The 72,089-nt window shown below is 44.8% G+C and overlaps 1 protein-coding gene across 1 annotated transcript; it reads left to right on the top strand.

The window, feature by feature from the left end:
* The first annotated feature begins 44,822 nt into the window (after nucleotides 1–44,822).
* Nucleotides 44,823–70,488, top strand: OCIAD2 (OCIA domain containing 2). The gene is made up of 7 exons (XM_088475254.1): nucleotides 44,823–45,012; nucleotides 54,196–54,280; nucleotides 59,833–59,886; nucleotides 63,476–63,523; nucleotides 63,662–63,818; nucleotides 64,515–64,602; nucleotides 70,394–70,488. Exons 1-6 carry the CDS (start codon nucleotides 44,947–44,949, stop codon nucleotides 64,594–64,596), a joined length of 492 nt encoding a protein of 163 aa, XP_088331380.1. The 5' UTR covers nucleotides 44,823–44,946; the 3' UTR covers nucleotides 64,597–64,602; nucleotides 70,394–70,488.
* The last annotated feature ends 1,601 nt before the right edge of the window (nucleotides 70,489–72,089 follow it).

The raw sequence follows: 72,089 nt of genomic DNA, 5'->3' as shown, positions 1-72,089 counted from the left end.
TATAATATATATATATATATATATATATATATTAGGGTGGTCCCGCAAATAATACATTAACATTTTCTTTCTCCACAAGGTTATTTTTATTCCTTAGTACATCAATGGGTAGTCACCCTATATTGAACTGTTCTAGACTTAAATCTGCGTCCTCAGATAGTTGAATATATCGCGGAAAATCAGGTAGCTGTTAGCTGTGGACGTTTCAGATATTTTACCATTTTTTCTTTGGTTATAGACACTCGACTGTCAAAAAATGCTAAAGCTACCAAGTGTTCAGAAAGAAACCAGAGGTGTCTGGTAAAAGCAATGTAAGCTTTCTTACCAATTGTTACATCAGGGTAGAGTTTTAGGAGACTTAAGAGATCGATGTCATTATACGGTGCTCTAATTCCCAATGGAGCTTCATCCCAATACTTTACTTAAACCAGACTTACAAGCAAAGCCAAATTCACCATGTTGTTTGCCTCTCTAGGGGGTAAATTTACTAAGAATCGAGTTTGGGCGAGTTTGGAAACTTAAGCGAGTTTAGTCTGTTTTTCAAACTCACAAATTTACTAAGACCAAACAGGTGTGAGTTTGGAAGTGAGTTTTCTCTTCTCACTGTTAAAACTGATGTGAGTTTGCAAACTCGACCAAACTCACCATCTGCTAAACTAGGAAGTACTTTACATGAAAAAGTTGCAACTCGCAAATTTACTAAGAATCGAGTTTACAATCTGGGGTGAGTTTGCAGCAAACTCACTGATAAATTGATGTTTCAAATAGACCACCTCCTGAGCAATTTGGTGGAATAAATGGTTCTGCTTCACCATCAGAAAACTCACTTTCAGCTAAGCTCACTTCTTAGTAAATTTGCGAGTTGTTAAAGGGTAAACTCACCCAAGTTTTGGTGAAGCAAAGTGAGTTTAAAAAAAAACAAAACTCGACCAAACTCGATTCTTATTAAATTTATCCCTAGGTGTTAACTGGAACAGGTTTAGAAAGAGACATACTTTCAGAGCGTAAATACCTTTACCCATCCATCGAGCGTGGTGAGTAGGACCAGGAGCTCAAAATGTTTCCCTGCTATTTCCACCACCAAGCAACAAAAGAGATAAATGCAAAAGCTCTCAATAATCATCTCTTGGTTGCTGTATTTCCAGTGCATTTGGTAAATATTCTAACATTTCCTGTCGTAATCTGTTTAATACAGGATCTTGGAAGATGGCAATATCCACTGCACTATAAGCATTTTCATCAATACTTCCTGAGAGCGGTTGAAAATTCCATCTTCTGGTCCTCCAGTAAAGCCGAATATACATGAGATGACATTTGAAAGCCTAATCTCCATTTGTGTCAGCTTCCAGAAAGTAAACTTATGAGCGACCACTAAACTACAACATACAAAGCTAAAATTTGGTACACAAGTTACTACATTATAATGGACAAAAATAGGCTATATGTTTCTTCTTCAGGGTCCATAGGTCTCCACAATGGGTTGTAGGTGGGACTTTTAAGGACCGGACACCAACAGCAAAGCTTTTGAATCCCAGGATGCTTTGGTCCTTCCCCCTATACCCCGCCCACAGTCTGTGGGCAACATAGTTTCGTTGGTGTCCGGCAGGAGCTGGGTCACCATTTTTAACAGTGGGGCTGCTTCAGCATGGCTCTGAGGAGGACTAGCTATCAAAGCTCCCCCGGACCCCAGACAGTAGCTTGGAATCCAGGGGACAGGTAAGGACGACCCCCGCTTGCGGGGGCTCGCGTCTTTATGCAGTCTAGCCTCCGGTCTCAGAAGATGGAACGGAGGCGCTGATGTGGACACTGGTGCACCCACGACTCAAATAGACAACCAGGGCATTATTATACTGGCACAGAGGCATATTTACAGGCCAGGGGACCCAGTGGTTAACGTGAGCATGGGGAGCAGGCGCTCTCTGTGCAGCCCCTCCCCCAGCTCAGGATGCCATTCCAATGCAGTCTAGCCGTTCCCTGAGCTGCTCCTCCCTCTGCCCTCTCAGAGACATGCGGCAGCCATTTTCTGCTTCACAGGTCTCCGGGAATGCTGGGTCCAGTCTCCCTGTATACCTCTCCCACGGACCAGGTTATACAGCGTGGTATTCTACCAGCCACTGCGGTCTGTGTAGTGTCAATTGCAGATATATAACGTTTTTCTCTGTGTTTGTATGTGACTTGTGCTAGCTCTGATCTCTACTTTCTATACTGTCTGCTTATATCTTTCCCTTTATTCTAATTTACCCTGACATACTAAGGTATAGGGGGTTCATTGTACCTTACATCTCCTATATATTTGTGAGGGCTGTCATATACTATATAGCGCGGTTGCACACTACACTGTGCCATATTACACATACTGCAGGGTGTTCACTGCACTGTATGTATCATACTTTGTATTTTATTATTCTTGTGGCTATGTCTGGCAGAGGAAAGTATAACAAGTAGGCTGATGCTGCTGCTCCTACTTTGGTGTCTTGTAAGCGGGCAGCCTCAGAGGATCTCATTCAGGATGGTCTCCCCCTCAGGACCCACCCTGGGCTGCCTTTTCCCAGGTGCTGACAAAGTATGCGGACCTCTTAGCAGTCCCCGTGGTCAGGCCCAGCGACAGGGGCGTACTAAGGGGACACATACCAGGCCCCTTTTTCCCCATGTGCATGTATTTTGATGGCACAATGTGAAAGCAGCAGCAGTCTGGCTCCTGCATGCATTGAAAATGTCAGCCTTCAGTCATCAACCATTGAAGTCCTTGCACTGCCAGTATAGGAGAGGGAAGCCAAGACGCGCCTGCCCAGTGCAGTGGTGTGTGAAGGAGCCAAGAGGATAAGCCTGTGGTAGCGGCTATAAGCCTGCCCTGTGCGCAATGCTGTTGGGGAAGAGTTCAAGATGGGACATCAAGGAGGAGCTTGTCCAGTGTACGATATACTGAAGCAAAATATATATAAAAAAACTGAAGAAGATAGCGCTTCCTAGATGATCTGCTATGTGAGAAGAGACTGCTGCCAAAAAGAAGAATTTGTGTGATTACTTCAGATGCTTAATTGAAAAAATTGGCTGCGCTCAATTCTGCACACTAAGTATATATATTATAAATCACACTATAGTGAAGAATACATAAAAAGATATTTAATATGGCAATATTGTACACAGATGAAAAGTATTCAAAAATGTGTGGAACATGTATATGTTCCTAATAGAAATACATACATACATACATACATACAAACAACATATATTACTATCAATATGATATAAAACAGATTGAATAGATGTAGTCAGTGTTCCTGGTCATATGAGACACACATTTTTGAATACTTTTCATCTGTGTACAATATTGCCATATTAAATATCTTTTTATGTATTCTTCACTATAGTGTCATTTATAATATATATACTTAGTGTGCAGAATTGAGCGCAGCCAATTTTATCAATTAAGATATACTGAAGCAGCCTGCAGACCACGCACATGAAGGGAAGCTGCAGCATCACACGTGCCTTAAGGTTAGCTACAGCCTTGCAAGGGGAAAGCAGTTTGGTCATAGTGAAAACTGTTTTCTTGCTCTAATAGAATTGGGGGTGGGGGAGGGTGGGAGCAGGCTTCCATGGGAGAACTGGGGGGTAGTCAAATTTCCATGAGAGAATTATGCTGGGTACACACTGACAGATACATTGGCTGATCAATTGATCGGCCTATATATCTGCTGCACGTCGGCCAGTGTGTACCCGCGATATGTCGGTGAATGTCGTTCACCGACATATCGCATTGGCTGTGCTGCACAGCAGATGGACAGATAAGTCTGCAGACCGCCCATACACACACAGCGGCAGCAGCGAGGAGGCGGGCGGGACATGCCCCCGACCCGCCCACCCCCTGGCTGTCGGGACCTGAGGGCACAAAAGCAGATGATGGCCGTTCAGTGTGTATGAACGATCATCATCTGCACATATATCTGTCTAGTGTGTACCCACCTTTAGAGTGGGTAGGGTCTGTGATGGAGAGTGTTTGGGGGGAGGGGGAGACATGACATCCATGTGAGAATTGAGGTGGGGAACTGATTTACAATAAAAAATAATGTGAATAAAAAGTGTTGAGTTAGATTTTTAATCATTATAAAATTACATAAATAGGATATTTTTCATATACTAAGAAGGGTTCTAAACAAAATTTTTTTTAGTAAAATATCCAACTATATTTAATAGTAGAATAGCCTAACAGAGACACAATCACAGTCATATTCACGAAAAGCCTAATATAAGCAAGTTGCCATATATTGGAGAGGACCATAGGGGGTGTTGCAGAGCAATTTTCGTTGGAGAGGACTCTGGTGCTGTAGGATTATTATTATTATTATTATTATTATTATTATTATTATTATTATTATTATTATTATAATTGTTATAATTACACATCACTGTACATAGACAACTTCAAGCCCTGCTTATTTCAACTTTATATTTACAGACAGTGATGGGGGCCCCAAAAAATATGTGCACCGCACCCCAAGATTTCTGTCGCCAGTCCTGCCCGTAGTAGCCCCCCCCCTGTGAGATGGCCACAGCAGGTACTCCCTAAAAACCCTTGACCTCCCCCATGGCTAATACCTCTACAGTTTTTCAGCAAATGCTGCAAAAGGAAAAGCCTTTACCTACTAATCCTACTAAACGTGCTGTGTTATCTTCCCAGTCCACCCAGTTATCTGGTTCTGATATATCATCTGGGGAGGCAGAAGATGCAGACCCTCTAAATTAAATTTACCTGCTCTTGTGAGAGCTGTAAAATATATTTTACTAATAGAAGACGAAGAACCTGCTCCTAAGAAAAAACAACCACTTTTTAAACGATAAAAGGTAGTTTTACCAGAGTTTCCTCACTCTGACCAGCTATCTGATCACATGTTTGAAGCATGGAATATGCCTGGTAAAAGGTTTCAAATTCCAAAACGTTTTTAAGTTCCTTTTACCCTCTTCCGGCTACAGATTGCACTAAATGGGAAGTTCCCCCAGCAGTGGATTCTCATGTAACACGTCTGGTTAAGAATGCCACCTTACCCATACATACTGCCACCTCCTTCATGGAGACTACAGATAGGCGTATAGAAGCTTGCCACAAATCCATATACTCTCTTATAGGAGCTATTACTTGTCCTGCTAGGGCTACGGCCTGGGTGGCAAAAGTCATTGAGAGTTGGGCTGAGGCCCTAGAAGAGATATTTCCCCCTGATGCTTCAAGGGAACAACTATCCTACATATCTCACATTAGAGATGCAGCCTCCTACTTGGGAGAAGCAGCTATGGATACGGCTCTCCTGGCCTCCAGGATATCTGCCACTTTGGTAGTGGTCCGCCGTATTGTTTGGCTTCGTTCCAGGAAAGCAGGATCAAAAAGGGCTCTGGAGATATCCTATTTGGTCCAGAATTATATAAAATTGTGACTACATTGGCAGCTTCCAAGACGGCGTTCCTGCCCTCTACAAATAATACAAAACCTCGGACGTCATCCTTTTGGTCCTTTTGCCCTCAAGGAAAAGCTATGGGTCGGTGCTTTTCACGGCAGCAGGCATCATCCAAGGCCTCCAAGCCTAGGGCCAAACAAGCCTGGGCTACTAGACATCCACCTGCCAAGTCTGAAGACAAGCCTACAGCCAGGGTGGGAGGCCATCTTCTTCAATTCACCCAGGTTTGGCGTCAGTTCACATCAGACGCCTGGGTAAGAGAAGTGGTCTCCCAGGTATATGCTCTATCCTTCCTAAGGCAACCTCCCCAGCAGTTTTTTTTGGCACAGGGCCTCCATCGGACCCAAGCAAGGCTCTGCTGCTCCAAAAAGCTATTCAGTCCTTACTGGATTCAGCAGTAATAATTCTGGTCCACTCTTCACAATGAGGCAAGGGCTATTATTCCACCCTTTTCCTGGTTCAGAAGCCCAACGGGTCTCATCGGCCAATCCTCAACCTCAAATCTCTGACCAAGTTTATCAGGGTGCCCAGGTTTCGTTTGGGGATTTTATGGTGTCTCTGGACATTCAGGAAGCTTACCTATATCTACCTATAGTGCCTTCTCATTAACAATATCTCCGGTTTGCTATCCTACAGCAGTATTACCAATTTCAGGCCTACCGTTTGGCCTCTCAATGGCCCCCTTGGGTCTTTACCAAAATAATGGCAGTTATGGCAGCCTCCCTTCATCATCAAGGGATCAGACTACTCCCATAGTTAGATGACCTCTTGCTGTTAGCCAGCTCCCCAGAGATTCTTCACTGCCATCTGCAGGTTGTCACGACTCTAGAGAAATTGGCCTCCTGTGATAGAACAGGCTTTGCTGACTGAGATTCTGGCAGCACAAACTGAGGAGGTCTGAGATATGTTTTCCTCATATGACGGCACGAGACTGGGAGAACAGTTTAAAGGAACGATAGATGAATACAGACTGCATAGAAGCTGGAACTGGACACGAGTTAATCTGAAGAGTAGAACTTTAATGATAAGAAGAATGGTTGGAGGAAATAGTGGTATAGGCACAGAACCAGTCCCGGTAATACGTAGTAGCAATACTGAGTAATATTCCACTAGATAGATGCTTAAAACGGTCCGTGAGTGATTCTTTGAGACTGAATACTGTATGCAGAAGCACTGGGTTGGGCCCAGGAAAAAGACAGAGGGCCTGATTCAGACCTACTTGCTAAGCTGCGTACGCTCGCACTGACCGATAGTCGCCTGTCTGCGCATGCGTATAATTTGCAGTGCACGTGAACCAGCCAGTCTCTGCAATGGGGAATCGTGCGCTCGTAGCACATAATTAGCAAAGATGCATCACAGTACACATCACTTGGTTATATGCTACACTTAAGTCCTCGCAGTGCTTGCGGGAGGGTAGAGTCTACCACAAGCGCTGTGATTGCTTCCGATGATCTTCGATGTACCAATGTTAACAGACACTTCCTGGAGATGACGTGCGCTAGTGGGCGTCTCAAGACATGCTAATGGGATTCTACATACACAAAGTGATCGCTCGCCAAGACATAGTGGGCGTGCTTATGCCTTGCTGTGCGATCGCCTGCCATGTCGTCACTTAGCCGAATTTGCATACGCTGGGAGCGAGCGTCCGCATCTTGCGAGAGGGTCTGAATCAGGCCCAGAGTTCTATGAGCAAGGTGCTGAACTATGCTCAGTAAATAACAAAAGTACTTGGAGCCAGGTGCTGAACTATGCTCAGTAATTAGCAAAAGTTCTTGGAGCAAGGTGCTGAGCAATGTTCAGTAAATAGGAAAAGTTCTTGGAAGCTGGTTTGAGTATACTGAGGGCCTGATTCAGAGCCGGACGCTCTGACAGAGCGCTCGCTCTGAATCAGGGCCGGCCTTCTGTTTTTTTAGAGCGGCCTCCTGGCCGCTCGCATAGCTGTGGGTGACCGGCCCCAGACGGTAGGCGTTCCCATGGGGTTCTCTGCTTTGTCCATCTGGTTCCAGTGCAGAATTGCTCCTCTACTGGTTGTTCACACCTTCCTGCAAGGTGTTCTACGTATACAACCTCCCTTTGTCCCTCCTGTGGCTTCATGGGATTTGTCAGTGGTGTTTCACGCACTTCAGCAACCTCCATTCGATCCCCTGGAATCAGCAGATGTCAAGTTGCTCACTGTGAAAACTCTATTCTGGCTATCGCATCTGGCCATCGGATTTAGGGACGCTTTCATGGTGATCCCCCTTTCTAATCTATAATCGGGACAAGGCAGTTCTTAGAACACACCCGGGCTTCCTTCCCAAGGTGGTCTCTCATTTCCACATAAATGAGGAAATTGTGGTTCTGGCCCTTCAATCACCAGTCCTCTCGGCAGGTGTGGCCTCTTTGGATGTGGCCTGTGCTCTAAAGATCTACGTGGACCGTACTACTTCCATCAGGAAACCGGACCTTCTCTTCATCCTATATGGATTCCACAAGAAGGGATGGCCAGTTAACAAACAGATTCTGGCCAAATGGATTTACATGACTATGTCACAGACTTACATGCAGTCTGACCTTCCTATGCCAGCAACAGTATCTGCTCATTCTACTCGATCTGTAGGTCCCTCGTGGGCAGCCTGCCATGCTTCAGCTGAACAGCTATGCAGGGCGGCCACCTGGTCATCTGTCCACACCTTTCTTAGGTTTTATGCCTTTGATACATTTGCCTCACAGGATGCTTCCTTCAGGCGTAGGGTTCTCTTATCAGCTCAGGAGCGATCCCGCCCTTGATCAACTGCTTCAGGACATCCCCATTGTCTCCCTGTGGAGTCCTATGGACCATGAAGAAGAAATGGAGAGTTATGGTAAAACTTACCTTTGTTAACTCTCTTTCTTCGAAGTCCATGTGAATGGGGTACAGGGGGAAGGACCGGAGCATCCTGGGATTGAAAAGGTAAGTTTTGACATAACTCTCTTTTTTTTGACAATGTTAAAGTGGACCACCCTAACAGTTGTGCCCTTAAGGCTGAATCTAAAAAAATGGAATTCTCCCATAGAGAACCTCCGAGGGGGGGGGGGGGGCATGGTGTTTAAGGTGCTACACCTCAAAAGCTATTGGAGGTACCGAGCTGAAATTTGGCACAGGTGGATAGAACTGCCGCTTGGTGCCAAATTTCAGGGCAAAACATAAAAAATGAAGATTTTGGAGTAATCTAAAGTTCCAACTGTCTTTCTGACACTTTCAGTTAGGACCACTTCTGCTGTATTTTTGGGAAGGCATAACTCTGGGTAAGGGATGAATTTAGACTTGAGGTTTGTTTTATTAGGTAGCTATTTTTCCAGGGTAGGTGCTTTTGGGGTTTAGGTAATTGAGAAAGTTACAGTTAAACTATTACCTCACGAATCCGCAATTATAGAGATAGGAAGTTTCAGTAGGAGCCTCCAGCAGGTGTACTCACTGTGGCTTCACTTGGGTGCACCAAGATGGCTGGCCAGTGTGGGTGGTAGCAGCAGTGTGCTCGGGGGAAGAAAGCGGCCATTAGCTGCAGCCGGGACCCGGGGGAGGAGGGGGCTGTAGCAGGTGTTAGCTGCGGCAGGGACCTGGGGATGGTTGTGAGCATTAGCGGTGGCGATGTGGCAGCAGGACCCGGGGGAGTTAGCAGCAGACAGATGTAGGCTGAAAGATCCATGATACCTGCATCTGTGTATAAATAAATAAACATAGAAGCACGGACAGGATCAGTGAAACCCATCTGTGCTTCTGTTTAAAATAAAAAAGAAATTCTATGTAGTAAAAAAAAATTGCATGCACCCAGTACTGATTGTGCAAAATACAGGAGACAAGCGACGTAGGGGTCCCCAGTATTAAGCACAACCTGCAACTGGCTTTTCAGAACCAGTCCTGGTTGCCAAAATATGGGGGACAAATGACGTGGGGGTCCCCCGTATACTGTGCAACCAGCACTGGGCTCTTAGCCGGTCCTGGTTCTAGAAATACAGGGGGGAAAATGTGTAGGGTCCCCCTGTATTTACCAGAACCAGCACTGGACACTTTATAGCGTGGGGGAGGGGGAGTAATACCACAGCCAGGGGAGCCCTTTCACCAGGTCCCCCAGCTGAAGCATCACCCCTGACCGCTAGTCAGCCCAGGCCGAGGACACCTGGCCGGTGAGTGCCGGGTTGAGTAAAGAGAGCTAAAATATTGTCTTTTGCTGTGGAACTACAGTTCTCAGCAAGCCTCCCCCCGCATGCTGGTACTTGGAGAACCACAAGTACCAGCATGCGGGGCATTATGCGCCCGCTGGTATCTGTAGTTCCACAGCAAAAGCAATATTAAAAAACCACAGAACACACACACCGTAGAAAGTAACATTTTATTAAAACATACATGCACACTTACAGGTACACACACTATCTCACATACTCACCTATGTATTCCTGTAGCCCATTGGTCCTCTTCTCCATGAAGATAATCCACTAGTGTACCTGTAATAAAAAATCCATACTCATCTCCTCCTATGTGTGGATTGTTCCAAAGTAGGCATCCAGGGTATTGGCAAAAAAGAAAACAACCCGAAATACGTGGACCAGCAAACTTTAGTACTGTCCTCTAAGGACAGTACTACCTGAATGATAACTCTGCTACGGGATTTCAGTACAGAGAGAGGCCTCTCAAACAATAAGCAGTTTTCACCATTGACTTCAATGATGAGAACCATGCGCGCCCATTTAAAAAATGGCACCTCAGCGCCATTTTTGAAATTCAAAGATGGCCGCCATGAGCCATTCACGGCTCGCGATGTCATCACTACACCCCCTCGGCTGGCTTATATAAACCAGTGCCGAGGACATGGGTTATGACCGGCCGGGTGGCAGGAGAGAAGACCTGTCGAAGGAAGAAGACGCCAGGGAAATCCTGGATGGGCGGCTGCCATGAAAAAGAGCTTAAAGGATGCCGTCCTGCAGGTGAAGATGCCTTGGAAGTCCTGGGGGAAGTGGCAGCCATGAAAAAGAGCTGCCACCCCCCAGGTGAAGGTGCAGTGAAATAAAATGTTAAAACAATCAGTGTCCTTGTTTTATTTAATATTTCTTTTACAGGGGTACTATAGGTACCAGCGGGCCCTTAATCACCTGTTGCTGGTACTTGTGGTTCTCCAAGTACCAGCATGCGGGGGAGGCCTGCTGCAACCTGTAGTCCTACTGCAAAAGACAATATTTATACTTATGCACTACACTACACTATCAACCCAGCACCCACCGGCCAGGTATGTTTTAATAAAATGTTACTTTCTACGGTGTGTGTTCTGTGGTTTTTTAATTTTGCTTTTGCTGTGGAACTACAGATGCCAGTGGGCCCGTAATGCCCCACATGCTGGTACTTGTGGTTCTCCAAGTACTAGCATGCGGGGAGGCTTGCTGGGAACTGTAGTTCCACAGCAAAGGACAATATTTTAACTCTCTTTACTCAACCCGGCACCCACCAGCCTGGGGTGCCGGGATAGCCTCGGGCTTTAAGCCTAGGCCTGGGGTGCTCTGGAGAGGGGGACTCCTTTATTGGGGGGTCTCAGGGATCTCTGGCCTGGGATGACTAGTGGTCAGGGGTGATGCTTCGGCTGGGGGACCCAGTGAAAGGGCTTCCCGGGCTGTGGCATTACCCATCTCTAGAAAGGGTCCGTTGCTGGTTCTGGTAAATAAAGGGGGATACTATGCATTTTTCCCCCCTGTATTTCCAGAGGCAGGACCATCTCAGAGCCCAGTGCTGGTTGCGCTGAATACGGGGGGCCCCTACGTCGTTTGTCCCCCCATATTTTGGCAACCAGGACTAGTTCTGAAAAGCCTGGTGCTGGTCGTGCCTCATATGGGGGACCCCTACATCTTATTGTCCCCTGTATATAGCACAACCAGTACTGGGTCTCCAGAGCCCAGGGCTAGTTGTTCCTGGGGTGGGGGGGCACACAGTTTTTTTTAATATATATACTCTTATTAATTTTTTTAACGCAGATGCATGGACGGATCTCACTGATCCGTCCATGCATCTGTGTCTTATTGATTTTTTTTCAAATGCAAGCCACATGGATCTCACTGATCTGTTCGTGCATATCTGAATCATTTATTTTACACAGATGTCTGCATCACGGATCTCACTGATCCGTGTATGCAGTCAGCTATCTTTATATCTTGCACGATAGTTCCCAAGTCAAAATGTGCACTTCTGGAGTGCCGGGGAGTGTTCAAGAGAAATCGTTCACGGTATCACATCGTGAGCACATCGTTCTGTGTTTAGGGGTCTTAAGAAGCAGTTTAGGGCTGGGACTATCAGCACCAGAGAGCCTTTCTGTCCCCCTCTGCTGCCCCTGTGCACTGCCCCATTGCTGCCACTGCCCTGCACGCCTGCAGCCTGCCCCCTCAGCTGTCTCTCCCTCTGCACCCCCAAAACACCTCCTGTGTGCTGTCCCCTCCACCACCAGTGCTAGTGTACCATTTTGTTGCCCTTCTCCTCTGCAGATGGCCTGGTATGCTGTTCCCATCCCTGATGGTTAATAAATTATAAAAAAGCAATGAAATTCCATAGACAAAAAAAATACGGTTTCACATGTCCCATTAAGGCTTCTTAGACATGATCTGAAATTTCATAAAACCTATAGAATTTCTGCCAATCAAACTTAAAAAAGCAATGAAATTCCGATCATTAAGACTGAAGCCTTAATGGACGTGTTCCTTGCGCAATATAGATATGGTATGCCATCACACCGTATGGTAAACTGCAGATTCACTACTCTCACAGAGTGAGATTGCAGTCACTCACAAAATGGTGGAGCTTCTAATTCACAGAATTGTGTGCTCATTGGAATGCACACATGCAGTCTATGCAACTGAGGTCTGAGTAGTTATGTGGCTGCCACATCCCACTCAGTGCCCACAATCTTCCCATTGGATCATCACAACAATTCTCACTGGGTTTATTTATTTATTTATTACCAGTTATTTATATAGCGCACACATATTCCGCAGCGCTTTACAGAGAATATTTGGCCATTCACATCAGTCCCTGCCCCTGTGGAGCTTACAATCTATGTTCCCTATCACATGTACACACACACACACACACTGGGGTTAATTTGTGTTGGGAGCCAATTAACCTACCAGTATATTTTTGGAGTGTGGGAGGAAACCGGAGCACCCGGAGGAAACCCACGCAAGCACAGGGAGAATATACAAACTCCACACAGGTAGGGCCGTGTTGGGAATTGAACCCATGACCTCAGTGCTGTGAGGCAGTAACGCTAACCATTACACCGTCTGTGCTGTCCGAGGTTCCAACATCCTTCTCGCTTCATACATCCATCTTATTCAAAATACACATTCCGCTCCTTAATTGCTAAAACTATCATACTCTGTCTATGCATGTAGACTTTCTTCCCCTATACGCCTCAATGCTACTATATCTTCCCCAATCCCTACTGCTGTGTGGTCTCCCAACTGTTCTAGTCAGTGTTCCCTCATCTGCACCAATCTGTCTTTCCCCATCTGCACCACCCTGCATCTATGCCACTCTATTTCCTTCTGCACCACTGCCTTCCCCATGCTGCTCTGTCTTCCTCTCATCTGTGGCACTCTTTCTTCCTCCATCTGCACCACTCTGTCCCCCCCAACCATGCAACTGTCTCTCCCCCCACCCGCACCACTCTATCTTCCTCCCCTTCCACACCAATCTGTCTTCCCCAATCCCTACTGTTGTGTTTTCTCCCATTTGTGCTAGTCTGTATTCCCTCATCTGCACCAATCTGTCTTTACCCATCTGCACTGCTCTGTCTTCCCATGTTCATGCCACTCTCTACCCTCCATCCACGTCGCTCTGTCCCCCCCATACCGTGCCACTCTGTTTCCACCCATCCACACCACTGTTTTCCACCCATCTACATCACTTTGCTCCTCCCCCTATTCACATCACTGTTCTCCACCCATCTTCATCACTTTGGCGCCCCCCTTCTCTACTACTTAATCTATCCCCCTCTACATGCCTTTCTATCTTACCCATCCACGCCGCTCTGTCTCCTCCCCCCATCCACACCACTCTTATCTCATTTGTGCAGCTCTATCTTTTGCTCAGATCTCAGTTGCATAGACTGCATGTGTGTATTCCAATGAGCACACAATTTTGTGAATTAGCTGCGCCACCATTTTGTGAGTGACAGCAATCTCACTCTGTGAGAGTGCTGAATATGCAGTTAACCACAGGGTGTGATGGCATACCATATCTGTGTTGCACTAGGAACACATCCATTTTATGTCTATGGAATTATATATATATGTATATATCAAAACAAATGGTACTAATAACGGCACTACTCCAAATGTCAATACTGAATGTCCAAAGAATTAACCCTTATAGGTTTTCTTCCCTCTATACATTCCTGTGTTCACGGTGTCAGCTTTCCTTTTCTCCAATGGGACCGTTGTTCAAAGTCCCAAAAAGATTTATGTAAGACAAAAGGTGAGAAAAAAGCGCCTCATAGTGTATTATTTAGAATAACTCAGATATATCATAGACAGGGTAATAAATATGTGTACCATATATGATATCATATCATGCACATAATGGTATTGCTTTATCAGGAGGTTCTTGAAGAATGGTCTATCCCTTGTCTCCACTTCCCTCTGGATATGTGGTGGTATATTTCAGAAAGTGCTTATCTGCAATCGGCCAAGGTGTCCATGCCCTCAAATAAGTAGTACTGTGGCAGAAGTGAAAAGTTAGGTGCTGAAAGTATATATATATATTGTGATAGAAGCACTGGAAAAGTTGTGGATGGTATATATGTGTGTCCCAGATTTCTCACATATGTCTTTTAAACCACCATGAAAAGTCTGTTCTGCTGAACAGATTGGAATGTCGGCTTTGGTGAAAAGCCGGAATGGGTCCTGGGGGTGAGGATGTGAGGAGAGGGAGGGCTCCATCCACAGCCCACTCCGGGTGTTAGGCCTTTCAACCTGGTAGCAGGGTCATTAGGGCTTGCACCTGGAAATGGCTGTTATAAGCTGGATTTAGTTCTGACTGAGTGTCTCACACCTGGGAGAGCAGGCCAGGAGGCTAGCTTGCTCTGAGACACTGTTTTGATGCAAACCAGTAAGTACTGTGGACGTGAACTTATTTATGGTTCTGATAGTGAGGGAACCTACTGTCTAGTTAGAGCCCAGAGGGGCTAGGATTTTGTTTATGTTTTATTTTATTTATGTGTCCTGTACAATAAAGACTGGCTCTGACCAGCTTGAACAAGAACCCCAGAATTGTGTCCTGTTTCTCCGGTTGCTGTGTGTGTAAAGAGGGAGTCCATCTACCCAGGAGAGGGACCCCTATCCCGACTGTGTCACAATATATAATCAAATGTCCTTACTCACTGACTCATCAATGCCCAAACTCCTGGACCTAGAAACATGGAAATCAGGGACAATGGGCCTGATTCAGACCCGTTTGCTATCTGCGTACGCTCGCTGAATGCGTATGCAAATTTGTGAAAGTGACGCAATGGGAAGTGATCGCTCGCCAAGGCATAAGCACGCCCACCATGTCTTAGCGAGCGGCCACTTTGTGTATGCGTACGCCCAATCACACAGGCAGTGCAGCCCACCAGCACCACGTCATCTCCAGGAAGTGTATTAAAACATTTGTACATTGAGCACCACCAGATGTGAATGCAGTTCTTGAGGTAACTTTACCCTACCGCAAGCATTGCGAGAAAATCAGTGTAAAAAAAAGGCAAGTGACGTGTACTATGACACAGCCTGTTAATTATGCACGCCTCTAAAATGGCGTTGAAACACTAGGGCACGCCTGCGTACGCATCTCCAACCCCCCCGTTATTAGTGTCCTACACCTGTTACCACCCACAAACGGCCTCTCCTGTCACTCATTCTACTGGGCTGTTTTTGCAGGGCGAGCGAGCGGTATGCGATCGCAGTGAGTAGTTCGCACACGTGCAGAACGAAGCGTGCGCATGCGCGTACGCAGAACATCGGGCCGCTTGCGAGCGCACTCATATAGCGAACGGGTCTGAATCAGGCCCTATATTCCTTTCATGACGTAGGAGCTCACTAAGATGGACATTTTCAAAATTCGACTCCTAAAAGGGTGAAAGGGGCTATAAAATGTTTCCTTCTCCTGTGCAATGTCCTGACTGACTGGCTCAACATGGCTGCAGCAGAGGTTAATATTCAAACACCAACTGTCATCCCAAGTGCTGCCAAACATCACTGGCAGTTGGTGTGACTGCCCTATTTGAATAATGAGGGAGAGGATACATTAATATATTGGTGAAGGACTAATGTGTTACTGAAGTGGTGAGATGGAAATGGAAACAGTAAATATCTAAGGTCTACACAGCAGATGATACACCTCCTGACAGGCTTATATATGTCTTTGTTGTGGTGTGTATAAAACACATTTGCATGAACATAACCTTACTGCACTTGGCCAATGCTTGCACCATTTCTCCATCATAAGTGTATTGAGGTGTAAGCACAAAATAGTACTGAATCTACATAGGCATAGATGTTAGGGCCGTAACAAGGGGTGTGCGAGAGGTGTAACCCCACAGAGCGCAGTGCTCTGAGGGCAGCACCGCTGCTCACCCATGGTCCCTGCATCTGGCTAGCAGGGTGCCACCCTGCTGCCAAAATCTGTGCAGCAGTGCCACCTGGAGTGTCCTTAGGATGCTTCAGGCGTGCCCACCACTGCCCTTACAGCACCCCGGAGCATCCTGAGGAAGCATTGGTGTGATTACCGGTGGTCGTGGCCACGAACCCTCCGCGTGACATCATGGCCTGCACCGGGCGCTAGTAAATGTAGTTACAGTGCTGATGTGTAACAATTTTTGTGTGAGTCTATATCAAGCCTAAATGCAGGGGCGAATTGGGCCACCTGGAACATGGGACAGTTCCTGCTGCGCCGGCTAGTGGTGCCCTGGGCACCTCTCTCCCACAGAGTAGAGTACTCACTCCACTGATCACCAAAGTGTGCCAGGTGTCGGGATCCATGAAATCCTCCGCAGGCTCAGTGTCTAATACTGTAGACTAGAGAAGGAGCTGCCAATAAGGTTGTATAGTTGTTTGCATCACACCCCCGAGCTGTGGTGACGTTTGGGGATAGAGCTGGGAAAGGAAAGTGAGAGGGGTGGCGGTGGCGGCAGGAAAGTGGCACGATTCCCCACGGGCAAAGGGGGAGAAATGTGCACACTATTGCAGCCGTAACTGCATCTGTATACTAATGCCGCAGCCAATGAACTTCATAAAGAGATGCGCACCTCCTGCGGCCCTAATCCGCCACTGTGTATAAAGACAAACCATCAGAGACTGCATTAGCCCTATGGCGGCACAGAATCTCCGTCTGAACATCATGGCCACCAATAGTGCAACAGAGGCAGACGCTGACCGCAACACGCCCGCATATGGCTAGCGCACGATCCCCCCGACCCACACACACCGAAATTGTCTTGCACTGTGTCCAAATTTGTTCTGCATTTTTCATCTCTAACCATCAGAGTATGACTCAGGTGCATGTGCTGACTGAATACATCACCAGCGTGCAGCCCTGAATCAGACCCACTGACCAGTACAACGATTCAGGACATCATTTACTGACCCGTCCAAAAACTCAGGATGTCACACACTTAGCAGTCTATAGGCACCAATATTTCATATATTGTCCATTGGTAAAAAGGCCCCATTAGGTCACATCATACACAATTTCACACTTATGGGCCTGATTCAGCGGTGTACGCTAATGCCGCCATTGCTGCCTCTGTGTATGCAGCTGGTTTGCAAAAGTATGCCAGTGTCCCAGACGCCGAGGAATGTTTTGCAACGCCCATCTGTGGCTTTGCAAATCCAAGCATCTGCATACATGGCATCAGTTACAGATCCGTCTATTATAGGTCTTCTTAGTAACCCTTTGGTGGTGCAGAATGGCCGCGTGTACTGAGATGTCATGTTAAATGCATATGGGATCGCAGATGCAGGATGTGACACCCAACCAAAACGGTTGGGTTCTTTGCTGCCACTCCCCGTTACCTCCCTAAACGCTCCCTGACTGTCAATCACACTGCGAGTAAATAGTTGCAGCGAGGGACTTTGGTAAATGCACTATGGCGCACTGTTCACCGATAATCACTCAACTCCATAAATATTGGCATAGCGTACAACTCTGAATTAGTTTTACAAACTTGTCATGTCCAATTTACAAGTAACAGACCAAATCTCCTGGTTATAGTTCTCCCCCGGTAGTGTGCGAAGTCCCCTGAGATGGCATACAGGCCCCCAAAAGTTTTCACAAGCTGCCGTTTACATGGTAGCTTGTGCAGGAGAGGGGTCTTTTCAGATCAAGCTGATGAGGTACATCTGGTAGGGTTGAAGGGGGCTGGTGAGGAGGTTGACAGAGCCACTGGCTAGGTTCTTGTGTGCCGGGAATTGGGTTAGAACCGGAATCAAAGATCAAGTTCCCCCCTGTGAGCGTTGGTATAGTTCAGGGTTGAGCAGCTGTAGCACCTCCTGAAAGCAGTGGGTTGGCTCATTGGATAGGGGACAGCGGACAGTACTATGGGCTAGGTTCTGGGTTGCAAGGAACCAGGGCTGGGCTGGTTCAAAGTCCGGGGACCCTTTCTTCCTATGGCCGCTAATAGCCGGTAATACTTAGTGAATTGTCGGGTCCATCTGGTAGGTTAGAGTTGAATGAGGCCTGAGGGGACCTATCTCAGGTCGTGGGGGGTGTAGGCAGACTTGGGTGGCTCATTGAAAAACTTGAGCATACGGTGCCACTGGCTAGAAACTGGGTCAATACTAGGGTCAATGGTCAAGCAGCCCACTCATGCTGTGGTTGAGCATCTGTAGCGCCCCCTGGTGGCAGTGTTGTTGGACATGTGTGTGTTCATTGGAACTTCCAGCTTTCATAGGTTACTTCAGGCATGTTGCTGGGGTACAGGGAACCAGAAATACAGGTACAGGGGCTCAAGGTTTCCAAACTTGGGGTACAGATGTCTTTGGACCCCGGGGTTCTATCATAAAAAGGTATCCATAGAAATGTGGCCTTTAAGCCCCTACAATTTGGTAGGTGTAGGAGTTCACCCCGCTGAACTGATACCTAAAAACTACAGAATCCAGTTTAGTAATGAAACATCGTAGCCACAGCGAGCGATCATATGCAAAACCAGCGATCGCTCGCAAAGACATCGCAAAGAGGTTTACGCCCAGCCAGAATAAAAAAACACCCACCATAAGCTGCGAGCGACCATGAATTTATCTGCTTGCGATGCCTTCACTGCTGAAGTCTGCTGACTCGTCCTCCCACATCCAATATATTGAAAAGCAAACGCAGGACATTTGCTACCAAACGATGTACTTGCCTGAGCAAACAACGTGCGTCTGCTAAGAGCTTGTTATGCGTATGTAATTATAGTTTGATTGCAACTTTGATCTCTTTAATTTTTTTTTTGAATCTTAAACTTGCTTTGACTATTTTGTTTTGTTTTTTTGTTCTTAAAGAAACACACGTCTATATTTATTTTTAATTTATTTTAGTTTATTATTACTATGCAATATGTATATCTTTTACATATATACACAGAAATATATAATAATCTCTCTGTCTGTATATATATATATATATATATATATATATATATACATACACACACACACAATAATGAAGAACTGCAGGAACTCAATACTTAGACATGTCCATCCCACCTGGGTGCCTCCAATGTATGTGATACAACCAATCCAAAATAGTGGCACTCACAGGACTTGATACAGCAAATAAAGATGTGGTGTAAAAACACCTGGCTCACAGCAAATACCTCCGAGCGGGCAACATTTAATTTAATCAAATTATTAAATTTTTGATTAAATGAAACGTTGACCGCATGTAGGTATTTGCTGTGAGCCAGGTGTTTTTACACCACAACTTTATTTGCTGTATCAAGTCCTGTGTGTGCCACTATTTTGGATTGGTTATACATATAACCAATACATATACATGTATGATATATATATATATATATCATACATGCCAACTATCTGGCTGCCCCTTCTGGGAGGGAGCAGCCAGATCGGCATTACCGGGGGGCGTGGCCAGCAGACGGGGCGGGGCCGGCAAGATGAGAAATTTTTGCGGGCGGGGCCACGCGAGCGCGTCATTTTGGCCCCGCCCCCGCTACACACTGCTGATATTACAGGCAGTGTGACGCGGGGGCGGTGCCAAAATGACGCGAATCACATCACCGCCCCCCTTCGCTGCCGGGAGACTTGCGGTGGGACAGGAGGGGTCGGCGGCAGCCGGGAGACTTGCCTGCCATCCCGGGAGGTCGGGAGCGGCACGCGATTTTCGGGAGGCTCCCGACCAAATCAGGAGGGTAGGTATGTATATATATATATAGTAATAGAAGCACTGGAGAAGTGTGGAATGGCTTCTATGTGTGTCCCAGGTTCCTATCCTATGCGTTTTAGCCCCTAGGAGAAGTCTGTTTTATAAACAGGTTTGAGTGTCGGCTTTTGGTAAAAGCCGGAGAATGGGTCATGGGGGTGTGGATGTGATAGAGAAGGGAGGGCGCCATCCACGGGGCCGTTTCAGGTGTTAGGCCTTGCAGCCTGAGAACAGGCTAATGAGTGATTACACCTGGAAGTGGCTTATAAGAGCTGTGTAGTGTCTTGGTGCAGTGTCTCACACCTGGGAGAGCAGGCCCGCAGGTTAGCTTGTGCTGAGACACTGTTTGCTACAAACCTGAAGGTACTGTGGACGTGAACTTATGTTAGTGTACTGTTAGTGAGGGAACCTACTGTTTAGTTAGAGCCCAGACAAGCTAGGATTTATTTTATGTTTTGTTTATTTGATTGTTGGTGTTGCACAATAAAAACTGGTGCCAAAAAGCTTGCACGAAAACCCACAACTGGAGTGTTGTTTCCTGGCTGCTGTGTGTAAGGAGGTGTCCATCTACCCCAGAGGGACACCTTACCCTGATCATATCACTATGTATGTATGTATGTATATGTCCTAAATCAGCTCTTGTCACTATATAGGCTTGTTTTTATAATGACATTTGTTATTTCTATGTTTGTAAGTTTTCTTCTCCCACCCCATTTTTTTTTTTTTTTTTTTTTATTAATTTGATTTTAATAAACCAGTGTAGTAGCAATGTGTATATATGTAGGGGCACATTTAGCAATGTTTGGTTTGTCTATGCATTGCCTGCCTGCCAGTAATGTCCCAAGTATGTGAATTATCTGCTGCGTTCCCTATGTAAATAATATTTTTTGTTTATTTTAATATTACAGACATACATCCATACATACATTGTTTTGGTTAATTATTAATTGATAAATGTGCAGCTTAATCAGTACCAATAGCTATTATGGTATAATAAAGGTAAGATTTTTGAACAAAACTATTTTATTTATTTTTTTAACAAAAGGAAAAAAAATTAACATTTAAAACAAATTATAAAGCCCTCCTCATGCGGACTATAGAGTCCCCCCCAAGGTAGCCAAACACTGGCCCATGACGTCCAGCTCCCTCCGGAATATATCGGCCAAGGATTCCTGTGGCACATCTGAAAAAAAAATTTAAATTTGGTTTGAATTATTATTATTTTTTTTTTTTAAATAAAAAAACAGTATAGAACATCACCCACCCATCCTCCTATGATAAACCCAGCACTGCAAAGTATGTGACAGTGCTGGCTTTGGAAATGTTTTTTTTGTTAAACACCATCTGCACTATTTACCTGATACAAATGTGCTTTGAATGTGTGTCAATGTTTTTTAGGTCTTGCATGTACCTTCAGCCGCAGGTTGTTGCTGGGATGGCTCCTGTGAAGAGGTGACCCAATTGGAGCCTCCCGAACTTTCAGGAGAGGAAGCTTGTTGTGGGGAGGTTTGGGGAGGATGGGATGGGTCTGGGGTGGCAGGGTCAGAAGGGGAGGACTGGTGGGAAGAGTCAGCAGGGGAGGGGGGTTGTAGACCATGCCCTCGGCTGGCTTATCTGCGTTGGCCTTAAAGATAATGGTTTTGAAATATGAAATGTGTTATGATTTAAAAAAAACTAGAATAAATGTTTAAACAATTCCCTTTAAATGTGTGTCTGTTTTTTTTGGCAATACGAATCCAAATCTTTAATCAAACATATCACGCAAAATATATACACACACACATTCTAAATATGAGCATGAGATTTGGTGCTATTGCAGTTTGAATAAAAATACATTCAATTGTTTTAAAATACAAAACACTTGAGGAATGTAACACACACACACACACACTTTATGTAAATTTATATAAACCAGTAAATAAACAAAATGGCTGCTACGTGACAAAAAAAAACCCAGCAACAGACACAATAATCTATCTTTATTATTTATACATTTAAAAAAAATAGCACTGCTAACGCACGCATTCACAGTGCGGAACTACTTACGCTGCATGTTAAGGGAAGTTCTGGGGTTTGGCGGCGGAGGTCCGAACAACGCCTCTCCAGCTGCACTATGGTGCGGACACAGCCTATGCGGCGTAACCTGCGCTGCACCTCCAAGTATGCCCGCATCTTCTGCCGGTTTGTTACAAACGGCACTGCAGGCCCCAGGTGCCGGTCCATGACGCTGGTCAGGATGCGCAGCTCCCTGTGTGTGAAGCTTGTGGCTCTCATGATGGCAATGACAAATACTTCAGTGTGCAAACTTTATATAAACTATGTTGCGTTCTGATTGGTTGGCCCCTCAAAAATGGCGGATGTACACAGGTCAGTTGTTAACTTACTACATCTATTTATATATAACACCTTCCATACAGCATGTGACTCACCTAATCCCACAGCTGGCATATGCCTGTGCGGCATTTCGTACACTCCCAACACTCCGCAGCTTCTTGTGAAAGTGAGTGTAACTTGGAGGGGCAATTTTATAGGCATGTGTTTGTGTGTGTTGGTCGCTTGTGCACTACGTAGGGCACTGCGTGGGTACAGCAGCGTGCGCATATGCCTATAAATGGCAACACCTGGCTTTTAGATTTTTGCAGTAATGGATTATCAGGAGGCTAGTTTCTCTGACTGCATGGAGGAGATACACGATTTTCTGGAGGAATTTGGATTAGCTCTAGCATCTGCAAATGTAGATGTTGACACACTTGCAGATGTGGGTGTGGAAAGTGTGCCTGTGCCGCCACCAGATGTTCCTCCTCCACCTCCTACAAACACATCACCTCCAAATGTGGCTGGACCATCAGATGGCAGGATACAAAGTCAAGTTATTCCTTGTAGGTTTATGGATACACTCATCCATGAGGTACTAACCAAATTCTATTTTGGCCATAACATTCCAGTGGAAGGTTGTTTAGAAATCTGGGTGGAAATAACTAAGATCATCAATCTGAAGCACTCCACTTATTATGATGTGTATTATCTTAGAAAAAGGTATGTTTTTTTGGGGGGGGAGGTAAACAATTTAAAGATGGTGTCTCAATGTTCAATATATAATTGGTTATTAAAGCTATAAATCTTATTAGGTGGGGTGACCGTTGCAGCCGACTCAAGAGAAAGATCAATTTACGGATCCAACACCTTAATGGTCCAGGGGGTCCCCTCCCTGACAGCTTGGCTTTGACCCAAAGGGAACAACAGATGTTGGGGGCCTTAGAATAGAGGTTATTGTTGGAGGCCCAATTAATCTATCTGGTGCCTCCACAAGATGGCCAACATGCTGTGTCTGGTAATTATTTGCTTACACCTGTCTCAATATCTGTTTATTTATGTGTAAAGTGTAAATACAAATTTTTACTTCTTCATTTTTAAAGGACCTTGCATGGATCAAAGGCTGCAGTCGGATGGGGTGAAGGCACAACCTACATCAACTGTGCCTCCCTCATCCACCACTGCCATCCTTGCCAAAGTCATCGATGGCCTTAGGGTGGCAGTGGAACGCCAATCTGCATCCATTGAGGCAGTCCAGGCCAGCATGGTGGAGCAAACCTCCATTCTAAGGACCATAAGCCAAGATGTCAGGGACATGAAACACCAACTCACTGGCCCAAGAGAAGGTGAGGTGGAGCAGTGCCCTGCTGTGGGTGGAACGAGCTCCAAGTCGGGTACATGACGGTCCACACGGATCCATAAATTGAGCTCTCCAGAGTCGGCTGCAAAGCGGGAGAAAAAAGATTGATGATCTTGGATTATTTCCACCCAGATTTCTCAATGAACTTTATGGAAGTTTATGGGCCAAAATTAAATCTGGTTAGTGACCCTGGAAATCATACAAACAATAAATTGACATTGTTTCTTGCCATCATATGTGCCATACATATTTGGAGGTGAAGTTTGATTTTTAGGAGGTGAAGGAGGTACATTTGGTGATGGCACAAAAGTCACAACCCACATTTGCAAATTCCCATTCCAAATTCCTCCAGAAAATCGTGTATCTACCCATTTAATTGAATTATGTTTTTTTAGTTGGAAATATTTAGTTTAATTTAAAAAGCCATATTTGAAGCACAAATTGGTTGTATTAACAAATAAAAATGTACTTTGTACATTTCCAACAAAGTCAGTCATTGTATTTTTTATATGCATTTTTTTCAAACAAATAAACAAAAAAGCCCCACTATAGCTGCTACGGAACTACAAATCCAAGCCTGGCCTGGCACAATATTGTTATTAAGACATGTATTTACTCTGGAATGGCGTGCAGATCCACACCAGCTTGAAGGGAGCACATAAAAGAAAAAAAAAAAGCATAGAGTTTACCCTATTACACTTTAAATACACCAAAAATTTTCTTTTTTAGGTATTTGAATATGAAAAAATATAGGGCCAATTGTTAGGGCAGTAAAATGTATTTGTAAAGACATCACAATCATAATCAAAAAGAGCAACTTGGAAAAGAAATGAATTAAGCTAAATAATGCATCTACTTAGCAATTATACAATACAATGAGTAGCACCTGCTACTCTATTAGCTGTCTGCAACCATCGGCAGCGAATAGAACCATCGACTGCTTACATAGTGCTTGTGGTAGGCCCTGGGATACCACAAGCACTGGGAGTGCTTCATTTGAAAAATATGCCAGGTGACGTGTACAATGACGCTGCCTTGTAATATGGAGGCCCATAAAACTCCGTTGTGACGGCCAGACACGCCTGCATTTGCACCACCACTCCCCCGTTTACAAGCACCTTCCCCTGTTACCACCCGCAAACGTCTCTTTCTGTCACTCAAAGTAGTGTCCATGTGGAGAGTAGCAAGCACTCGAATTTTGCTTGCAGTGAGTGGTTGACGCATGCGCACTGCAACAAATATGCATGCGCAGTTTGCAACAATCGCCCGGCTGCAAGCGATCGCTGCTTAGCGACCGGGTCTGAATCAGGGCCTATATCCCCTGAAAGAGCAGCTTTTCTGAAGTGCTAATGAAGTAAATGAGGCATGAGGAATCCCTCCGATATTTACATCAATCACACTGTTTATCACGTGAGTTCAATCCTTAATTAATACAGTACATATTTTTAACAAGATGAATGGGCCCCTATTATCGTTATCAAGAATTTATTTTCATATTCACCACTAGGTGGCAGATGTAAATTATGTTTTACAGTTGAGAACTTGTCAGCAGTTTTTTTTTTTTTATATTTCCTAGTGTTTCATCACATACTGTTTATTGAGGCATGTAGTATGATGATTACAGTTACACAGTACTTCATCAGCAAGTTGTGTCATACTGTGTGCACCTTTAGCCTATAATCAGTGTGTCGGTATGCCGTCATTGGCAATCATTTATAAAAATAAAATGTTTTTGGTGTTTTTTACAGACTGAATCACAAATAATGTAAATGTCTTTTGTTAATTCGAAGTTATTAAATTTAAAGGCTAATTTATTCTTTATTTGACAATAGATATGTAAAATACCCAGACCCTTAAGGTAACTTTGTTTTATAAGCAATGACCTAAAGGAACGTAATAAACATTTTGGGGCAATTTTATGGCAAGTTGGTAGCTAGTATGTAATAGAGGCTAAATCACTAAAAATCTTCAGAAACCCGTGATTTTACCACTCCAGTTGCCAGAAGCGTCTGTACAAATTCTTTGAGTATTAGAAATACAAGTCGTTGGATGTAATAACAGTCAAGTAAAAAATTCACCTTAAACATAGCAAAAAATATAATTGCCTAAAAATAGAGGTGATTGCTACAGGCTGCAATAGCATCTATATAGTCTGTTTAGCTGCCCATCCACTACATGACATAGAAACGGCAGCACGATTACAAGATTGTAATTGTGCTGTCATTTCTATGTCTGTGGTGTGCCTACACTGAACGTTCAGTGTAGGCACATCCATCATCCCCGTACATGCTGAACCTGACGTGATCGTCAGGTTGACCAGCATGTATGGGCGATGATAGATGGCAAAAATTACCAGCGGGCACGGGCATCGCTGGTAGTTTTTTACATTAAACTGCCCGATTTGTGGGGGTTTATCAAGCGATTGAGTGATAACGATGGTCATTATCGCTCCATCGCTAGGTTTAATCGCCTAGTGGATGGGCAGCATTATTCTGTTAAGATAAAAACATAAATAAAAAATAAAAAGAGCAAAAAAAAAGTAGCCTGTTTTGTTGCGTTTAAAATGCTTTCATGTTAAGTTACCCATGGGGTCACACAAGCCGGCCGGCGCAGTTGAAAGAAGCTAGGACAGTGGTGTCGAATCCTGGCACTCCAGCTGCTGTAGGACTACATATCCCAGCATACACTGCCAGAGTTTTGCTATTAGGGAATGCTAAAACTGTGGCAGGGCATGCTGGGATATGTAGTCCCACAGCAGCTGGAGTGCCAGGGTTCGCCACCACTGGGCTAGGAGATCCCCGTCAGTCGACGGACATCCTCGCCTCCTACCATAATTGCAATGACAGCATTGCGTGCAGCTTTGGGCCTGATCCAGCTTAGGATGGAATTGCAAAGTGAATTATACTGCAGGGGTGTATTTATTCTTATTTATACATAAGCCTGCACTCTGTAAGGATGTCTGCAACACCTGGCTGTATAGCATACTGGCCTACTCTGATGGAATGCAGTTGCATAACTAGGGTAGGGTGAGCAGGGTACGTGCCCTGGGCGCTGTACGACAAGCGGCACGGTGGGGCGCCGCCGGCCACGGTCCGGCCCGCCCTAGTTAGGCAGTATAGCGCCGACCGCAGTGTGTGCAGTCAGCGCTACACATTTACACAGGACCGGCGCTAGGCTTCCCTGCGCCAGTCCTGTGCTGCACAGCCGAGTCCCTTCCCCCCCCCCCCCCTGAACACTTACCCAATAGCACCAGGAGGGGGGTGGGAGGTGGACTCAGGCTGTGCTAACACACACATCACCGCCAGCGATGTGTATGTTTATCAGCAGCCAATGAGAGTCAGACAGACTCTCATTGACTGCTGCAGCGCACATTGCAAGAGCCGGGCTGGAGCTCACTCATGTATGGAGCCAGAGCGTGGATTCAGATAAGTGTATTTTTTTTTAACGTTACTGCACTACTGAGGGCACAAGGGGGAGGGGCTGGCTACTACTGGCGGCACCATTACTTGGGGGGACCTCTACTGGGGGGGCTACTACTGGCAGCACTTCATCGGGAGGGGGAACCTCTACTTGGTACTATTCTTGGGGGGGAAAACTACTACTGGGGGCACTATATAAGGGGCTTACTACTAGGGGCACTGCACTGGGGGGACCACTACAGGGGGCACTGGATAGGGGGGATCACTACTGGGGGTCTGCATAAGGGGGACCACTACTGGGGGCACTGTATGGGGGGGGACTACTGCTGGGGGCACCACTATATAAGGGGCTTACTGCTAGGGGCACTGCACTGGGGGGACCATTACTGGGGCATTAAATAGGGAGGACCACTACAGGGGGCACTGTATAAGGGGCACTGGTTAGGGGGAATCACTACTGGGGGCCTGCATAAGGGGGACCACTACTGGGGGGGGGCTACTACTGGATGCACTATATAAAGGGCACTGCATAAGGGGGTACAACTACTGGGGGCACTGCATTATGGGGACTGCTACTGGGGGCACTATATAAGGGGCACTGCATAAGGGGGAACACTACTGGGGGACCACTACATGGGGCATTGCATTGGGGGACCACTACTGGGGGCACTAAATAGGGAGGACCACTACAGGGTGCACTGGATAAGGGGCACTGGTTAGGGGGGATCACTACTGGGGGCCTGCATAAGGGGGACCACTACTGGTGGCACTGCATAGAGGGGGACTACTACTGGGGCACTTTATAAAGGGTGCTGCATATGGGGTAGCACTACTGGAGCACTGCATTGTGGGGACTGCTACTGGGGGCACTATATGAGGGGCACTGCATTGGGGGGACCACTACTGGGGGCACTAAATAGGGAAGACCACTACAGGGGGCACTGGATAGGGGGATCACTACTGGGGGCACTGCATGGGGGGACTACTGCTGGGGGCACTGCATGGGGGGGACTACTGGGGGCACCACTATATAAGGGGCTTACTGCTAGGGGCACTGCACTGGGGGGACCACTACTGGGGGCACAACTACTGGGGGCACTAAATAGGGAGGACCACTACAGGGGGCACTGGATAGGGGGGATCACTACTGGGGGCCTGCATAAGGGGGACCACTACTGGGGGCACTGCATAGGGGGGACTACTACTGGGAGCACTATATAAAGGGCAATGCGAAAGGGGGTACCACTACTGGGGGCACTGCATTGTGGGGACTGCTACTGGGGGAACTATATAAGGGGCACTGCATAAGGGGGAACACTACATTGGGCACTGCATTGGGGGGGACATCTACTCGGAGCACTGAATAAGGGGAACTAATGGGGGGCTGTATAAGGGGGACCATTACTGGGGGTACTGTATAAGGGACACTACTGGGGTTAAGGTACATATGGTTAGGAATGTTCTGAGTGACGATAAAGGTGTGTGTGTCATGTTGACATGCCCCATTTTTAAGTGACCTTAGGCACGCGCACAAGGGGCGGGGGGCTCAATTTTCACATTTGCCCTGGGCTCCAAATACCCTAGTTACGCCACTGATGGAATGTTTGGTAGACTCAAACATTTGCTGAATACAGTAGACCTCCTCCTTCCACAGTGAAGTGGGCAGGGCGGGACTGTGATGTAACGTCTCACTGTGAAACACGTCATACCAGCTCCACAACATTCACAACGTAATGCGGCAAATCACAGCAGTACCTCATGGGGGGGTAGCTACATTGTGCAATTCATGGCATCACACCTCTCACTCCTTCTCATCTGGACTAAGGAAGTCATGTAAAAGAAATTATGTAGGCAGGTATGCTGCCTGATCATTACTTTCTATGGCAGCCAGGGAAAACTAATTTAAGCTTTCAAGTGCTTCCACTGTCATTTCCCCAAAGTCACTGCATTTCTAAAACATGTCTTTGGAAACATATTACTTTGGTATTTCAAACCCAGATCTAATCATTTTAGATACATAAGGTCTGATCAGAGCTGCACATAAGACTGCTCGTCAGACAGATCTTGTGATTTTTAGTAACCGCATGCTTTGAAGTCTGCATTCGCACCTTTAACCGCTTAAATGGCAAATATTTTTTCGAAAAAAGGTCCTCAAAATAGTTGATTTTTATTTATTATCAAATTATGTAAATAATAGCTGATTCAGTATAATTTGTTTTAACAAATATGTATATTTAGTAATAAAATTATATTAAATCAGTTATGTAGATACTATCTACATAATTTGACAGTTCAACACAAAATCATCAGTTTTGTGGATATATTTGGAAAACACATTTTATACAGTTAAAAAAAAAGACTTTATTGTATTAATATAAATATATCCAGTATAGTGACAAAAACACTGGTAAGGTTGTTAAGGGGAATTATATAAGCCCCAGGTTTTTAGCTTCTGTCTGGTAGACAGAAGCTGATTATTAACATTGATTGCCAGACCAACTATTAGCCTCTGATAAAGGCTCTGTCAGTCTCTGTAGTCAGTCTCTCACTGCCTATGGAACAGATCAGGGCCGTGTTCAGGCCAGGGCCATAACTAGGGCAGTGCGACCAGTGCCTCGGCACAGGGCACCGCAGGGCAGGGGGTGTTTTTTGGGCCTGTCAATTTTCCTGCCTATTATCATTCTCACTTGTAGCTTCCTCTTCTTTTATCCCCAGCATCATCTGGCCTCCCCTATCTCTTCCCTGGCCCTTCCCCTTGAGGCCATGGCCCTTTTTCAGATGCCACTATCTTATGACCCTATTTAAAAAATGGGGGGGGGGGGCACCAATGCTCTCTCTGGCACAGGGCACCAAAAGGTCTAGTCACGGCTCTGGCCGTGTTAGACTGAGGCATTAAGAGGCCACCATGGGAAGGCAATCACAGAGGCCCACTCGGGTGTGGACAGTTGCTTGAAGGGCTGTTAGATATTTAAAAAGAATAGCCAATGGCGCTGATTGGAGTAAAAAATAAAAATGAAATAAGTAAATAACCCTCACAAAGCTGTCAAAATCAAGTGGCAAACCTATAAAAAAACTACTAAATTGAAGACATAGACAGCGCTAGAGAGGGGAACATATAACATAAATGAATAAGCCCATATGTATAATAAAATTAAACGCCTGTAAAATATATGTAAATACAGTTCACATATAAAAAGAACACAATTTTTATACAATTCTACACAAATTTAATATACATCAAGAAAAAAATAAATGTACAAATAGAAAAAATGTATTTGAGATAATTACAACAGTATTAGTAGAAAGGGTATTTGTAACACCAAAGTAAAATCCCTCAGTATAAATATATACACATTGAGCTTATTTCAGCTCCAATAGCCAATGTCAGGTGAGATAATTAGTCCCACGATGTGAAATAGGAGACACCAGATTTTATAGCAGTTTAAGGTCTCCATTTATATAAGAGAAATGAACAATTGAGTGTTCCATATAAATGTAGCTGTTAGCTGTAAAAGTTGCTGCTGAAAATGTTACAATGTTCCAGTTTTTGGAATTGGGAAAAAACACTTTGTTATGTTTACTGCTGGTGTTTATTGCCAAGTTGTAAAAAGGTTTAAAATGTTGAGCAAACAGATCTGTAGCAGCTGTTTATTAATATACATAAAAGATGCAGTTAGTGGTTTTTGCCTCCGTCTTTTGTACAAAGGGAGCTGCCTGAGTTAAGCACTCCGTGTGCCTCCTGATCTCCATCTCCGTCCATTCGGAGGGTACGTGATGTAAAAGCACCAGTTGTGGAGACCCGTATAGTTAGCGGGACCCCCGGTCTCTGTCCCTTTCACCAGAGGGTATGCAAGAGCCCTAGTCGGAGGAGTCCGGTGTGATTAGCGGGACTTCCGATCTCCGCTTCCGTCTTGCTGTGAGTAAAGGCCTCCATACATCAGCAATTGATTGCAGCAATCATGCAATTTGCAATCGATTGTGTATAAAAATCGTTTGCAGCAATCGTGCAATTTGCAATCAATTGCTGATGTATGGGGGCCTGGTCACATTTGCAAGGCTCACGTCATTTTGGCCCTGCCCCCTGCTTCACAATGGCGGTAATATTAGCATTGTGTAGTGGAGGCGGGGCCAAAATGATGTGATTGTGTGGCCACGCCCCCAGTCCAACCCAGTCCCGATTTCTTATGCCGACCACGCCCCCTGGCATGGGAGATGTATTGTGACACCCACCTACCCGAGCTTTTGCGTAGAAATGTTGCTGCATCTGTATACAAAGATGTGGCATCGGTTGCAGAACATTTGGTTGTTGCTGTCCGGAGAGAGTCTATGGCCCTGCAGAATGCTGTCTCCGATGCTGGCTTAAAGCAACATTCGGTGATAGTGGGACTGTGAAAACTGAATTTAATCAGGCTCCATGTATGAGCCAGCTATGAGGCATTGCAAGTTATTGCTATTGTGATTCATAACATCAAGGAGATTTTCTGATACTAAAGTTACATTCTACAGAAACTGAATACAAAATACTGCATCTAATTGCCAGTGGATACTTTGTTGCACATTGCATGTATTACACAAAACAGAGAAAAGAAAGATCTCATGCAATTATTTCTTACCCTTTTGAAGGGAGTTAATCTGTATTTTATTTAAGTTATTTATTAACTGTATTTTTAAAACTATTTTACACTTCAGAGAAGTGATATATGATATATTAAATGCAGAATTTGTCTATATATTCATGTGTATTGTGTGATTTAATGTGCCTAGCACCGCAACAAATATTTGCTTTTTGTACTTTGTTTGTGTAGGGAAAGACATTCCCTACTTGTTGCCTGGCTGCTGACACATTATTTAATCAGGTGGACTTTAGGAGCGCTGGGATTGATTTGTTGTTTTTGTGGGAATTGAGCCACCTGAGACATATTCCTTGTGTACAGGTTCGCAGTCGCAGGGTGTGAGACGCCCCAAAATAGTCAAAACACATCTGTGTTATTTTCCACCACTCCCCGTTACCTCCCCCCAATGCTCCCAATGCGGTGTAAATCACGTCACACTGCAAATAAAGTCCTTGACACATGTGCATTGTGACTTAAGGCCCCATACATCAGCGATGGATCGCCGCAATACCACGGTCCAGAGATGCCGGGTTAGCAGATCGGATTTCACAGATTTGCCAAGCATGATCAAAAAATGATAGTGATTGGTAGATTGGTGAAATTTAACAGGTAGAATTTCACTGATCCTGCGACGGATCATGGAACATCGATCGGTGTATCCGATCGCAGGGATCCATCTCTGATGAATGGGGGCCCTTAGATGCATATTTGATTTATGTAAACATCGAAAATAGCGTACAACTCTGAATCAGATCCAGTTCACATTCAGCCCGTCTGTCCTTTTAAGGGGATGAAGGATAAGAGTCTTCCTAGTTCCTGCTAGCAAAAAAAGGCCAGTGACTGCATTCACAATTTATTTCCATGCAGCAATCTGCTGTCTGTGTTACATCTCCTACATTGCTGATCACCTCTATTGATGTCACATTCACCAATCTCTTACTGATGTCACATTCACTTGCAGCTACCTTTTCTAGCCCTGTGTTTAATCAGCCTTCTCTAAAGGCAAAAAAGATAACTGACTGTACAGTTCCTGCTCACAAATATCAGTGTCTAAATCACAAAAACCTGCTGCTTATACTGTGTTAATTGCATTTCTATCATTAACGTCACAATCACCAGCTCTGGACTATGAAGTTTAATTCTGGTCCAGCACATGCCTATCTGTGCGTTCCTCACTACAGCATGTCATAGTGCGATAACTCCAGTGCCAGTAAGCGGTCAGAATATCTCCAGTTACAATTTTAACAATATTGACAGCAGAAGGTCAATATGTTGACATGGTTAAAATGTTGACATAATTAATGTCGACACCTTCATTTGAGATAGCCGCTATGCCTGAGGTGTTGGAGTTGCCTGCACAACCCAAGGTGTATGAGATTTCTGCCCATCCCAAGATGTCAGAGGTGCCTGCCCAGCCCTTGGTGTCTGGGATGTCTTCCTAGAAGTTAGTGCTCTAGAATTATGGGTGGCCCATGTTAACAATATGTTAAGGACTTCTCTAACTATTCCATCTGTGCCCATCATAATGTGCCTTGTTGGAGTCCTATTGAGACCCTGCTACTACTACCTCTTCTGAATAAGCCCTGGGCCCAACTTTCCATAGACTTTATTACAGATTTTGCTGGAGGCCTGTAATATCATGTGGATGTTTGTGAACTGCTTCTCTCATTTCATACATCTCCAAATAATCCTAAAATTCATGGAGATGTATTACAGCAGGTTGAGTTAGTTTGAAAAGCTAGGCTTGTAGAACTCTGACAAAAGACAAGGGACAAAGGAGCCTGAAGAAGCAGAGATGATGCATTTCATCATGCATCCTGTGTGCATGGGGTGAGAGTGAAGTGGAGGTCAGCAGCTCACACTGGAAAAGGAAGGAGAACCAACCGGGAGTGATTCTGATAGGTGAGGTACCTTTCATCATAGTTATTGTGTAAGTGCTTTGATCACACATGATAAATAATAGTTAATAGAAGAACCTCATCTCTATTTGACATCTAAAACAAGGGAAAAACATGAAAAATGCGAAAAGGGACCAAAAATAGCCAGACACCACATATGGGTAAGGGTTGATCTACGGTATCTGTCGGATCTATATCTTTGATATGGTTTAAAGGGTGTCGTTTGTGAGCTATACTGGTCAGAGTTCCGGAGGGTAGAGTGCAGTTAGGCTCCAGTTAGACCTCTGTCAGGTGTTCATCTTCTATCTACTGGCAGACTCTGAGCAGTTGATGTCTTTTCTTCCATGGAGTTTGGTCTTCTGGGGGAGTTTATCAGGTACTGCACAAATGAAGATATTAGAAGACAGTGTGCCCAAGTGGTTGGGGCAACTCACATATTTGCAGTGACTGGATGCTGATTGGCAGCAATTGATTTAAAGGTAAACCTAAATGAACTATATACCTACTTACCTGTTTTGGAACACTTTTTTTCAACTCTGGCAGCTCCACAAAGGATGAAGGCACCAAATTCAGACTTTATAAGACCAAGGGTGAGACACCCACAGACAGGCCACACACCTCTGTGTGATACCCTTCCTTTGCATTAATAATTTATCGTGAATAATATTATACCTTGCTAGTTACAGGTTACTGCGATAATAAGGAATATACTTAATAAATGGTTTTGCTATTTAGTGGGATTGCAGTGGTTTTTTTTCCGGAGGGATTGCATCCCACAGATTTACTAAAGCCAAAACCAACACAGTTCTGCAGAGAATCCACATTTTACAATACAACCAATGATTGAAACACAATCAAAGTATTTTCTATTATCGGTAAACCTCGGGCAGGCATGTGTGTAAAAAGCGCTGCACAGATCTCTAGGACACCTTGATCCTTAGGATTAGTGCAAACTCTAATTAAAAAATGGTGGTCACCGTGGTACAGTAGTTGGAGGTTCTTCCAAATTTGATAAGAAGTCCCATGATTTGAAACCAAGGCTGGTAGAGGAAAAATTGGGGTGGGATTGGACAAAGCACAGGACTCTCCCTATTGTTTCCATAAATCAGCACTAGGCATTACCAGCCAGGGCTGATGGCGCTATAGAAGGGAGGTTAGCAGTGTAGGGATCGTCCACAATGATTCCATTTGTCAGTTAGCACCAGGGCTGAGTTCTCTAGGGGGGATGGCCCACTCACATATACTGTGGCGTATTTGTGGCTGAATTACACCCCAAACCACCGGCAATGTCTGTCAGTTCCAGCATGCCAGAAAACCTGTCACTTATGTTATAGAAGCACTGGAGAATTGTGGAATGGCTTCTATATCTGTCCCAGATTCCTGTCCTATGTGTTTTAAAACCCCCAGGAGAAGTCTGTTGGACAAAGCAGACTTGAAATGTTGGCTTTTGTGAAAAGCCGGAATGGTGGAGAGGATTAACAAGACATTAAAACATATGCTAAGAAAAGTAGTCGACAAGGATGGTAGAGATTGGGTTTACTTGTTGCCTTATTTGTTGTTGGCCATAAGAGAGGTTCCCCAATCCTCCACTGGGCTTACACCTTTCGATTTGTTATATGGGAGACACCCAAGGGGGTTACTAGACGTTGCCAAAGAGATGTGGGAGGGGCAGTCCAGTCCGTATAAAACACTTATTGACCATGTTTCCCAAATGCAAGAAAGAATTGCTGCTGTGGTGACGATAGTAAGAGAGCACTTGGAACAGGCCCAACAGGCACAGCAGAGGGTATACAACCGCAATGCTTGGTTACGCAACTTTGCTCCTGGGGATAGAGTTTTGGTTCCCACAGTAGAAAGTAAATTTTTGGCTAAGTGGCAAGGACCCTTTGAAATCCTAGAAAAATGGGGCAGGTCAATTATACAGTTTACCAGCCAGGGAAAAGAAAGCCAGAACAGATATATCATGTAAATCTTATAAAACCCTGGAAGGATAGAGCAGCACTGTCAGCCATCCGAGCCCCTCCAGTAAACACAGGGCCCGTGGTTCCCGAGGTGACAATGGCTAAAACCCTGTCTGCAAGTCAACAGCAGGAAGTTAAGGAATGTCTGATCAGAAATAGGGTGCTGTTTTCTGACCTACCAGGGAAAACCACGGTCATTAAACATGACATAATCACTGACCCAGGGGTTAAGGTTAACCTAAAGCCTTATAGGTTACCAGAAGCCCAAAGAGAATCAGTGTCGAAAGAAATAAAAAAAATGTTAGAGTTGGATGTAATTGAAGAATCGCATAGTGAGTGGTCAAGTCCCATTGAGCTTATTCCAAAGCCATACGGGAGTGTGCGTTTCTGCAATGACTTCCGGAAATTGAACAGTGTGTCAAAGTTCGATGCCTACCCAATGCCTAGGGTGGATGAACTAATCGAAAGGCTAGGGACAGCCAGATATTTGACCACTCTTGACTTAACCAAAGGGTATTGGCAAGTACCATTAACTGAGAATGCCAAAGAAAAGACAGCTTTTTCTGCACCAGAGGGGTTGTTCCAGTACAAGATGTTGCCCTTTGGGATACATGGGGCACCTGCTACCTTCCAAAGAATGATGGATAGGATTCTAAGGCCCCATAGACAGTATGCTGCTGCTTATCTGGATGATGTGGTCATTCATAGTTCTGATTGGCAGTATCACTTGCCCAGAGTACAAGCAGTGTTGGACTCCATCTATCAGGCAGGTTTGACAGCCAACCCAAAAAAGTGTTGTCTAGGGATGGAAGAAGTAAAGTATCTTGGATACACCATTGGAAGAGGTTTGAAAAAGCCACAGCTCAATAAGATTGAGGCAATACAAAACTGATTTTGACAGAGAGTTTGTTGTACAAACTGATGCATCAGATGTAGGCATAGGAGCGATCGTTTCCCAAAGCAAAGAGGGTGAAGAACACCCGATTTTTGCCTTAAGCCGGAAATTAAATGTACGTGAGAAAAACTATGCTACGGTCGAGAAAGAAGCATTGGCCATAAAGTGGGCGTTAGAAACTCTCAGGTACTACTTGGTGGGAAGGAAGTTCAGATTGATCACTGACCATGCCCCTTTGAAGAGAATGTCAGAAAACAAAGATAGCAACCGAGATTAACGAGGTGGGTCTTGGCATTACAAACCTTTAAATTAACAGTAGAACACAGGCCAGGAAGCCAGCTGGCCAATGCAGATGCTTTGCCACATGTCCATTGTTTGGGGGCTGCAGGTGTTCCGCCCCACCTGTCGAAACAAAGGGGGGGGTTATGTGATAGAAGCACTGGAGAAGTGTGGATTGGCTTCTATATCTGTCCCAAATTCCTGTCCTATGTGTTTTAAAACCCCCAGAAGTCTGTTGGACAAAGCAGAGTAGAAATGTCGGCTTTTGTGAAAAGCCGGAATGGGTCCTGGGGGTACGGATGTGAGGAGAGGGAGGGCTCCATCCACAGGCCACTCCAGGTGTTGGGCCTTTCAGCTTGATAGCAGGCTCATTAGGGCTTGAACCTGGAAATGGCTGATAAAAGCTGGCTTTGGTTGTGGCTGAGTTTCTCATACCTGGGAGAGCAGGCCCGCAGGTCAGCTTGCTCTGAGACACTGGGCCTGATTCAGAGCCGCTTATAAGCAGCCGCTCGTTCGTTCCGAGCGATGTTCGCACATCTGCGCATGCGTATGGGTTGTAATGCACTTGCGCCAACCAGTCAGTGCGGTCGGAAATCGTGTGCTCGCAAAATAGCGAATGCCTGCTAATTTGAGTGACAAGATGAGGCGTTTGTGGGTGGTAACAGGGGAAGGTGCTTGAAAACGGGGAGTGGAGATCAGAACGCAGGCATGCCAAACGGTCAAAACGGGCGTTTTAAGGGTGTGCATAATTAACAAAGCAGCGTCATCGACCACGTCACTTGGTTGTCTTTTAGCCTGAACTTCTCGCATGATTGCGGTAGGAAAATGCTACCACAAGAATAGCAAGCAGTTCATACGCCGTTCGATGTACTCAATTAATCTAATAAATAGCAGAGATGACATATGATGCGAGCGGCCAGGGGGAGTTTTTTCAAAATAGAGAGCGCATGTTTCGTTCGCTCGTTCAGACATAGAGGCGTCAACAGACCGCAAAGAGCGAGCTCTTAATTTAAATATATTAAAATTTTCAGAACGACCGTCCGCAAATAGCATCCGGCTCTGAATCAGGCCCTCTGTTTGCTACAAACCAGAAGGTACTGTGGACATGAACTTATTTTTAGTGTTCTGTTAGTGAGGGAACTTACTGCATAGTTAGAGCCCAGATGGGTTAGGATTTATTTTGTTTTGTTTATTTGATTATTGATGTTGTACAATAAAGACTGGCTCCGACCAGCTTGCACGAGAACCCCAGAATTGTGTCCTGTTTCTCCGGCTGCTGTGTGTGTAAAGAGGGAGTCCATCTACCCAGGAGAGGGATCCCTATCCTGACTGTGTCACACTTAGTATTGTACTAGCCATGATTGTGTTCTACATAATTTTCCCTGTGTTTAGATCTCCTTCACAAAGATTCACGATCACCTGAAGAGTGTATGATAAATAGGAAGAAATAGGACCATAATAGTTAGAGGTGTGTGACCATTGCCATCGCCCAGTGTATAAAGTAAAGGGGTTGGCACTCTGCCCCAGTGGCACCTTTCCTCAACTTCTGCAGTGCCTGGAATGGCACCGTGCAGCCTGGAGAGACACACCTGGTGCCCAGCTACCTGGCTGCTCCAGACTTCTCCTTCTCCTTGTGACATCAAAACGTTACATGTTCTGGGGACCGGTGCAGGGTGTGGAGATGGCCCTGAGATAAATGGTTCATTACAGCTCATTCTCACCATCTCATTCTAAAATGTTAAATCTGGGTCTGATTCAGAGATGTACGCTAATGCCGCAGCTGCTGCATCTGTGTACGCAGCTGTGATGCAAAAATATGCAGATGTCACAGCCACCGGGATATGTATTAAGGCACCCACCTGCGGCTTTGTAGACCAAAGCATCTGCGTAAAATGTTGCAGCATCAGCATACATAGATGCAGCATTGGTTGTAGATCATTTGATTGTTGCAGTCCTGAGTGAGTCTATGGTCCCGCAGAATGGAGGTGGGCATTGAGAGCCATATTCCTTGCACACGGGCTCGCAGTTGCAAGGTCAGATACCCCCCCCTGAAATATTTGCTACATGCCTGTGTTCCTTGCTGCCACTGCCCTGTAACCTCCCCGAAATGCTCCCTGACTGTAAATCAGACAGGGAATAAATATTCGCTAGAAGCGATCATGGTAATGTACCTTGACGCATGCTCAATGCAACTCAGATGCAGGGCCGATGCTACCATTAGTCAACCTTAGGCAGCCGCCACAGGAGGGCGCCGCTGAGTCCACAAAAAAATAATGAATGGCATAATTCATGGCTTAGTGGCATATTATGAATTTGCAGCAGTGTTATGAGGTACATAATGATTTTGGCGCTCTGCTGTGTGTAACATTCTATATAGTATATTATGAATTTGGGCCACTGCTTTGTGGCATGTTATATAACTGGGGAGACTGATGCTTGGCATATTATGAATTGAAGGGAGCATGGGCGGTTGGTGAAATGTTGCCTTGCGGCACCCGCAAACCTTGCACTGGCCCTGCTCAGATGCATGTACAGATGGCCGATAATCGCTCAACTGCAAAAACATTCAGGCCCTCCTTGTTTAAAACTTTAGAATGCAGCATGATCTATTTCTCATGCGTTAACGAGTGCTACCAGAATAACATGTGTGAACAAGCCCTTACAGTTGCTGCTCCTCTGCCAGCAATGATTGTATCCAATATTAATTTGTCTTTACAGGGCTTGTCTTTGAGTAAGACGTCTGCCTATAAAACTGTGTAAGGTTGTAGAGCACAGGAGGCAATAGGATCTCAACAACATTACTTTTAGCTAACATCGCATGACAAAGCTGTCCTGATAAGCAACAACCAGCAATGTAAGCACACAGACAAAAAACAGGATGTAGTTCCTCTTTGAAATTATTTACAGATTGAAGAAATAGAATTGGTCAAAAAGCCATCATCCTGTGTCTCCCCAGCACCATTATCCTGTGTCTCCCCAGCACCATTATCCTGTGTCTCCCCAATTCATCATCCTGTGTCTCCCCAGCACCATCATCCTGTGTCTTCCCAATGTCATCATCCTACGTCTCCCCAACTCCATCCTCCTGCGTCTCCCCAGCGCCATCATCCTGTGTCTCCCCAATGTCATCATCCTGCATCTCCCCAGCGCCATCATCCTGTGTCTCCCCAATGCCATCATCTTGCATCTCCCCAGCACCATCATCCTGTGTGTCCCCAATGTCATCATCCAACTCCATTCTCCTGTGTCTCCCCAGCACCATTATCCTGCGACCTGCGTCTCGCCAGCGCCATCAACCTGCGTCTCCCTGGCGCCATCCTCCCCAGATAGATCATTATCTCCCCTTAGCACTGAATAACCCTCCTCTATCTCAGACAGGTCATCAGTTCCCTCTAGCACAGCATAACTCCTGCCCCCTCCCTCGCAGACAGTCAGATCATCATTTCCCCCTAGGCTAGTACAGAATAGTTCCCCCATCCACCAGAGAGAGATCTCCATCTCCCCCTATCAGTCAGTACAGCTCTGCAGGCAGCCTGTCACTGTCAGTCTTTAAAAAAAATAAAAAATCCTTCAGCAGCTGCTGATGATAGTGTTGTCTTGCCCTGTCTGAGTCTCGCAGCCAGTCCCAATTGTCTCCATTCTGAATTGTCTCCCTGTCCCCTCTGAAGTTAAACTAATCTGGCTGTCAGGCAGCAGCTGATGGTGGTCCTGGGTCGTACCTGCTAGCCGTGGGCCCACTCTGCTCCGAGGTGCTGGCGTGTGCCGGCGGGCTGCCTATCATGCATGAAAGCAGTAACAGGTGACAAGATTCAGGGGACGGGGCCACAGATGACAAGCGGCCTTACAGACCAATCGGCCCATCAGGAAGAATCTTCCCGCTTAAGGTAACGGCAAATACGCCCCTGCTTTTGGAAATCTCTTGAATAATGCTAATTAGTGTTTCAGACCACCGTCCCAATTTTTCTTAATGGAGACTGCAGTCTGACCCTATCTACCAAGCTCCAGAAAGCATAGTTTTGTGCTGGGGTGTCTAGCAACTGCTGCCTCTGCAGAAATGTATAAAACATACTGTAGTTGAGAAAACGATGCTCAAAGGTCATATTCATCCAAATCAAGAGGCACGGCCCACTGGTCCACACCAAACATTTTTTGAAGGGGACTGGCTGCATTTGGCTAGCAGGCTGTAGTTTGATCACCCCTGATATACAGCAAGACTGGTCCTGGGAAAGAGGCCAGCCACCAGAAGCACTCACAAGAGTGAGAGAAATGACAGGGTCATATTTCGATTTTGTGCACTAAGGTAGGCAGCTATGGTACAACGGTTTGCTTTCACATAGAAGCACAATGTTGCTTCTAAACCTAAAAGCTAGGTACACACGTAAAGATTTTCTGTCCAACCATCCAACTAGTTGATTGGTTGGAGTGAAAATCTGGTAACGTATGGGAGTAAATGACAATCAGCAAGTTGCTCCCAAAAGCCAGAAAATGGACAAAAACTGTTGTTTGAACAAATTGTTTAGATCAAACATTTAACAAACTTGTCTGAACGACCATTTTCATCTGTTTTCTGGCATTTAGGAACAAATTGCTGATAATCATTTACTCCCATACGTTACCAGATTTTCATTCCAACCAATCAACTAGTTGGATGGTTGGACAGAAAATCTTTACGTGTGTACCCAACTTAATAGCTTGAGTTCAGTAAAGGAAGTCATTAGTACATATTGCTGCACTAAAGATAGAAATCGAAGACCTTGTCTCCACTGGCATTAAATAACATGTATGTGCTAGCATTTTTACCACTAGAATAATTTAAATGGGTGTAGCAATATATCCTATAGTTTCCAATGTCAGCATGCCCACTCAAGTTTTTTTTACAAGCATTCTGGTTTGTAAAAGTTTTGTAACACCTCTATTTACAGTATATTTAATACAGTATAACTACATTGAGGTTAATGGAGTGATTCTCAATTACCTCCTAAACAGTAGCTGAAACACTAGTTACTTATACCCAGGGGCGTAGAGAGCCACGTGGGGCCCTGGTAAAGAGGGGCGTGGCCTAATTTCAGAAGGTGTGGCCACGCCCCCTTGAAAAAAAATAGTGTTTTGCAGCGCGCGCGCCGGGGAGGGGGCGCTGTGAGCCCCTCAGCCCGGTGCAAAGCCAGTGGGGGGCGCGATCAGTGTGATCGCTCCCCCCTTCAGGCATAGGAGATTGCTGTGGCTGCTACTTAGCAGCCGCAAGCAATCTCCCACTGCAGCCCAGCACACGCTGTGTGCTGGGCTGCTGCAGAGGGAGGGAGGGAGGAAGTGAGGGGGGGGGGCGGAGCCAGACCCAGGCCCCCGCCGGGCCCCTCTGGAAGCCCGGGCCCGGGTAAACTGTACCCGCTCTCCCCCCCCCCCTCTCGGCGCCCCTGCTTATACCCCTTTTACACCGGAGCTAAAACCCGGGTTTTTGAAGGGTTAACCCGGGCAGCTCCCTGGTGTAAAAGGGGAGGGAGTTGGATCGCCGGGTCAAGTGACCCGGCAATCCAACCCAGGTAACTAGCAGGGTTTAACACGGGCGTAGCCCGTGAAACCCTGCTGTGAGAACAGCGCACTCCAGGGCACGATGACCTTTAGTGCGCTGCTAGCCGGCCGATTGGTCCGGCTTCAGTGGCGCTTGGAGATGACGTCATCTCCAAGTGACCACTTTCACTCCGCAAAAGCCAGGTCTATGCACACCCGACTGCGGTGTGAGCGGCGCTGGCTCGGGAATATCCTGAGTCGGCGCCGGCAAAATTCCGGGTCTGATCCGGATAGGAACTTTGTTCCAACTCCGGGTCAGACCCGGAATTTAGGTGGAAAAGGGGTATTACAGTGTTATGCAGTGTTATGTAGGGCTCAATCCAATTAGGTGCGATTGGCGAGTAGCGAGTTTGTTTCTTGAAACTCGCACACTTCGCAGCGAAGCACGCTCCCAAGAATTCTCCAATCCAATTAAAAATGCCTATTCGCACTACTCGCAGTGGAGGGCTGCGAACTGACTGCCCAATGAGATTTGCAAGAAATGCATGAAAATGTGGGAAGACCGCAAAAATTTATAATTTCGTTAGCAGGACCGTATAGAAGGCTGTTTGTGGGCATTAGGAAGGTACTGTAGGTTTTTAAATGGTGTCAAATGGCTGATTTGTGTTTTTTTTCTTTTTAAATGCAAGAAAATTATAAAAAAAAAAACTTTTTTCGTTTAATCTCAAATGACAAACGAAAAATGCAGAAAAAAAAAGTAGCAAAAAAGGGTGATTTTTGGGGTACTTTGACGGCGCCTTGAAAAAAAAAATATTAAAAAGAAAATCTTTTTCAACTAAAAAATTATTGTAATTAAATTTGGGGTGCCTAAACTAACGAAAAAGTTGATTTGGGTGTAATTTGAGGAAATTTTTTTACCCAAAAAAATGACATGTAGTGGTGTCCAAGGGCTTCAGCACAGTATCCCAACATTTTAACCTTAAAATAAAGATTTTCCTTTCCATCTCTCACCCTCAGGGAGGTGCGAATGGAAAGTTGCGAATTCAGTCTTATCTTACTAAAATAACACGATTTTCACAAGATCCATCTTATGACTCATCGAAAATCAGGCAATCGGCCCGAAATCGTGCAGGTGTATGGCCAGCTATAGGTGTGCCGTCGGCATATGTAACTCTGGCAACTCTCCCAAGAGGCGGTTCTCTTCCATGCATATGCCTAGTTGCGACCCAGAAATGGTCATTTCATGGACGATGATAAATGGCCAAGATCTTTTTGACATTAATTTAAAACTTTTCTTTAAAATTCTGGCTTCGATTCTTTTATAGTACTGGAACAAATTTAAGCACAGATGGGAAACACAAATTAGGGAAATGCAAGAGCAGGGCAAAACGTCAATACTACAGTGATAAATACGTCTTTCACACAACTGTGTAATGACTTTGACAAAATTTGGTATGGGATTAAAGAATGCAAATGGTGTGCGCCCCCTAATTGTGATGTTACCAGAATACAGGAGTACAACCTTCTCTTCGGCCTTATTCCCAAACACTGGCACTTCCTAAACCATTTCACTGCTGCCAGAGCCTTCTTCTCTACATATTATCTGTTCCTCACCCTTATTTCCATTCCTCCCTTTGCTGATACATGATGCAAGCAACACTGTGTACTTGAAAAACGAATCACTTCTAAGTTCCCTCCTCCCATCTCTCACAGGAACTTCCAAACAAACTCTGCACTAGTGCTGCTGCCTTCTCTGCACACACACGCCACCTCCTGACTGTGTCCTACAATTACACATTCCCACACAGAAATGTAATGTGGGATAAATGTGATTGTCATAACGTCATGAGTGGAAACTTTGTATTTTTTTTTAACCATAAAAATGTCGCCTAGCATATGTGCCTCAATCTAGTTACTGCACTGCCCTTACCCTGTGTAATCAATATGCCAGCTCATATTGATAGTAATAAATGGAAACTGGCAGGCAATTCATGTTTTCTGTAGATCTGTATTAAGATCAATGTGTTTCAATAGACATATACATGAAAACAAGACAAAACCGAGATTCCCTACTTATATAAAAAAGGATGTTTTCATGATTTAACAGCAGCCACTTAAACTATAAGATTCCAGGTGCCAGGACCAGCCATTCATCTGTCTCAGTACGTCATTGTATATAATATGTAACACAGGCCAGCTGTGCATTACATGCTGGTACTTTATTAATTAATATTACTTCTTATGTATTATGAGGACTGGTATATACCTATGTGCTATAGGCTCTGCATGGCTTACAGCTCAATGTCTTTAGACTACACACGGTATGACTTTTATGAGCGATTTGAACGATATCGTTTATATCATTCACTTTTTTGCAGTCACCAACCTGACAACGACCAACGATGCACGTTCCCGCATGAACGATAACGATATCTATTCATCTATTTCATGCACGCAGGCCAACTTGGACGATTTTGTAAAGATTTGCCTGTAAAAAGATAGCTTCACTGAAATATCTATCATAGATAACTATCAGTGTGTATAACCAAAATCGTTTGCCCTGCACTACAGAAAGTTGGAGGGAAATGTATCAACAATATCTATGGTTGTTCAAGTTGTTCCATGTGTATACAGCATTAGCTACATGACCACACACAACCCTTTCAGGTCCCCAGATCAGATTACTAGCGTCATCTAGTAATGGGCAGGCCCAGCATTGTATCCTGGCTATATACACAGGCAGCAGCTTCAGACACCACAGACGAAGCTGCTGGGGTTTGTGTACAGCGCACAGTAGTACACACAAGTAGTACAAGTGCCTTCCTCTCTACTACCTTTTACCCAGCAACTTAAGCGACGACATGGCTACCGGAGCAGAGCAAGCACCAGAACAGACGCCAAACCCTGCTGTGCCGCAGAAATCTATAGTAAGTAATTATTTACTTTATCATTAAAGGACATGGGAGGCTGCACTGTGACAGGCTTACTCAGGTCACATATTCCTGTCTGCTCTATTCTTCACTTATGTTAGGGACAACTTGTGAACCTATTACCAGTAAGAATGTAGACATGTTTTTCTGTCTAGAAAATGAATAGCCAGGGGACTCTTACCTGATCCTCCAACACGGCCCCTTCCACCAGGTGCACAATTATCTGCTCCTGGACTTCTTAAGGCGGGTAACCACTAGGTGATTTTGACAGGCAATTGCATGATAACGATGTCGTTATCGTGCAATCAGCCGCAAATCGGGCATGTAAATTACAAAAACGACCAGCGATGTGCGTGACCGCATCTATCATCGCCCGTACATGCTGGACAACCTGACGATCCCGTCAGGTTCAGCATGTACGGGGATGATTGATGTGCCTGGACTGAACGAGTGAACGTTCAGTCTAGGCACATCACTAGACATACAAACGACAGCACAATTGCAATGTCGTAATCGTGCTCTCATTTGTATGTCTATAAGTGGATACGCACCTTTAGTTGGAGATGCACTAAGCCTTGGAGTTATAAAGAGCCAACCAATCAGCTCCTAACTGTTATTTTTCAAACACAGCTTTATCACTCTCCACTTTATCACTCTCCAAGGCTTAGTACATCTCCCCCTTAGGGGCATATTTATCAATTGTCATTTTCTATACCTGATAATTGAAACCAATGGAAACAGCAAAAACGCATACTTTGCTATATCTCCTCTTGTAGCAAACACAAACATCTCAAAATTTCACACAATGTGTTGAAGACCAAGGCCCACAAATGTGATGTGACTTTATCTCCATTCACTTTATCTACGACCAAGGGTTAGTAAACAGACCCTATAAGACCTCTTTATAAGGATGGGCATTGACCAACAATTGCTTACAACCACTGATGATGGAGATCCGATGATTCTCCGCCACCAATGGCTGTCAGGTGGCAATGGTTTTTTTTTTGTTCTTGGAGCTAGGGACACGGAGCTTAGTCCAGCCTACAGTGACCTGCTAAGCCCCACCTCCTTTCCTGATTGGGCCACTGTCCGACATTCCCCATAGCAGGGACGGCCATCGATGTGTGCAACTCATACTTACCTGCTTTGCTGCCTCCTCCTCCGGCGGGACATGGTGGCACACTTGCACATTGTGCCCATGCCCTCCGCTATACACTGGCGAGAATACAGGCATTGTATAGCGGGGTCAGGGCTAGGATGACGCGATTCACAGCAAATTGGGAGCCTCCTGGCCATTCCGGAAGCATAGGCAAGTATAGTGCAACTGCACTGTTTTAATGCCATTGCTGTTAACACACAAATAGCCATCTGTGACTCCTTACATGGCCATCAAACCTTCCCCCACATGCCCCTTACATGCCTGTCAGACCCGCTCCCCCCATATACAATCTCACACCTTCCACTTACCTTTTACCTTAAGACACTTGCCAGAAAAGGCTAGAGCATACATTGCCCTCCTGCTCCTCCTCTTCTCCTCCAGTATTATTTTATAACAAAGCAGAGAAGGTCAGATTGGGAGCTGCTGGCAAAGGGCCAATCCACTCCTAATGATGTTTAACTCAACAACCCCTCCCCACCTCTCTGCCAACAGCACTCGTAGTACTATACCCCTGGCCGGGAGCCATATGGACAGGTACAAAACTGCAGGTTAGCTACCACTGTCTTACATTCTACCACTTCCCTGTGCTGCTGGGCTCCAATAGCAGCTACATTGTCTGCTATAGCTACGGGATGTAGTCCACCGGTCACAATCCCGATGGCAGAATGCCGGCTAGGGATTCATGACAGGCGTCGAGATACCGACGCCTGTCATAATCCTGACGCTGGAACTCCGACCCCTGCCATCCCGATCGTCGCAGACGGGGTAAGTATTCACTTAGCCCGGGGATGGGGAGGTTAGGTTTAGGGCACCCCGGGAGGGACTTAGGGATAGGCGCCTCCCCAGGGAAGGTTAGGGTTAGGCTAGGGGAAGTGGGGGTTAGGTTTAGGCACTAGGGTGGAAGGTTAGGATTAGGCACCCCCCCAGGAGAGTTAGGTTTAGAGACTGACGGGGGGGGTTAGGGTTAGGCACCCCTAAGGAAGGGTTAGGGGGGAAAGAGGGGAGGGTTAGGGTTACTAACCTCCGCTGTCAGGATTTCGTCCTGCGCCTTGTTGGGATTTGAACCGGTGGCTAAACAGCCGCTGGCACATCAATCCTATTCCATAGCTACAATTATATCCTTGGTGAGATGGATGAAAATTTGTAACATTTTTATTATGACTCCAGGGACTATTGGCCTCATTCTTTATATGGCTGTACAACTTGCACCTTTCTCCGGCAGAATTTGGCCTCAAGTGTTCTGTGCAAGATCTCCCTTATCAGTTGTGTTCTGTCTGGAATCCAAACCCCACTACAGAGCAGAATAAATTGTGTTACTGCCTCTATTTCTAGACTGCACATTTCACAGACAGTGTGGAATGGTCATTCTGTGGAATGGTGGAGCAGAAGGGCTGATTCAGATGTGAATGCAATGCCATTATTTACACAGACCGAGTGATTGTTAGCCATTTGGCATGCCTGTAAGTCGCACTGCGGCAGCGCTTGCGCAGAGGATAGAATCGCCAAGTGATTGACAGGTAGTCAGAGTCTGGGGGAAGTAACGGGGGTGGTTAGAAAAATACAGGTATGTCGGACAGTTTAAACACTGTTTCCTTGGAACAGGAGAGCCCCCTGTGTGTCTGGAGACCTGATAAGTCTGCGACAGCTTAGACTTGGAAGGCTGATGGCCGCCTGATCTGCATTTGACGTTTGTGGTTTTGTGTGTGTGCGGCGGATGTGAGATGCTTTCAGTGGGTGTCTCTAAGCACTGGATTGCGAGTGAGTCATTAGCATATTATCGCAATTGTGATCTGTGTGAGATCGCAGCTGCGATGAATCAGGCCCAGAGAGCAAGACTCAAAGAATGTAACATTGGATCTTCATATCTCTGCAAACAGCCTGTTGCGTTGCAAAATTGTAGCTTGTATAAACAAGTAGGAATATGCTAAAATGAAGTGTCGATAGGAATAGAGGCTTTGTAGGGGGAGAAAATACATCCAGTGAAAAGATGAGATGATCTGCAGTATATATTTATGAGGAGTTATTTGTGCAGGGCAGTGTTCTGCAGGTCTTTAGAGCGACGTGATCTGGAAAAGAGCAATTATGGGGCAGATTGAATTAGCGGCAATGTAGCTCCCAGGTTTAGTGCTGGAGCTATTCAGTTACTCCCGCGGAAAGTCCGCAACTAGCCCAGAACACGAATTTCTGCCCCAGTCTCAGTAAGGTGCATCTCCTGGGTTGAGTGCTGAATGCAATGCAGTCAATTGAATAGCTAAAGGCACTTAAGGAGCTACATCCCTGCGATGCCGCCTTTGAGGTTCTGCTGTCCCTGGCTGACTAGTTTTTTCCTCTGTTCTCTGTCAGTAGCCTGGCTAATCAATGTGCAGCCTGTCACAACCTTTCTCCCACTTCTTTTACATGTGTGGGCGTGTTATACCCTTTGATTTGAGCGTCTGTGTTTATTCGGCTGCTGGTTATAGTCACATACACCTGGAAATAGTGTTTTTATTGCTGCACATAAATGTGCAATGTGTCTGTCCTCCTTATCTCTGTGAGATACAAGGTACTAAGGCCATATAAGACCATATGAAATGTGTGCGTAGAAACCTGAGTTTATATCAGAAAACCTAGGGCGTTATTCATGTAGATACTGAAATGGCTACCTGTAATTACCACTATATACTGTATCACATTATATTGATGCTATATATAGTAGTGTTATGTAGCTATTCAATAAAACTACCTTTAAGGCGACGTCCTCCGATAAATGTCCCCTCTGCAATCCCGGGAAGCAGTGATAAGACAGACATATGATGAGTCTGCTCCTCTGATTGGTCAGCTGTCACAGTGAAGGGGGCGGGGAGAACAAGGAGAAGGCAGAAAGACGGGAGTAATCTTTGATTTTCTCCCATCAGGAGGCTCTTTACACCATCCTGAGGGCATTTATCAATGTGTGATATTCTTGTTATCGCCCATTATTAATCTTAAATGTTGCTTCAACCAATCGACTCCTAACTGTCATATCTTTGAGAAATGACAGTTAGCAGCTGATTGGTTGGAGCACCATTTAATATTAGTAACGAGTGATAGCAAGACATTATTTTTTCTAGTCTATATTATAACCCATCCCGTTCATGCACCTGTGAAAGACTACTACATTAATCTGATAAACTACTACTTTGAATTACAACTGGTGTCCAGCAGCTACAAGTTCTCCAAATCGTATCATTACAGTTAGACCATCTGTGACTTATATAATTTTCAAACGTCACATTAAACTCAATTATAAATGTGGGTTTTTTTTTCAAAACTTCAAGACCTTTTTCTGCAGTTATCGATCCGTGAACTCTGGGCCTGATTCAGCACAGAATTGAACGCAAGTACTTTACAATTCCGTCCTTGCAATTATGGTAATGCAGCAGGAGGAGTCATGCCTCCTGTATGCATCACTTATCCAAGCAGTGGCCAAGGACGCAGCACCGAATAATCGGCGTTAACATCGGCCGGCTAAGTGACCCATGGGGAGTATGAGTCCAGCCCATGTGTACGCCCATGGGGAGTATGAGTCTGGCCTGGCTAAGTGACCCATGGGCAGTACTGGTCCAGTGCCTGTGCAGGTTCCCAACCACCAGGAATCTGCATTGAGCAGTGCACATACAGTACATGCACTGCTGATTCAGGCCCTCTGTCCATATCCAAACTGCAGAATTTGTGTTGGCTATGTAAGATAATCATATACAGTCAGGTGCATAAATCTTGGGACATTGACAGAATTTTCATATTTTGGCCTCTATTCACCACCACAATGGCTTTGAAATGAAACAAACAAGATGTGCTTTAACTGCAGACTTTCAGATTTAATTTGAGGGTAATTACATCCAAATCAGGTGAACGGTGTAGGAATTACAATGGTTTCTATATGTGCCTCCCACTTTTTAAGGGGCCAAAAGTAATGGGACTATCAACTCAAAAGCTATTTCATGGACAGGTGTGTGCTATTCCCTCGTTATTTCATTATCAATTAAGCAGGTAAAAGGTCTGGAGTTGATTCTAGGTGTGACATTTGCATTTGGACTCAGTTGCTGTCGACTCTCAATATGAGATCCAAAGAGCTGTCACTATCAGTGAAGCAAGCCATCATTAGGTTGAAAAATCAAAACAAATCCATCAGAGAGATAGCAAAAACATTAGGTGTGGCCAAATCAACTGTTTGGAACATTCTTAAAAAGAAAGAATACACCGGAGAGCTCAGCAACACCAAAAGACCCGGAAGACCACGGAAAACAACTGTGGTGGATGACAGAAGAATTATTTCCCTGGTGAAGAAAAACCCCTTCACAACAGTTGGCCAAATCAAGAACACTCTCCAGGAGGTAGGTGTATATGTGTCAAAGTCAACAATCAAGAGAAGACTTCACAAGAGTGAATATAGAGGGTTCGCCACAAGATGTAAACCATTGGTGAGCCACAAAAACAGGAAGACCAGATTAGAGTTTGCCAAACAACATCTAAAAAAGCCATTATAGTTCTGGAACAACATCCTAAGGACAGATGAGACAAAGATCAACTTGAACCAGAGTGATGGGAAGAGAAGAGTATGGAGAAGGAAAGGAACTGCTCATGATCCAAAACATATCACCTCATCAGTGAAGCATGGTGGTGACATATCATGGCGTGGACATGCATGGCTGCCAATGGAACTGGTTCCCTTGTATTGATGATGTGACTGCTGACAAAAGCAGCAGATTGAATTCTGAACTGTTTCGGGCAATATTATATGCTCATATTCAGTCAAATGCTTCAGAACTCATTGGACGGCGCTTCACAGTGCAGATGGACAATGACCCGAAGCATACTGCAAAAGCATCCAAAGAGTTTTTTAAGGCTAAAAAGTGGAATGTTATGCAATGGCCAAGTCAATCCCCTGACCTGAATCCGATTGAGCATGCATTTCACTTGATGAAGACAAAACTGAAGGGAAAATGCCCCAAGAACAAGTAGGAACTGAAGACATTTGCAGTAGAGGCCTGGCAGAGCATCACCAGGGATGAAACCCAGCGTCTGGTGATATCTATGCATTCCAGACTTCAGGCTGTAATTGCCTGCAAAGGATTTGCAACAAAGTATTAAAAAGTGAAAGTCAGATTTAGGATTCTTTAGTTTGTCCCATTACTTTTGGCCCCTTAAAAAGTGGGAGGCACATATAGAAACCTTTGTAATTCCTACACCGTTCACCTGATTTGGATGTAATTACCCTCAAATTAAATCTGAAGGTCTGCAGTTAAAGCACATCTTGTTTGTTTCATTTCAAAGCCATTGTGGTGGTGAATAGAGGCCAAAATATTAAAATTCTGTCAATGTCCCAATATTTATGGACCTGACTGTATATTTTATTAGCAGAAAATACCCCCGTCCCCTTCCCACACACCGTTTTATAATTACTTATTCCTGTATGACTTTAGATTTGATTTTTAGGGCATAATTCACAACTCTTATTTTGCATGGCAATCATCAAGGGGGAACTTCAATTGTTTTGGGCGCCTGTAGCTCCCGTCTAAAATGACTGGGACTGGGAGCTATTCCATTGTTTTGGGTTCCCAGCCCTGAGTCTGTATTAATTGCGGATTTCTGCTTGCACCCTCACTGTCTCCCTTGTCACTCGGAAAGTTCTCCGCAAATTGAATGAAACTTTTTTTTGTGGCAAGCTGGTGTTACATTTTTTTTTCTTCCTTATTTTCTTTATTAATACAAGGGCAGGGCAATCCAAAGGCTGTCTCCGAGCCCCTGGCAATGTCAGTGTGATTCCATTTTCTTTTTACAAACTACTCCTGGATTCCTGTCCTGATGAGTCCTTCAGTTGAAAGTGCTGCTGCAACAGCAAGAAACACAAATACAACTGTCCCCAGGACCCCCACACTCCTATTCCACTCCCACTAGGACTCTCTCTCAGGGGTATATTTACCAAAGTGTTGGTTTTTAGAAGTGTAGTTTTTGCCCACAGCAACCAATCAGATTCTAGCTATTATCGTCTAGAAGGTGCTAAATAAATAAGTGGAATCTGATTGGTTGCTATAGGCATTAACTCCACTTCTATAAACCCATACTTTAGTAAATATATACCACAGTCTCTCTCCTCTATCTACTACTACTGTCTAATCTGTTTCTCTCCTCTCCCTACGGAACTGTGCTGCTCACGGATGTGGTCACTCAGACTGTAGACAGTCACTGTGAGTGACTATCTCAGTAACAGCGAGAATCCCGTTAATACACAGAATTTGGAGCCGAAAATCCCAGAGAATTTGGGCACCCGAAACTGGATCCTGGCATTCCGGGATTGGATTCCCTAGTTTCGAAAGACATTGCTGAACTAAGGCCTTATGGGTGTGCGCTATAAATGTTCAAGAGACGATACTGAGAAGAGGAGGAACTGTGACCAGTGCTGTGTGGGTGTGGCCAGAGGAACGTAGATGTTGACACCAAGTACACTATCAGCCACCCTAAATACATAAAAAAATTTAAAAATGTCATCAGGGGAGGTGTACTAAGCCCCGGAGAGTGATAAAGTGTTATAGAGATATACCAACCAATCAGCTCCTGTCACTTTACAGGCTATGGCAGAGGTTTTCAACCGCTGTGCCGCGGCACAGTAGTGTGCCGCGGGCGGTTGTGAGGTGTGCCGCAGCGCTAGAGCCGCCGGTCACATTAAAGAGCTGCGGCCCGGGCAGCGCTGCCACTGAGCTCCTCTGGGAGGCTCAGGGGCACGCCCCGGGCCATGACCTGCCTGAACGCGGCAGCGTGACATCACAGGTCAAGCATGCCGCGTTGCCTGCCTGGCCTGCCTGCCCGTCCCAACAGAGTCTCAGCCAGTCCTTTCCTCCCGCTCGCGGCCAGCCAGTCCTTCTCTCCTTCCCGCCTGCGACCAGGCAGTATTCCCACCTTCGCCAGCAGTTAGCCACCCCTTCACTAACTCCTGCCTGCGGCCAACCAGTACTACCCACCCGCGATCAGCCACCCCTTCTCTCCCACCCGCCCGTGGCCAGCCAGTACATCTCTCCCTCCAGCGGCCAGGAAGCCCTTTCCTCCTAGCCGCCCGCGACCAGCCAGCCACTGCTGACAGCTCTGCACTGTGGGAACCTGCAGCCGATGACAGACAGGTAAGTCTAAAAAAATGTACACTTATTTTTGATGTGGTAGCCAGTATGATTTGATTTTGTGGAGAGCAATGTGTTGTTGTTGTTTTTTTGTTTGTTTCTGTGGGGGTCCTTGTTGTTTTTTTTTTCTGTGGTTGCCTATTTTATTTTTTTTCTGTGGGGGCCCATGTTATTTTTTTCTGTGGGGGCCTATGTTTTTTTTCTGTGGGGGCCTATGTTTTTTTTTTCTGTGGGGGCCAATGTATGTGTGTGTATGTGTGTGTTATATCTTTGGGGCCATTGTATGTGTGTTTTATTCCTGTGAAGGCCAATGCGTGTTTTTTTTATGTGAGAGCCAATGTGTATGTTTTTGCATAGGTCGCGCACGACGCATCGCCGGATGGTGTGCCTTGGCAATTTTAAAATCTTGCCTAGTGTGCCTCAAGTTGAAAAGGTTGAAAATCACTGGGCTATGGGTTCTATGTACTAAGCCTTGGATGGAGATAAAGTACCAACCAACCAGTTCCTAACTGTCATTTTTCAAACACAGCCTGTGACATGGCAGTTAGGAGCTGATTGGCTGGTACCTTATCTCCATCCAAGGCTTAGTACATAGACCCCTATGTTTGAAAAATCACAGGAGCTGATTGGTTGGTACTTTATCTCCATACACTTTATCACTCTCCAAGGCTTAGTATATCTTTGTGAGAAAACTGTAAATACAATTGTTTAATACTTATGATTTATGGCCAACTGTGTACCAGCTAGGCAGCTGGTCATCATAACGCTGCCATGATGATGGGCCTATTCTTATGTGGAGGCCTGGAGCTGGAGCTTAAAGATTATTGATAACTGTTAAATAACATCGATATGCCTACATAATCAATAAATGTAACTTATTTTACATTTCAGATGCACTGCCCCATATCTCATGAACACAGGGAAGATGTTGCAAAAATCTTCAAGGAATGTAAAGAGGAAAGCATCTGGCATAGAGGTAATGGAAACCTTTACGGCGTGTATATAACCATACATTTCTCGTCTAGATGTACAGTACAGTGACTAGGTTTATGCTTGCAGTTACACATCTTCACCACTGGTGGGGTAATGAGTTATGCACATAAGGAACAGCAGAAGCATTGATTCTTGTGGTAACTGCAGGAAACCTTTTTTTTTTTTCTTTAAGTGGAGTAATTAGAAATAAAAAACAAATCAGTGTCCGAACAACTCTGGTTAATCAGAACACAAGTTGCTCACTGAGTGTCCATCACAAATGCCTTGTCACTGACATTAATCCATTGAATAGACAGTTTGTTTGTTTGTTTTAATACTCCTTTATCTGTTTACATATTTTGCTTTTACATTACAGAAAATCAGAATAAACAACATACATTATTGTACATGTTGGTTTGCTCTCATTATATAATAAAAAGGACCACTCAGGAATTGATCATTAGGGCCCCATTTATTACCAGTGCGATATTTAGTTTAGTATTGCAGAGAAACTAACTAATATGCTACCGGTATTCAACATTACTTACCCCTCCAGCAAGGTCCAGCTAAGATCCCCCTCCTCAGCAGCATCTCCTCTTCTGCCTATCACTGCCAGTGGGTTTCTGACACTGTCATCCAGCGGGGACCCGTTAGTACCTGGAAGGCTTCGCTGAAGCCAGAAAGGATGCTTCCGTGTCCCCGTTGCCGGCAATGGGGACTTCATAACTCAATATTTAATTTACCACTGTTTGTTAAATATTGAAAGCATGACATAACCCCTTTAGCGAGTGCTAAAGGGTTTATGTATCGTTGATAAATGGGGCCCTTAGTGTCCTGTCCACAGATCTGTCACATGTATGAGCGGCTGTAGGTCACACTGTCACATGTATGAGCGACTGTAGGTCACACTGTGGCATGTATGAGCAGCTGTAAGTCACACTGTCGCATGTATGAGTGGCTGTAGGTCACACTGTCGCATGTATGAGCGGCTGTAGGTCACACTGTGGCATGTATGAGCGGCTGCTGTAGGTCACACTGTCCCATGTATGAGCGACTGTAAATCACACTGTCCCATGTATGAGCGGCTGTAGGTCACATTGTCGCATGTATGAGCGGCTGTGTAGGTCACACTTTGGCATGTATGAGCGGCTGTAGGTCACACTGTGGCATGTATGAGCGGCTGTAGGTCACACTGTCCCATGTATGAGCGGCTGTAGGTCACACTGTCCCATGTATGAGCGGCTGTAGGTAACACTGTGGCATGTATGAGCGGCTGTAGGTCACACTGTCCCATGTATGAGCAGCTGTAGGTCACACTGTCCCATGTATGAGCGGCTGTAGGTCACACTTTCCCATGTATGAGCGGCTGTAGGTCACACTTTCCCATGTACGAGCGGCTGTAGGTCACACTGTCGCATGTACGAGCGGCTGTAGGTCACACTGTCGCATGTACGAGCGGCTGTAGGTCACACTGTCGCATGTACGAGCGGCTGTAGGTCACACTGTCCCATGTACGAGCGGCTGTAGGTCACACTGTCCCATGTATGAGCGGCTGTAGGTCACACTGTCCCATGTATGAGCGGCTGTAGGTCACACTGTCCCATGTATGAGCGGCTGTAGGTCACACTGTCGCATGTATGAGCGGCTGTGTAGGTCACACTGTGGCATGTATGAGCGGCTGTAGGTCACACTGTGGCATGTATGAGCGGCTGTAGGTCACACTGTCCCATGTATGAGCGGCTGTAGGTCACACTGTCCCATGTATGAGCGGCTGTAGGTCACACTGTCCCATGTATGAGCGGCTGTAGGTAACACTGTGGCATGTATGAGCGGCTGTAGGTCACACTGTCCCATGTATGAGCGGCTGTAGGTCACACTGTCCCATGTATGAGCGGCTGTAGGTCACACTGTGGCATGTATGAGCGGCTGTAGGTCACACTGTGGCATGTATGAGCGGCTGTAGGTCACACTGTGGCATGTATGAGCGTGTGTAGGTCACACTGTCCCATGTATGAGCGTGTGTAGGTCACACTGTCCCATATACGAGCGGCTGTAGGTCACACTTTCCCATGTACGAGCGGCTGTAGGTCACACTTTCCCATGTACGAGCGGCTGTAGGTCACACTGTCGCATGTACGAGCGGCTGTAGGTCACACTGTCGCATGTACGAGCGGCTGTAGGTCACACTGTCGCATGTACGAGCGGCTGTAGGTCACACTGTCGCATGTACGAGCGGCTGTAGGTCACACTGTCGCATGTACGAGCGGCTGTAGGTCACACTGTCCCATGTACGAGCGGCTGTAGGTCACACTGTCCCATGTACGAGCGGCTGTAGGTCACACTGTCCCATGTACGAGCGGCTGTAGGTCACACTGTCCCATGTACGAGCGGCTGTAGGTCACACTGTCCCATGTATGAGCGGCTGTAGGTCACACTGTGGCATGTATGAGCGGCTGTAGGTCACACTGTGGCATGTATGAGCGGCTGTAGGTCACACTGTGGCATGTATGAGCGGCTGTAGGTCACACTGTCCCATGTATGAGCGGCTGTAGGTCACAATGTCCCATGTACGAGCGACTGTAGGTCACACTGTCGCATGTATGAGCGGCTGTAAGTCACACTGTCGCATGTATGAGTGGCTTTAGGTCACACTGTCACATGTATGAGCGGCTGCTGTAGGTCACACTGTGGCATGTATGAGCAGCTGTAAGTCACACTGTCACATGTATGAACCGCTGTAGGTCACACTGTCGCATGTATGAACCGCTGTAGGTCACACTGTGGCATGTATGAGCGGCTGCTGTAGGTCACACTGTGGCATATATGAGCGGCTGTAGGTCACACTGTCGCATGTATGAGCGGCTGTAGGTCACACTGTCCCATGTATGAGCGTCTGTAGGTCACACTGTCCCATGTATGAGCGGCTGTAGGTCACACTGTCCCATGTATGAGCGGCTGTAGGTCACACTGTCCCATGTATGAGCGGCTGTAGGTCACACTGTACCATGTATGAGCGGCTGTAGGTCACACTGTCCCATGTATGAGCGGCTGTAGGTCACACTGTCCCATGTATGAGCGGCTGTAAATCACACTGTCCCATGTATGAGCGGCTGTAGGTCACATTGTCGCATGTATGAGCGGCTGTGTAGGTCACACTTTGGCATGTATGAGCGGCTGTAGGTCACACTGTGGCATGTATGAGCGGCTGTAGGTCACACTGTCCTATGTATGAGCGGCTGTAGGTCACACTGTCCCATGTATGAGCGGCTGTAGGTTACACTGTGGCATGTATGAGCGGCTGTAGGTCACACTGTCCCATGTATGAGCAGCTGTAGGTCACACTGTCCCATGTATGAGCGGCTGTAGGTCACACTGTCCCATGTATGAGCGGCTGTAGGTCACACTGTCCCATGTATGAGCGGCTGTAAGTCACACTGTCGCATGTATGAGCGGCTGTAGGTCACACTGTGGCATGTATGAGCGGCTGTAGGTCACACTGTGGCATGTATGAGCGGCTGTAGGTCACACTGTCGCATGTATGAGCGGCTGTAGGTCACACTGTGGCATGTATGAGCGGCTGTAGGTCACACTGTGGCATGTATGAGCGGCTGCTGTAGGTCACACTGTGGCATGTATGAGCGGCTGTAGGTCACACTGTCCCATGTATGAGCGGCTGTGTAGGTCACACTTTCCCATGTACGAGCGGCTGTAGGTCACACTGTCGCATGTACGAGCGGCTGTAGGTCACACTGTCGTATGTACGAGCGGCTGTAGGTCACACTGTCGCATGTACGAGCGGCTGTAGGTCACACTATCGCATGTATGAGCGGCTATCCGTCACTGCCACATTTATGAGCTGTTATTTGTCACACTGTCACATGTGCAGCTATTTCTCACACTGTCACATGTGCGGCTATTTGTCACATGTATGAGTGGCTATTTCTCACACTGTCACATGTGCGGCTATTTGTCACATGTATGAGTGGCTATTTCTCACACTGTCACATGTGCGGCTATTTGTCACATGTATGAGCGGCTATTTTTTAAATATGAGGTTTCAAAATAAGTGTTTTAATTTATTTACTAATTTGTTAATTTTCAATTCTAGATACACATTCACTGTAAACTACCAGTAGGGGGAGATGTATCAAACCTTCTAAAGAGAAAATGTAAAGAAGTTGCCTATAGCAACCAATCAATGAGCTTCTAACTATTATATTTATCTAGCACCTTCTATAATATGACAGTGGATTTAATTATAACACGTCTGTTTGTGTTTATGTCCAATATTTAAAAAGGCAGTGCTTTAACTATGGGACAATGCTAGTAAAAGCATTGTCCTTTTAAATATCCGGAAATAAACACAAACAGATGTACCCACCCCAGTACCCGGGCCTGACTAAGCTCTTTACGGCCCAGGTCTTGGAATGTGGTAGGAAGTCAGAACACAAGGAGGAATACCACACAAACATAGGGAGAACATGCAAACTCTCCACATAAATTGTCCCAGTTAGATAGATGTCTATATCTCTGCTAATGTGTTCACCAAGCGCATGCTGCCTGCTCCCCCAGTGCTGTATATATTTACATTACGGTTCCCTCCTGTCAGTGCCCAGAGGTGGTGCACCTGCTAAAGAGAGAGAGGCAAACGGTATAATACAGGTAGATACAGGAAGAGATAGAGGGAATAAAGCCTGCCAACGCTGGGCATAACAGCTACCAACCCAGCACACCTGTATCATGGTTGCCACTGGTCTGGGTGAATCTGACGGTTTGTGATCCTTAGCTTGTGACATGTATGAAGAAAATTATACAATACATGCTTGTCTTATTTCACAGCATGTTATTATTTATTCTGCACACATAACACTATTTATTATTGTAAGAGCTGCTGCCCTCTATAGCTTACAGGGCTGAGATTAAGGGGGGGAGCTGTATCAAGCCTTGGAGAGATGAAGTGGAGAAGTTGTGCATAGCAACCAATCAGCTTCTGTCATTTTATAGACTGTACCAGATAAATGATAGCTAGGAGATGATTGGTTGCTATAGACAACCCCACCAGTTTCTCTCTCTCCAAGGTTTGCTACGTCTCCCCTTAAATATTTTAAGCAAAGCATTTCTAAGCAATATGGTTGCCCTTCGTTTTATGTAGCTGCTCGCTGTTGATATTAACATGGTATTTTTAAGCTTATATCTATTTGTATTGGTTAATGATAAAGTTCAACCTGTACAATGTATTCTGTTAGAGCAATGTCCTATGTCTACTTGTGAATTAATGTTTCAAATTAAAATGTGTGACATGATGCTTTGTCTATGACGTGTTTTACTCATTTGAATATAAAAACCAAAAACTCAGGTGATGAAGTGACGTATCATTATCATCACTTCTCACTCGTCCTGTCTCTCTCATCACACTGTGACAAATACTTGTATCTATTGCAATTTTGATACTTAACAAATAATGGATGATGTCCTAAAACTGACACAATCATAGGCTTGAAATGATCAAATGTGGCGATAAATGTAACCCTATTGCCTTCTGTTTGGTTTTTGCAGCTATACCGCTGTCCCTTGTTAGCATGCTAGCCACTCAGAGCCTCATTTACAAAGGTTAGTAAATATATATATTTCTGAGTCATTATACCTCTTTGAAGTGACACTTGAACAATATCCATTATCTGTCCCAAGAGGAAAGCATTATAAATTAAGTTTGGCACAAAGTATGTGACTTCCCATGATAACAACACAATCTACTTATAGAATTCCCTACATCTGACCATATTCCCCACAGTCTGTAAATCTTTACATTCTCTGAAACCCTTCTCTTTGCTAGAGCCTACATTATTTCCACCTAGACTACTCAAATTGGTACACCCATAATACTGTCACAATCTCCACTGTGAGCCACACATGTTCCTCATGTCTCAGCTGTGTCCTGTTCCCACTAGATTGTAAACTCTCCTATGATCAGGGTCCTCTCTACCCTTTCTTTGCATTTTATTTGTCGATCTTGTATAAAGTCGTTTTTTATTTTTTTTTTCGATGAAAAAATGTACTGCAACTCCAGTTTACCAAAGGGCCTTTGGCCAAGTAAGTGTCTCCCTGTCCTATGAAGTCGCTGAAATGGAGGAATCTGGTGATATAAGTTCCAAGCACCAGGGTAAAAAATATACCAGAGGTGATAGTAGAAGAAATTAATGTTTCCGGACAGAAAAAGGTGCCAGTACCATCAGAAAAAACACTTCTTGTACTGTATGTCCTGTTTTCCCCACTGACTTGTGCTGCAGAGAACAGTGACGTATTTGTAACCCCCTTTACTCTGTATAAAGGGATCCTAGGTTACCAAATCCCTTAACGACTAGGATGTACCCACCCTTAACTGTCCGTTAAGTGGTATATCCTTATATCTGGTCAGTGCCTCCACAAAGTATTTGTAGTCAGTATGGGCCTACTTGGGAAAATCCAATTGCTAAAAGTGATTAAGTAACTTGGTGTAGATAACACAATGTATAACTTATATCAACATTCCTGCTCACACCCTGTCATTCTTGGACCCATGTGGTCTCCAACTCTCACCATTCCTCCAGGTAAGTAGACACTATGAAGTATAGTTTAGATTTAACTCACTTTATATAACAAAAAGATTCCTACATATAAGACCAAGAATGTATCTCTTTGCATTACATAACTTATCATATACAGTTTGATACATACACGTGCATATACTTTTAACTGGACAATGAGGTAACCTTATGCAGAAATGACACCAAAGTACATGAAACCTTCTAGGAGGTAATTTCCAAAAGTCTTATTGTGGCTCCTTAGCTGGGTATCTAAAGTTCCTGTAGATTTGAGTCATTCTTATAGTCTATAGAACCAAACTGTTCATATTGACTTAGTATTGACTTAGGAGCCTAGTTTACTATTCAGTTTCTTAGTAAAGATTTCTGTAGATGGTGAAACAGGAGTCAGAGCTGCTATAATCCTCTGACTTTAGCTGTCATATAGATACTTTGCAGCAATAGTCCCTATACAATCGATCTGATTAGGAAAGGTTACACAATGTTTTAGTTGTTTGTCCTTTTCTTTTTTTACTGTGCTGAATGACTGTAAAAAGAACATGTGCTGTAGTAGTCTCTAGATTTATTAATGAAAAAGGTGAAAGATCCCTTCTCCTGTGACTTGGATACTCTCCATTATTTGCCCAATTCCTGCAAATCTGCTATACTATAGTCATATAGGTATACTCTGGGCTTTCATTCTCACTTATACTGCTTTTATACCTAAATTCTGCGTCTGACCCGGAGGTTGGAACAGGGTTCCAAACCGGATCAGACCTGGGATTTAGTTGGCTCCGACCCAGGAAATTCCTGAGTCAGCGCCGTTCACACCGGAGCCAGGTCTACAGTGACCCGGCTCTTCTGGCGTGGAAGTGGATGCTTGGAGCTGAAGTCATCTCCAAGCGCCACTGAATACGGACAATCGGCCAGGATGTGGCGCGCTCCAGGTCATTGTGACCCGGATTGCGCCGTTTACACTGCAGGGTTTCACAGGTTATTCCTGTGTTAAACCCTGCAAGTCACCTGGGTAGGATTGCTGGGTCACACCACCTGGGAATCCAACCCTGTCCCCTTTTACACCAAGGAGCTACCCGGGTTAACCCTGCAATAACCTGGCTTTTAGCTCTGGTGTAAAAGGGGTATTTTAGTGTTAATTATCTCTATATATCTTTATTGTAAGACTCAGGTTAGTTTTCTTTCAGAGCACTTGAAATGTTCCCTCCTTAAAATTGAGGTTATGCGAGTGCAGTGGTAAATGTAATTACTTGCACTAAGCATCCTCTGATATCGTCTATGTACTGACACTCTCAATATGGTGAAGCTATCTGTAAATAATACGCCTTCCCTGGCTGTAACCTCTACTTTGGCAGTGAGTGCTCAGGTGAATGCAGTGCAAGTGGCTCTACTCACTGCAGAAGGTTCCCTGGAACTGCTGACACGGACTGTCAGAAACTCCACTCCCACCAGCCAATCTCCTTCCCACTGGCACACCTCCTAGTGACAGCCTGTGAGCAGTCAGGCTAGGCACCGCTGAGCCGCCCGCTGCCACATGTCCTCTGCCCATAGGACTGCCGCTGCCACCGCAGATGGCGGCATCTAGGAACAGGTGACAGGTGAGCTGGGAACTCTGCTGTCAGCCACTGCTGCTCACCATCTTCACAGCTCCTGCTGTGACAATCTCCCTGTCCACCCCTGTGCCGACAGCCTGTCATAGCTCAGCTGCCATTTAAGACACGGGGGGCGAGCACTTGAGAAATGGATTCAGCAGACCACCTCTCAGTCTGCCGGCTGCTCCTTTTTATATCTCTCTCTCTGAAAAACTTAATGAAGTGGACCAGTGGAGAAATTGCCCATGGCAACCAATCAGCTTTGAAGTAACATTTATTAAGTACAGTCTATAAAATAATAGGTAGGAGCTGATTGGTTGTCATGAGCAACTTCTCCACTAGTCCACTTCACTAAGTTTTTCACTGCTTGATAAATAAACCCCTCAGTCCCTGCCCTTCTTTCCCAGGCAGGAACCCAATCACTCCCAGCTATGTTACTCTGCCCCTTTTTCTATAGTATATGGGTCTCCCACACACTGAGGCACATCCACAAAAAGAAGTACCACATCAACCCATATTTAAATACATGAATCACATATACCTATTGTACATGTATTAAAAAAAAATATATATATATATATATATATATATATATATATTTATTTTACATACAAGTTTACTAATATATACAACATACTTTTACCAACTTTAACTAGTTAAATCCCCACAAGAGTAAATCTATTAAATATACACCCAGATATGCATTCTTATTAATGCAGTATATTTTTCTAACCCTTAACCTTGGTTACATATTACAAATCAATGGCAATAAAAATTTATTTCTACACCTTGGAAGATAATGCACGCACCCGTAGGCGTAGCCTGTATAAATGTGATTAGACATGGAGCATGTGGCAAGAAACACAAAAATGATAAGACTGCAAAATCACAAGTGCCGTGTGTCCTACTAAGCAATGTCAACTTTTTCATATGTGTGCTAATAATTAATGGACGAGCTGTAACTAGATTGCTTCCTTCTAGAATCGGAATACTAGATTAACTTGTAGATAACTGATTCTTTCCTCTCCGCAGGATATTTGTCAAAAAGTGTAAGACTCGGCGTCTGGCCAAAAGTTGCTTGTAAGTATGAGAGCTTGGCATGTAACCAACAGTTATTTAAATGTGTGTGTATATATTCACATTAATATACACACCTGTATATTGTCATCAATATGTCTCATCAGTTGTGTTTACCTTTTACTTTACTCTGTGATCCAGTGGCTGGTGTGCTGGGGTTCATCGTTGGAAATATCTCGTATATGGGACAGTGCAAGAAAAAGTTTGAGAAGCTGGGGCTGCAGAATACGCATGAGGGTAGCTTTGTGCCTGCCTTTGCTGGTTCTTATGGTCCAGGATTTTTTGGACGCAATCACAAGTATGTGCCTTTATGTAAAAAGAATAGTGCTAGTGTATTCCACAAAGCCTGCATTAATAGTCTGGTTTAAGGTAGTTGGGCTGGAACTGGCCCACACCATCCCTGACAACCATAGACTTGATTGTACTGCCAGAAAATGTATACTTCTAACATGAATATGGCCTAGTGCATTTTTACCCTGAGACAGAACCCAGGTCTGTTTGTGTTCAGCTTTCTGATAATCGGGAAGTACAAACACCAAGCTGTCATCTCCACCTTTGTAATGTAACTGTAGCCCACACATTCACTAAATATTAGCTTTACTGCTGATACTGTATTTAATGCTTTACATCAGTGTTTCCCAACCTTGATCCTCAAGGCTCAGTGACAGTCCAAATTTAAGAAGATCCATATTTGAGCACAGATGGTTAAATCAAAACAACGGAGGTACTGATTAAGTCACCTGTGCTCAAGTATGACTATCCTTAAAACCTGTTAGCGCAATTTGAGAACTGAGGCTGGGAAACACTGCTTTATTTGCTGCATAGAAAATAAACAATGAAACTAGTATATTTAATGGCCAACCATTGTCAAAGTAACTTTTATCCTAAACGTATAGGTTATAGTGGCTGCACAAAGCTTGTATTGACTTATGGCATTGCTGAATGTGTATTCATAACATGGACAAGTCAAGTAACGAATATTTCTATGCATCAGGCATTGTCACCATTGTGAGGAATGCAAAAAGAAATGCACTAAGGACAAAGAAGGATCTGCCCAGCCCAACACCGTCTCCTGAACTTGTGTAAGTACTATAATGGTCTGCATTGGGGGAAGTACACCGGTGCCTGGAAGAGAACTGTCCCTCTGAGCCCCTCACCTCTGGTTTGTACCGGAATGAACAGTGTAAATGCCATGTGTCCAGATCACCATACCAGGCACCTAGGCTGTGGGACATGATATTGTGGCAGTACCTTGCCCCTGTCACATGTCATGTGGAGTAAACACTTCTGATACCTGTAGGAGTTTCACCACTGACTGTAACTGGTGAGTGGAAACTAACTCGTTTTCCGTACACTGTGCAATTAGTGTGGTGCAACCTTTGCGCATTTTGGATATTGCCACTACAGTACTAGTCTAATCTCACCAGTGATAGATAAAATGTATTCTGACTATCGTACTCTAATATATGTATTAAAATCCATTCTTTTATATAGATTGTTAGGGGTGCTACAGCTAGTTATTACCATGAATAAAGTGACAAAAAAAGAACCATGATGCAGTTGTGCATTTAGGAATCTAATGAAGATCATCTGAGTGAAAAATGTAAAACTAGAGAGATGTGAGAGTAGGTATGATAACTATAGTCTTTAATACTAAAAATATATAAAATAGAATTTAGAGTGTAACACGCCATTCTAAGAGAAATATATTGGATATGATTCAGAGTTGTACGCAAGTCCTTTTTGTGGATGGATCCTGTGATATTTAGCACTGTACATGCTCTGTAGCGGAGTGTACACTTCCATGGGTGTTTCAGCATTCAGCCCTTGTGCCCTAGTGGCTGAATGGGCATGCCTGAATATCAACATGTGATTGGCACATCAGCTAAGTGGTGAGGGCACGTAGATGGAACTGCGGACTAGGCAGAATTGTGTGTGCGCAAATACACGTCTGATTTCACACAGACCTCCTGCAGCAAAAAGGTTGGAGCATGTGCGTCCTGATAATGCGATTTAACCAAGTGTATGGTTGAGGGCAGTGTGGTCACATAGATGTGTACCACTCTGCATGCTTGCACAGAATTGCCGCTGACTTGCGTGCTGCACAGATTCTCTCCCATTATCTCTAACTGCCTCAGCAGGGGAATGTGTTATATTATTCCATACATACAGTATGTGAACTGTAAACAGAGGAGCCAAGTATACTCATTGGTTGGTAGTTACAGTATCCTGACATGGAGAGTGAAAAGACACTCCTGATTGGATTTCTAGATTGTCACTCAGAATAAGAAGTATTGTGATTGGACAACGTCAGCAATGAGGTGGTAGGTGTGGCTTGACCACCCGAATGCTTAACTATCCCAGAAATTACAAGTTTACATCTTTACATTTTAAAAAAAGAGCCTATGCTCTGACCCAAGCCTGCCAAATAGAATATTTTGGGACTGAATCTGAGCCGCACACTAAGTGGCTTTAGTTGCGGGCAGCCGCAGAAGCCTGATTTACTACCTTATGCTAATGCCAGCTTCTGCAGTGCTAATACGAGATTCTGTGCGCATGCAAGTCAGAAGCCATGCTGCCTATTCTACACTGGCTGCCACAGCCGTCATCATTAGTGTCTGCACTTTGCACCAGGCCCATACTAGGTGCAAGAGATCTGAGACAGGCGTCCCTTCCCCATATGCACAAGTTTTTGAGACACACCCATGACAATCCCACAAGTCAGGGCGGGCACCTGCAATCATATTGGCGCTGCCCAGTTCCCACCCCAAAACAGCCAGTTTCACAGACAGATCTTGCCGTTTGCATCTGTGCACATAGATCCGTGTGAATCTGAATCAGCTCCATTGTCTGTGTGATCACCACTTATTAGCTGCAGGGAAGAGAAGCTGAATGCAGCATTGTCCTCTCTTCTCCAGTCGCTGAAATCAATGATGGATGTGGTGCAATCGTAAATAAGATGCCCTCAGTCTAACATATCACCAGTTAATCAACGCTTGTTGCTTATAAACCATATATACATAAATCAGGATTCTTTTACTATATAATCTGCAGGGAAAGTGCACCTCTTCATTGAAGCCTATCAGCCATAGTCTCTCTTCCCAGCTCCACTGGCGCCGACAGGGGTGTGGGTACGAATTACTCAGGCAGGGGCTTGTCTAAGGGACCCAGGCCAGCTGTGCCAGGGGAAGAACGCCCCTCTCATCGGCTGCATGTGTGCCAACACACAGTAAGCCTGCCTTTGAGCCTTACAACCCTTCTCAGTTCACCTCCCAGTTATTCTTTCAACCTTTGAGACTGTAAGCTCGCACAAGCAGGGCCCTCCCTCTTGGTCGTCATCCTGTACTATACTTATACCAGTGCACTCCCAATTCATAGTCAATGACTCTGCACCCTTCTATCCACACATCCCAGGCACGGAGGTCATTCAGTGGTACTGTTAATTAATTATATAACAAAATGAGACAGTTATTAAGTATTTGAGCCTGTCCTGCCTCTCGTAATGTCTGTATGAGCCTTTTTATATTGTATTTTTGTTTCTTCTACTTTGAGGCTGGTTCAAAAAATAAGGTAACAAGACCTCTTATTTGTGTAAATTTATTCAACCCGTACATATAATCAATAGTATGGCTTTGGTACAGATTATTTTTCCACATAGTCTAAGCATTTGTTCCAATGGTACACCAAGGCATCTATCCTGGCATAGAAGAAATCAGTATCAAGTACCTGAAGCCAGGACATGACTGTTTACGGAGCTTCGCCGTCATCCAAAGAGATGGAAACTGCTAAATCGAATGAGTCTGTCCTCCTGAACCAGACTTTAAATGCGGCACAAATTTTCATCTGTGGTGGACGTGCTTGGCCAGCTGGATCACTGCTCATCTTGAACGTCTGTCCTGCCGTTATCAAAGGCAGTGCACCAAACCTGTTTCCGTGACATGACGTTATCACCATACACCTCGACAAGTTGGAAATGAATTTCAGCTGCTGATGTGCCCTTTAGATGCAAAAATATGATCACACTACGTACCTCAATGTGTGACCATGTTTCTGCTGGGACTTGTAGTTCCACAAGTGCAAAATCGCAGGCATGCTGGCACTTGTAGTTCCACTGTAAAGTACAATAGTGTCACATTATTTGGCCCCCCTATTACCCCCATACCCACCGCTCCAGGGGTATGGGGATTAGCCCCAGGCTTCAGCGTAAGCCTGTGATGCTCAGGAGGGGACCCTTTTTTGGGTGGTCCCCAACTCCCCAGAGATCACCGGCTTGCGCTGACTGACTTGGGGTGTAATGCTTTGGCCCTGGAGCCCTGGTGATTGGGTCTCCGGGCTGTGGCATTACACCCCGGTTGGTTGGGTCTGGTCTTAAATATAGGGGGTACCCCACGTAATTTTTGCCCCCTATATTTAAAACCAGCACTAGTCCCTGCAGCCTGGTGTTGGTTTCTAAAATACGGTGGAACCCTACACATTTTGTTCCCTGTATTTTTAGAAACCACCACTGGCTGCAAGCCTGGGGCTGGATTGGCTTTTGGGGGGGGGGGGGGGGACCTTATGTCATTTTTTTTGTAATTTTTTTTACAGGTTAACTAAAACGGGAATTTTCTGGAAATATTCTAGGGACCCCCCTAAAGATGTCTAGACATGGGGGATCATTATGGGTACCCCATTTTTAAATATTTCATTTATTTATTTATTACCAGATATTTATATAGCACACACATATATTCTGCAGCGCCTTACAGAGAATATTTGGCCATTCACATCAGTCCTTGCCCCAGTGGAGCTTACAATCTATATTCCCTACCACATCTACACACATACACATTAGGGTTAATTTTTGTTGGGAGCCAATTAGCCTGACAGTATATTTTTGGCGTGTGGGAGAAAATCGGAGCACCCGGAGGAAACCCACGCAAGCACAGGGAGAATATACAAACTGAAACACAGGTAGGGCGATGGTGGGAATCAACCTTAGTGCTGTGAGGCAGTAATGCTAACCATTACACCATCTGTGCTGCCCTAAAACCAGAAATGTATCTTAAAAATGGTTTCACGGGTCAGAGAGATTAAAGACCAAAATATATCAAAATTACAATCAAATGTATTGATTTTAGAAGTGGATTCATACGTGCACAACTGCATCAGTTTTTTTTTTTTGTTTTCTTTTTACTGTTACATTTTGGATATTGGCTTACAATCATGTACTTTGACTAATTATGAATAACTGTTTTATAATGTGCAGAATTTGCCTTAGGGGGAATTCAATTAGACCCGATAACTTTGCATGGTGAAAAGGGAGGTAGCCTCGGGCTTTATTGCCTGAGGCTATTCAATTAGACTCCCTTTTTCACCCAAAACCCGTTTTTAACGAGTGTTTCAAAAGGGCATTAAGTACAGTTGACAGGTGTTAACCCATAGAGTGTTCGTGAAAAGTTCACGGACTTCTGCGATAAATGGGTGTTTTCACCCACTAACTGTATACTTATCTGCAATTTCTGTTCGGGTCTCATGAGACCTGAAAAGAAATCCCCGTTAAGACAGGCTATTAATAGTACAATGATTTCAGTGGTTTGTGTGGTAATATATGAGCAGCACAACTTTTCAATGTGGGAGAATCCATTATTTGCAAACCAGGGGAAACAAAATATGCACCATTACACACATTATATATTTTAATATAACCTACACAGTAGCAGATATTGTGTAAATAGGATGTGATGACCTCATCCCCTTTAGCTTTGATGTATAATAAAACATTACTGTACAAATGGCTATATTGTTGTGAATTTAAGTTTTCATTCAATATTAACTAGTATAGTTCAGAGAATAATAAATCATCAAAATTGCATAAAACATACAGAATAAGACATATTGTAACAATCCGTTGCTCGGTTGTCAGTTCTGACCACTTCCAGGAACAGGAAAATAGGGACAATTAGCAACTACGAACAATCCATTAGACATCGACAAAAGAAAACTGATGTGAGATGCCATCAAGTGGCCACAGATGACTATAGTTTGATTTAAAATCCTGTGCTAGTAACCAATAACTAGCTTATGTCCACGTAATTATACAGTTTAGTCCTTGGATGGTAAGAGTTCAGTAACATTTTTTTCCAAGAAATATTCAGTAAAAGTCTCCAAGCAAATGTATTTTTGTTTTATTGTTGCGGCCACAGGAAAAAAAACTAATAACTATCCAAACTGTACATCCCTTTAGTAATAGTTGTTTTTTCTAGCTTTTTTTCCTACAAAATGTAGTTTAGGTGAGATTAGCGCAGGCTGCCCTGGCAACATAGCACCGTGTGCCGTATATATGTGGTAATAAATGACATCTTCCATCAGTAGCAGCACTAACCACTAGCTGCCTCTTCCCGCGAGAGGAGAGGGACAGACTTGTCCGAAGTGCGTTATCCAGACCACCCAAACTAAAGTAACTCCCAGAGGCCCAGCCATTGCTGTATCTTTCCAAGTAATATCACAGGAACCATGTTGTCTTGGTGGTAATGTATTTATTATAAGCCACTTGTTTGACAGTAGTCATTTAAATGCACACTGGGAAGGATGGTACTGGCCCTGGATGATAAGCTGCATTAAATGGTTAGTTATACTCCTGTGTGCCTGTACTACGAGTATGTAGGTGCAGCTGGGCAGAATGATAAATGCATGTACGTAATTCATAGAACAGATTTGTACAGTGTTATGACTGGGGTGGTACAACCCCTTTGAACTGACATTTACAGAAATTACTGAAGGTTGCCAATCCCCTGGCAGGAGTTGGGATGAATAGTCACATGACTGCCGCACTGTGTGGAGACATAGAAATGATGCTTGCATCTAAATTACTTTTTTGTTCTTTCCCCCTAGGTCGGTCTGTGAAAGTGAACAAACCTCTTGTCATTTATAACTTGAAATGTTTTCTGTATCCATTCGTATCTCATTTATAATATAGCTTTTTTTTGAAAATATATGCGCCTTATTTGTTTTTGTTTTTTTAAATGTCCAATTAATAATGTAAATATGAAAGAGAACCATTGATGTACAGTAGAAAATGGAATTCCAGGATTGTCGGGAAATAATATATAAATACAGATAGGAAATGACCTACTATGGAGCTAATGGTATGGATACCAGCAGGGACAGACTGGGGCTGTAGATTAACCCTGGCAGTCCGTCCTGCGCAAGAAGGGGCATGCCGCGAGTCACGGAGGCCTAGCCTCGCCTCGCAGCACGCCCCCGTCTCTTCCTGGCCATACAGAGCGCACCGGCCTATCACTGCCGCCACCCCTTCCGCCTGAGCTCACATAGTGAATCCGGCAGCGGAGGGAGGGTACACTTCCACTCTCCTCGAGCCGACCCTGAGGCCATTGGCCCTTTTGGCATTTGCCAGAAGAGCCAGATGGCCAATCCGGCCCTGGTTACCAGACAGCCCAGGTACCAAGGGAACAGACCCACCTTTTGGAAATCATGATTTTATAATATGCTAATTATTATTGGTGCTGAATTGGAGTTGAACACGTCGGCGCCATGTGAACACGGCTACAGAATTATATGCATCTCAGTCACATCTCCACTTGCAGCTGAAGGTCATAAAACAGTACAATTACAACTAGACTACATGTTATATATATATATATACATACATACACACACATACAGTTAGGTGCATAAATATCGGGACATTGACAGAATTTTCATATTGTGGCCTCTATTCACCACCACAATGGCTTTGAAATGAAACAAACAAGATGTGCTTTAACTGCAGACTTTCAGATTTAATTTGAGGGTAATTACATCCAAATCAGGTGAACGGTGTAGGAATTACAACGGTTTCTATATATGCCTCCCACTTAAGGGGCCAAAAGTAATGGGACTATCAACTCAAAAGCTATTTCATGGACAGGTGTCGGCTATTCCCTCATTATTTCATTATCAATTAAGCAGGTAAAAGGTCTGGAGTTGATTCTAGGTGTGACATTTGCATTTGGAATCAGTTACTGTCGACTCAATATGAGATCCAAAGAGCTGTCACTGTCAGTGAAGCAAGCCATCATTAGGCTGAAAAATCAAAACAAACCCATCAGAGAGATAGCAAAAACATTAGGTGTGGCCAAATCAACTGTTTGGAACATTCTTAAAAAGAAAGAACGCACCGGAGAGCTCAGCAACACCAAAAGACCCGGAAGACCACGGAAAACAACTGTGGTGGATGACAGAAGAATTATTTCCCTGTTGAAGAAAAACCCCTTCACAACAGTTGGCCAAATCAAGAACACTCTCCAGGAGGTAGATGTATATGTATCAAAGTCAACAATCAAGAGAAGACTTCACAAGAGTGAATATAGAGGGTTCACCACAAGATGTAAACCATTGGTGAGCCACAAAAACAGGAAGACCAGATTAGAGTTTGCCAAACAACATCTAAAAAAGCCATTACAGTTCTGTAACAACATCCTATTGACAGATGAGACAAAGATCAACTTGTACCAGAGTGATGGGAAGAGAAGAGTATGGAGAAGGAAAGGAACTGCTCATGATCCAAAACATACCACCTAATCAGTGG

Source organism: Taudactylus pleione, unplaced genomic scaffold (genome assembly GCF_031769625.1).
Source record: "Taudactylus pleione unplaced genomic scaffold, aTauple2 ptg000169l, whole genome shotgun sequence".
Lineage (NCBI taxonomy): Eukaryota > Metazoa > Chordata > Amphibia > Anura > Myobatrachidae > Taudactylus > Taudactylus pleione.
The sequence above is the reverse complement of the archived record's forward strand: the minus strand, read 5'-3'. Positions and strand labels throughout refer to the sequence as shown.

Excerpts from the sequence above, each read along its gene's own strand:
- OCIAD2 (XM_088475254.1), top strand. The coding sequence starts at position 44,947 with ATGGCTACCGGAGCAGAGCAAGCACCAGAACAGACGCCAAACCCTGCT. Across the intron at positions 45,013-54,195 it reads CTGTGCCGCAGAAATCTATA|ATGCACTGCCCCATATCTCA; the intron begins GTAAGTAATTAT and ends TTTACATTTCAG. Across the intron at positions 59,887-63,475 it reads TCAGAGCCTCATTTACAAAG|GATATTTGTCAAAAAGTGTA; the intron begins GTTAGTAAATAT and ends TCCTCTCCGCAG.